The sequence below is a fragment of the Ovis canadensis genome, chromosome 11, assembly GCF_042477335.2.
Source record: "Ovis canadensis isolate MfBH-ARS-UI-01 breed Bighorn chromosome 11, ARS-UI_OviCan_v2, whole genome shotgun sequence".
NCBI classification, from domain to species: Eukaryota; Metazoa; Chordata; class Mammalia; order Artiodactyla; family Bovidae; genus Ovis; species Ovis canadensis.
Window position 1 is genome coordinate 46,061,788 of NC_091255.1, and position 58,345 is coordinate 46,120,132.

At 43.3% G+C, this 58,345-nt stretch overlaps 1 protein-coding gene across 2 annotated transcripts; it reads right to left on the minus strand.

The window, feature by feature from the left end:
• Window positions 1–21,181: 21,181 nt before the first annotated feature.
• CALCOCO2 (calcium binding and coiled-coil domain 2) lies at window positions 21,182–44,888 on the minus strand. Of its 2 annotated transcripts, XM_069543211.1 has the most exons (15): window positions 44,616–44,888; window positions 44,139–44,205; window positions 43,515–43,801; window positions 37,079–37,268; window positions 32,606–32,708; window positions 32,121–32,254; window positions 31,199–31,324; window positions 29,967–30,055; window positions 29,508–29,577; window positions 28,739–28,861; window positions 28,368–28,454; window positions 25,624–25,719; window positions 23,764–23,893; window positions 22,700–22,728; window positions 21,182–22,207 (listed from the first exon to the last, which is right to left on the minus strand). In XM_069543211.1, exons 4-15 carry the CDS (start codon window positions 37,256–37,258, stop codon window positions 22,028–22,030), a joined length of 1,347 nt encoding a protein of 448 aa, XP_069399312.1. In that variant the 5' UTR covers window positions 37,259–37,268; window positions 43,515–43,801; window positions 44,139–44,205; window positions 44,616–44,888; the 3' UTR covers window positions 21,182–22,027. The 2 variants fall into 2 exon arrangements, with proteins under 2 accessions (XP_069399312.1, XP_069399311.1); XM_069543210.1 differs by lacking the exons at window positions 43,515–43,801; window positions 44,139–44,205; window positions 44,616–44,888 and adding an exon at window positions 43,944–44,071.
• Window positions 44,889–58,345: the final 13,457 nt, after the last annotated feature.

A 58,345-nucleotide genomic window follows, 5' to 3' on the forward strand; every position in this document is an offset into this window, starting at 1 on the left:
GAGCGTCAGCACTCCCCTGTATCCCCTGCACATCCACTCTGCCCTCATGGACCTTCCCTTCCACGCCGACAGTTCTTTACCTCACACACCTGCACCCTCCCACTGAGACCGGCTCTGCTGTGGAAGCGAGCTGGCCTCCTTGGGGCGGGCCAAAAACGGGCAGCGGTTGGGAATGAACAGCTCTGGCTGTGGCCCTCAGTTGATGGTGGGTAGGAGTTAGTGGATAAATATCCCAGCTGTCTCATTCGTGGTTAGGAGAACTCTGAGACGGGTTCTGTTCAGGCCTGAGCCCAACTGCCCGCAGCAGCCCCATCAGCTCATAATTCACCCTTGTTGGCTTCCTCCCTTCACTCCCCCACCCCCGTCTGCCCATGCTTCCTGGGATTGTTACCCAATAACACTATTTGTCCTCGAAAACTGCTTGCGGTCTGCTTCCAGGCAAACCCAACTGAAGTCCTTTGTTCTGATTTATTTATTTTTATTTTATTTTTAATATATTTATTTATTTATTTGGCTGTGTGGGGTCTTAGTTGCCACAAGCAAGATATAGTTTTTCTTTTAGCTGTAGCATGTGGGATCTAGTTCCCTGACCAGAGATCAAACCCAGGGTTCCTTGCACTGGGAGTGTGGAGTCTTAGCCACTGAACCACCAGAGAAGTCCCTGTTCTGTTTTGAAAACCCAAATATCTCTGGATTTGATCCAATAATTGCAAATAATATTCCCCTCTGTGCAGTCTTTGCTGAAATTAGGGGGATAGAATGTGGTTTGACAAAGTGAGGATGGAAGTGGGTTCTCCTACTTCTTTTCACACTCTACTAGCTTTTACTGCTAGTATGGAGTCTCCTGTTTTTAACTTTTCATTTCTTTTTTTCAAAGTAAAAAGCATTTTTTAAAAGTCAACATAATTGGTATATACTATTTAAAGGCAAATGAGACTAAAAGACCTGACTCCCCTTCCTACTTCCCAGTCCTACTCCTCAGAGGCCACTATTCTCCTCTAATATTTCAAGCTGTTTCCTCTACTATTACCACCATATTTTTAAGTAATGTTTATACTATTAACTCCTAATTTCTTAACATTAGACATGATCCGTTTTATTTCTTATTATGGTAGATGAACGTTGAGCCCCCTTTAGTTCCTGATTCCTCCTTTGGCACTCCTCCACACTCCACATATAATTTTTGGTTATGACTGAATAGCTATGGCTCCTGCTAAGCCGTACGGTATATTATAATTACATTGCCTTTCGTACACAATGTTTTGGTTTGCCTGGGATTAATTGTCTCGTTCTTTCGTGTTTAGTTTCCTTTGTAGCTGCTACTACAAATTCTTCCCTCCTCATTTGTTAATCCCATTTGTGGTTGAGAATATATCCTTTATACAAAAGGTAGCCTTCTATATGGATTTTCCTAGTGGCTCAGAAGTAAAGATTCTGCCTACAGTGCAGGAGACTCACTGATCCCTGGGTCAGGAAGATCCCCTGCAGAAGGAAATGGCAGTCCACCCCAGTGTTCTTGCCTAGGAAATTCCATGGACAGGGGATCCTGGTGGGCTACAGTCCATGAGGTTGCAAAAGAGTCTGACATGACTTTGTGACTAAACAACAGCCTTCTATGTATATGCAAGTTTCTCTTGCTGTCTGAAAGTCGAGAGTTCCTATGAGATTTTTCATAAAATGAAATGGTGTAAAAGGAAGAAAGAGTTACCTCCGGACACATCTGGCTAATGGAATGAACAAAATAAACTGAGATAAAGCACAGATGCTCACAGACACAGTTCAAAGCTACAGTAGCTTGATGAGATGCTGTGTGTAGTTTCCCGGCAAGGAGCCTGGTGTCCCACTCTTACGGGGATGCATGCTGTCTCAGAAATAGCTAGCTGCAAACTCTGAGCGCTATCATTACTATTATTATGATGCTGTGCTTGGTGGCTTGCGGTATTTTCCCCAACCAGGGATTGAACCTGGACCCTTGGCAGTGAGCATGCTAACCACTGGGCCTCCAGACAATTCCCTTTCACCTTTTATTTTAATTTCGCTTTTGGTTGTGCTGGGTCTTCATTGCTGTGTGGGCTTATCTCTAGCTGTGGCAAATGGGGCTACTCTCTCGTTGGGGTGCATGGGCTTCTCATTGCGGGGCATTCTCTTGTTGAAGAGCATGGGCTCGGGAATGAGGGCTTCGCTAGTTGTGGCACGCGGGCTTAGCAGTTGCAGTTCCTGGGCTCTAGAGCACAGGCTCAATCGTTGTAGCATACAAGCTTAGTTTCTTTGTGGATCAGGGATTAAACCCATGTCTCCTGCGATGGCAGGTAGATTCTTATTCACTGGGCCACCAGGAAGTCCCACCATTTTTCTTAAAGCAAAAATTCTCTTCAGATCTTTCAGTTAGCAAAAACAGGTGCTACTGTAGGTCTTCTGTAAAAGCAAAGGGGCATAAAGTGAACTTTTGAGAAGTAGGGGGTATCTGCACACTCTTCGGTATCTTGCTTTTTTCACTTAATGGTACATCCTGACTCTGTATCAGTTCAAAACAAACGTTCTTGCTCCTTTTTTGTAGCTGCATAGTACTCCAGTTCATGGATATACCAGAATTTCTTTAGCCAATCGCCTATGTTTGGGCATTTGCTTCTCATACTTTGCTATTACAAATAATGCTGAAAAACCTTGCATGGATGTGTTTTAAATATGTTTATTTATATATTTAAAATACATTTAGGGTAAATGTAATATTATGTAAATATATACTAATTATATAATAATATAATATATTTTGGAGAAGGCAATGGCACCCCACTCCAGTACTCTTGCCTGGAAAATCCCATGGATGGAGGAGCCTAGTGGGCTGCAGTCCACGGGGTCACTAAGAGTCAGACACAACTGAGCGACTTCACTTTTCACTTTTCACTTTCATGCATTGGAGAAGGAAATGGCAACCCACTCCAGTGTTCTTGCCTGGAGAATCCCAGGGACGGCGGAGCCTGGTATCCTGCCGTCTATGGGGTCACACAGAGTCGGACACAACTGAAGCGACTTAGCAGTAGCAGCATAATATATTTAGGATTATATCTAGGGTAAATTCTAGAAGTGGAATTGCCAGGTCAAAGGGTCAACGCCCATTTTGTTAGATATTGCCACATCTTCCTCCATAGGGGTTACACCATTTTACACTTCCTAAAGGAAAGCTAAAGGAAAACTGTTTCTTCTACTGACACCAACATTTCTGGTATCAGTTCTCCAATTCCCTGAAGACACCAACAGGGTGTCCTACAGTTCAGCTCAATTCAGACATTAATTACCCAGAGTTAGAGCAGATTTCACAGGTTAGGGCTCAGGCACACCTCAGACACCAGTCGTAGGTCCAGGCATCACAGACTTCTGACCAATAAGCTGTAAACCAGGGCTTCCCACAGCCCAGCCCACAGGTTCAATAATTTCCTAGAATGGCTTGCAGAACTAAGGGAAACACTTTACATATCCTTACTGGCTTATTGTAAAGGATGTAACTCAGGAACATCCGGAAGGAAGAGATCCACAAGGCAAAGTATGTGGGGAAGTATGTGCAGAGACCCCCCGCCGTCTCCAGGTATGCTGCATATGCAAGACCTCCGTGGGACACTCTCTCAATCCATTCATCTGGGAGTTTAGTGAAGGTTCCATTACATAGGCCATTCGTAATTAATTTGATCCCCAGACCTTCTCCCCTCCCCAGAGGTGGGGCTGGGGTGGAACTGAAAGTTCTGACCCTCTGATCTTGTGGTTGATTCCTCTGGCAACCAGCCCATGTCCTCCGAGAGTCACCTCTTTAAGCATAAATTCAGGGAAAGTTGAAAGGAGCTTACCACTCCTACATTTAGGTTATAGAGGCTCAGTGTCGGGAACTAGTGGCAGAGACCAAATATACATTTCTGTTTTTTTTTTTTAATCAATTGATTGATTATTGGGCTGTCTCTAGTGGCAAGAGGGGGCTACTCTGCAGTTTTGGTGCTTGGGCTTCTCGTTACGGTAGCCTCTCTTGTGAAGCTCAGGCCGTGGGCTCAGTAGTTGTGGTGTGAGGGGTTAGTTACCCTGAAGCATGTGGAATCTTCCTGGACCAGGGATCGAACTTATGTCCCCTCCATTGGCAAGTGGATTCTTAACCACTGGACCCAGGGAAGTTCCTAATATACATTTCTTATGCCATTGCAGCAAAGTATGAAAGCGTGTGTTTCCCACACAGCCTCGCCAGCACATTATGTGGCCAAGCTTTTGAATTTCTGCCAATCTGATAAATGAGAGGTAGGGTTATGTTGTACTTTTAATTTATACTTCTCTTCTTCATGGGTAAAGTTATGCATATTTTCATATACTTAACGGCCATTTTTAGATCTTCGTGTGTATATGGAAGTAAACTATTTCCTCTTGTCCACTTTTCTAGCAGGGAAGTATTATTTTAGAGAAAGATACAGCATTCACTAAAGGTGCACACTAAACTGCCGTAACAAAGAGGGCCTGCAATGCAGTGGCTTGAGTAAGACAGATGGTCGATGCTTTCTCATGTAGCAGTGAGAGGTGAGCAGCCTGGGGCTTTTGGAGTGCCTCTGCTATCCTCAACATGTGCTTCCTTCTCTGTCTAGACCAACTGTCATCAGCATGAAGGGGAGAAATGTGAAGGGCAAGCACCTTTTTTCCTTCTAAGCCTGGGATCCAGAAGTTGGGCACCTCCTTACTGCTCGCCTCCTATTGGCGAGAACTTGGTCACGTGGCCACACAGCTGCAAGGAGGGTGATGAACTGTAGTCTCTGGCTGGACTACCACTTATCCTTGAGGGTGGGGCTTCCATTACTAACCAGAAGAAAGGGAGGATAGGCAGTGCAGAGTACTTCAAGGGGTAGTTAGTACTCTCTGCCCCAAGGCCTGTATGAATCATAGTGTTTATTGAGTGGTTTCTATGTGTACACTCTGTTTCAGACACAGGAGGTGTGTGAAACCTGTAACCTGTACAAGAATGGATGGAATGCACCCTAGTATAGGAAGGAAACTAGAGCAGTCATTAATCTGCCCAGAATCTCATAGGCAATCACTGATGCAGCCAGGACGGTCTGATCCCAGGACCAATACTCTTTTTTTTTTTTTCCCAATACTCTTCATCACTGTTTTATTCTGCTTCTGGGCCTTATTTAGGGGTTTTTTGAGCTATTTTTTTGCTCTCTGGGGTCAGAACTTTCCTCTAACACACACCTCTATTGTTCGGCTTTCAGGTATGTCACTCTCGTACACTTCTGTAGGAATGTGTCCTGTCCTGTTTGCCAGTAAAAGACTGCTGCCCCTGCAGCTCCCCCTGCACTGCTGCCTTCAGGTCACTCAGTCACCTTCCAGTCACTGCACGGCCTGGCTGTTTGGTGGCTGAGACTCCTGTCCTCCTGCTTTCCCTGTGTGGCCTCATGATAAACCCCCACTATATAAAGATCTTTTGCGTCTTTGCTGCTTGAAACAGCCCACAGTTCACCCCCTTATATGTGAGGCCTGGAGCCTGGCCTTTGCTTTGTGCATGTTAATGTACCAGTGCAGAGGTTTAAGCAGGTGGAATTCAGGAGCAGCCCTGTGATTAGAAGCATCAGAAGCTCAACATTCAGAAAACAAAGATCATGGCATCTGGTCTCATCACTTCATGGGAAATAGATGGGGAAACAGTGGAAACAGTGTCAGACTCTATTTTGAGGGGCTCCAAAATCACTGCAGATGTTGACTGCAGCCATGAAATTAAAAGACACTTACTCCTTGGAAGGAAAGTTATGACCAACCTAGATAGCATGTTGAAAAGCAGAGATATTACCTTGCCAATAAAGGTCCATCCAGTCAAGGCTATGGTTTTTCCAGTGGTCATGTGTGGATGTGAGAGTTGGACTGTGAAGAAAGCTGAGCGCCGAAGAATTGATGCTTTTTAACTGTGGTGTTGGAGAAGACTCTTGAGAGTCCCTTGGACTACAAGGAGATCCAACCAGTCCATCCTGAAGGAAGTCAGCCCTGGGATTTCTTTGGAGGGAATGATGCTGAAGCTGAAACTCCAGTACTTTGGCCACGTCATGCGAAGAGTTGACTCACTGGAAAAGACTCTGATGCTGGGAGGGATTGGGGGCAGGAGGAGAAGGGGGCGACAGAGGATGAGGTGGCTGGATGGCATCATTGACTCAATGTATACGAGTCTGAGTGAACTCCAGGAGATGGTGATGGACAGGGAGGCCTGGCGTGCTGCGATTCATGGGGTCACAGAGTCGGACATGACTGAGAGAATGAACTGAACTATGGGGACTGGGGGAGAAACAAGGAGGCCAGTGCAAGACCTTAAGCAAACTGGGTGGAATGGAGACACGTTCTTCTTGACTCTTGTTGGGCACAGGGTCCTGGCCAGGGCAATACGTAGCATGTTGCCCTGCAGGGCAGCTTCGAATGGGAGCTTCACCACCCGGCCATACTGCCTTTCCAGGTGGATCCTGCAGTGTTCCAAGCTCTGCATGCTCCAGCTGCACGGCAGTCTTACTGCCCCCCAACAAGCCCGCACTTCTAGAGTGCATTGCTTTTGCTCATGCGGTTATGTCTTTCTTCTCTAGCATTGCCAGGAAAACCCTTACTCATCCTTCAGAGTCCAAGTTAAATGTCACCTCCCCTGTGGTGACACTTTCCCTACTTTCCAGACTTAGTCACATTCCCCCTGTGCTCCGATGGAACTTGCCACACACATGCATTACAGCAGTCATTGCACTGAACTCTAATTGTGTGTTTGTGTTTGTAGTTGCCACTGCAAAAATGGTGACCTCTCATATGGCAGGGATAGACTTATTCCTCTCTATTACCCTTTGTTCTCAGAGCATCTACAGGAGGCCTGGTATAGGTGGGCGCTCAATAAATGTCAGTGAGTGAACGGTGGGGTTGATTGCAGCCTGATAGAAGAGGGGCTCCCCACCTGCACCTTCCCGGAGCAACCTCTAGAGGGCAGTCGCATACCACATGCAGCTTCTCTAGCCTCTGCCCAGTTGCTTTTATTACCTTAGGCAGCTTGCACGGTGATGGGTAGATACATAGGTATGCTCATCATCATAAAAGCTGCCTAAGGTAACAAAAGCAACTGGGCAGAGGCCAGAGAAGCTGCCTAAGATGGATAGGTGGATAGATATGGTGGCTCTGGATGAGCTCTGGAGTTGACAAGCCCTGGGATCTTAGACTCTAACCAGGCAGATTTAGGTACTGGAATCACTGTTGGCTTATCCCTTAGATACCGTTTTAGGGCTGAGGAACTACGGTTGAAAGATGGAAAAAAAGTTATCGGTTTTAAAATGAGCAAAAAAAATTGCAAAAATGAAAATTCACAAATATTAAATAAATGGTCACAAGATAAAAACATCACCAGTTAACTGTAGCTCCACTTGTACATAATTTATGTATAAATTATATTTCATGTGAGATGTGAGTGCATCTTCCTGTTTTTGTCAGGGTGTGGGCAGTCCCAAAGCATCAAGGGCTCCTGATGCTCTTGAAAAGGCCCTGGGAAAGAGTAAGCAGAATGGAGTGTTATTGGAAGCCCAGACTCCCCACCAGAGGGCACAGGGCCCTGCTGTTTAGCTCAGCTTCCCACTGAGTCTGAGGCTGGAGGTCTGCCTACCCACCTGCCTTTCCCTTTTCTGCTGAGGGCTCTGGGGCCACGCCCACCAAGGTCTGGTCAGTAACAAAGGTTGACCTCCGCCACCGTCTTTCTTGATCTCAAGTTAAGATAACAAAGGGTTGGTTTGAGCTCTTCCACTGGAAAAATGTTGACTAGGAAGAGTCTGTTTCCCTTGGAACTTCTGGATCAGCAACAGAATGGGCAGGAGATGAGAATGTGACCGAGTTACTCTGAATTCAAGTCAAAGCCAGTCAAGGGCTCTAAAGCACTGGGTGGGGACCCAGGAAGGCTTCTGGGAATAGGCAGCATTTTGAGTTGGCTTTGACAGGTGAGTGAGTGTCACACAGGCAGTAGGTGGAACATCCTAAAAGAGTAGGAGAGATCCGAGGAGAAATTAAATGGCACATCCTTCAGGCTTCACAGATTTCCTGGGGCAGTGGTGTCTCCAATTCACACACGAAGGGGGCCGAAGTTCAAGGAGTTAATTATAATAGTAAAAAAAAAGGGTTATTTATTGAGTGCTTACTTCCAGCCAGACCCTGTGCTAAGTCCCTTACATATATCGTCTCATTTAATCCTCTCAACAACCCTAATGAGAAGTAGATGTTATTAGGTTCATTTTACAGATAGGGAAACTGAGGTTCAGAGATGTTATATGTTATTGAAAGTCAGAATTCAAGGGCAAGTCTGTCTGACTTCAAACTTCATGCTTTTAATCACTACATCATGCCCTTTTTCAAAGCGGCCTGCCCAGTGTCACAGGGTTCTGAATTAAGTGGCAGAGTGGAACACTTATTGAGTGCTTACAATCAGTGTGTCAGACATGTTCTAAAGGGTTTGCACATTTTAGCTCATTTAGCTTAAGTAAAGGAGGCAATGATCATTCACAAGTGGGGAAAACCAAGGCCAAGAGAGGCTAATTCACTTGCTTAACTTCCCTACGGTTGCTTCCAAGCTGTCTGGTTCCAGAGTCTGGGCTCGTTACCACAAGCTTGCCTATTTTATAAGGCCACAAGTTCTGGGGCCGGGGCAGCGATAGGCCCAGTGGGGTGGAGAACATGAGGGTGGGGTGCAGTGGTCTGTGAGGTGTGTGAGGGAGAACCCAGCCACAGGAGCTGGTCGCAGTGTTTTTCTCTGCTGTTTCCTCAATAGGAATTCAATGCTGAGTTCCTATCAAAACTACAGAGAACATAATGCCTCCCCAGGTATCTTTCCCTTAAGGCAATTTGTTGAAGTGGTTTTTAATTAGCAAATACCGCTGCTTTGCAAATAGGGGTTCCTTTTTTCCCTGTGATCAGGGCCATTGGTCTGCTGAAGCTTTCCTGAATGGCTCACACAGTTAAGGTCAGGAGCCACTTTACTGAGGATATTAGCAAGACGGGTCTGTATGGGGGAAAGCCTGGTGTGGATGAGGTCAGAGATTGAATGAGGTGTTGGAAAGGGAAACGTCCATGGCTCTGGTCTTTAATATGACTCTATTCAGGGTCTCTGGGACCAGTTCTAGGTTTTGTGACTCATGGGAAATAATAAGCACAGGTTTATGTAGATGGAAGGATCACATTTGGAGCAAGGGAAACTGTAGGGAGAAAGAGTATTAATATTTAAGCATATGGGCCCTGAAGCTGGACTATCTGAATTCAAATCCCAACTCTGTTACTGTATGATGTTGGGTAATTTACTCAACCTAAGTCTTATTGTCTCATCTTTAAAATGGGTACTTTAATGGTCAGTTTGGTTCAGTTGCTCAGTTGTTTCCGACTCCTTGCCACCCCATGGACTGCAGCACGCCAGGCCTCCCTGTCCATCACCAACTCTTGGAGTTTACTATTTTAATGATGACTTCACTCATTAACTGTTCATATATTAATGATTAATGGCCTGTTGTGGGAATTAAACTGACCATGTACAAAGTGCTTAACACAGTGCTTAACCTATTAATACAAACAATCAATGCCTATTATCTTGTTCAAATTAAATGGGGAGACAACAACAAAAACAGTTCTATTGTTCAAGTTAGCTATAGAAAGAATTCCTCACAACCAAGAGTGTGAAGCTTGAGCAAATTGTGAAAGCTCCTCCACAGTTTCTTTCCAAGAGTGGATTTCAAGTCAGGGGTGGTCATTTCTGGAGGCAGGGCCTGGGGATGCCCTGGTGGTGGGCAGGTATGTGTGGCTTCCTGAATCTATGACAGTTGATAGACAGATATTCTGTATGGCATTGCCTGAAGTTTACAACCAGGAGATGGAGCACCTGCATTGCCAAGGTGTGCATTTTTAACTTTCCTGGACCTGAGTAAATTTCTGTTTTAAAAGTACTTTCTGGATCCCTACCTAAGTCTCCTTACTGCTTAGCATTAGTATTTGCTTCTCTTTGGCTGAGTGAGAACTGAGCTGCAAAACTCCTGGAACGAAGGAAGGATGGAAGGAAGGAAGGGGATAAGTGGGTTGGGTGGGGTGGCAGGGATGGGCCCGCCATAATGGGGGATGGGCTCGGATCCAGGTCTGGATATCACTGTGCTGTGCTTAGTTGCTCGGTCGTGTCCGACTCTTTGTGACCCCTTGGACTGTAGCCCGCCAGGCTCCTCAGTCCATGGGGATTCTCCAGGCAAGAATAGTGGAGTGAGTTGCCATGCCCTCCTCTAGGAGATCTACTCAACCCAGGAATCAAACCCAGGTCTCCTGTATTGCAGGCAGATTCTTCACTGTCTGAGCCACCAAGGAAGCCCCTGGATATCACTAGGACCTCTTTAAGATTTGTCCTGATTTGGAGGCAGCCGGAAAGCCTCCTGGCTACTGGCAAAGAATGAGTTATTGAAGGTCAGTTAAGGGGTGGCAAGTGGTGGTGGTGGGGCCTGGTCAAATAGTTCTTATCTCTGGGGAAGTTTCAGAGTCATTGTCACTTGTAGGGAATTTCCTGAACTATGGACATTATTGCAGACAGGATAGAATGGCCAGTGAAAGGAAGTTGGCCTTAGTCTCCCCTCATTCACCACCCCCACAGCAGGATTCAGTACTACATATCTGAACCTTGGTCTGGCTTGACCTCCTGTGTCTGTGCCTGCCTTATCAAGTCCTCACCTCGCTAAACCTGGGCTCCCTCCTCTGTAAAAGAGGATGGCAATAGCACTTACTGACAGTAAACCTTGTATGCTGGATATACATAATATAACAAGTGACGACTCCCGGGGTCAGAGATTTGCACTGAGGGGAAGGGACGGAGAAGAGAGTCTGTCCCATTTCTTGGCAGCTGATTAGAGGAACAAGCCAGACATAAGTCAAAAGAAATGCAATTGGAAAATACCTTTCCCAGCCTGTGGCGGGGAGCAAAACACAAATATCGGAGAGAATTTCTAGTTGCTCTTTGCAATAAATTGTGCCACATTGTTGCATTGGTTTTCTCTTCCCTGTCTATTCGAATAAAAGTGCGTCCCCAGGGCTCCCACAGGCTGGCAGCAGGAAGCACAAGCCGCAAGTTGGACATTTGATCAGAATGTGTTCTGGGCCCCCTGGCAGATTCTGGGGAATTGACTTGGGGCATCGACCGTTCCACCACAAAAGCAGAGGCCATTGGCTGGGGCTAGACTATGCTGCCTGCAGACTAGGCAGGGACCCCTGAATTCAACCCAAGGTGACAAGCGTCTACCAGGCATCTGTGCGTTCAGTAATCGGGGAAGGTTATCAGATTGAGGGGGCTTCTTCCTGTCATTTGGGAGATTATTGGCTCAGGGAAAGTCTAGTGGATTAAAAAAGGTGAAAAAGATAAACAGCAAGAAGCAGTGAGGTGGAGAAAGCACCTCTGCTGTTGGGGCTCATAGAGAGACCAGGAGAGAGTCAGAGGTGTGTGTGTATGTATTGCGAGAGGGCAGAGAACACCATCCCAAGGAGCGGATGTTGAGGAGGGACTAGCCTCTGACAACGGATGTGAAATATTGACCCAGGGGAAAGTGCCTGGTGTTTGTCCAGGCCAAACCAGTGCAGCAGTTTCCATGGGAGGAGGTACAGGAAGATGCCCCAGGTCGGGAGTCCCACATTCTGTAGCTCACCCTGGGGGAACCTCACCAAGGCCTAGAACTCAGGCTCCCTGCTTGGGGACAGATCCTCCAGAAGGATTTAGAGAAGGATGCTTATGTTTGAAATCAAGGCAGGCAGCCCGCACACACCTGTGCACACAGATAAACAATTAAATGGTCTTTTTTTTTTTTTAAGCTCACCTATGCATAATCTGTGGAAAATTCTGAAAGAGATGGAAATACCAGACCACCTGACCTGCCTCTTGAGAAACCTATATGCAGGTCAGGAAGCAACAGTTAGAACTGGACATGGAACAACAGACTGGTTCCAAATAGGAAAAGGAGTACGTCAAGGCTATATATTGTCACCTTGCTTATTTGACTTATATGCAGAGTACATCATGAGAAATGCTGGGCTGGATGAAGCACAAGCTGGAATCAAGATTTCTGAGAGAAATATCAATAACCTCAGATATGTAGATGACACCACCCTTATGGCAGACAGTGAAGAGGAACTAAAGAGCCTCTTGATGAAAGTGAAAGAGGAGAGTGAAAAAGTTGGCTTAAAGCTTAACATTCAGAAAACTAAGATCATGGCATCTGATCCCATCACTTCATGGGAAATAGATGGGGAAATAGTGGAAACAGTGTTAGACTCTATTTTGGGGGGCTCCAAAATCACTGCAGATGTTGACTGCAGCCATGAAATTAAAAGACACTTACTCCTTGGAAGGAAAGTCATGACCAACCTAGACAGCATATTCAAAAGCAGAGATATTACTTTGCCAACAAAGGTCCGTCTAGTCAAGGCTATGGTTTTTCCAGTAGTCATGTATGGATGTGAGAGTTGGAAGAAAGGTGAGCGCCAAAGAATTGATGCTTTTGAACTGTGGAGTTGGAGAAGACTCTTGAGAGTCCCTTGGACTACAAGGAGATCCAACCAGTCCATTCTGAAGGAGGTCAGCCCTGGGATTTCTTTGGAGGGAATGATGCTGAAGCTGAAACTCCAGTACTTTGGCCACGTCATGCGAAGAGTTGACTCATTGGAAAAGACTCTGATGCTGGGAGGGATTGGGGGCAGGAGGAGAAGGGGACGACAGAGGATGAGATGGCTGGATGGCATCACCGACTCGATGGACGTGAGTCTGAGTGAACTCCAGGAGTTGGTGATGGACAGGGAGGCCTGGCGTGCTGGGATTCATGGGGTCGCAAAGAGACGGACACGACTGAGCGACTGAACTGAACTGAATTGATGCATAGAAAGAACTAGATGGAAATGTTAACAGTGATTGTTTGTTTGATGGAACTATAATTTTCTTTCTATTTCGTATATTTCAAATGCTCTTTAATGAGAAAATACTAGTTTTTAAAGAGACAAAAGAAGCGCATCTGCCTGTCAGTGTTTAGTTCCTGAAGTCAAAGGTTTGTTTCTAGCCCTGCTGATGCAGCTAAAACTGACTGCGTTAGGCATCCTTCACCTTACACTTCACTTGAACATCTTTCCGTATGTTTTTCTTTTCCTTTGTTAATGATTCTTTTGGACCTAATTTACCTGCTAGTATTTGACTCTCTTAAACTCATTTTCTGAAGCTGTTTTCCTGCTTGGCTTTCAAGCAGCAGCTTTCCTTTCCTTCTTGGATGGCTGCCTAACTCCTAAAATTGATATTATTCAGGGTCTGTCCTCGACTGACCCTCCAGGTTGGAGCACTCCCTCCCATGGCTGCAGCCACACCACCTTGTGTCAATAACAACTTGCAGCTCCAACCCATCTCCTTGCAGAAGCATTTCTCCAAATGCCTACTGCCTGTCCCCACAGGTCTCTCAGAGTCAACATGCTTAAAACTTAAATTCCCTCCCTGAAGGCAACTCTTCCTTTTGTGTCATCTATATTAATGGCCTGGGTCAGAACCCTAATCATTGTCTATTCTTCCCTACCTCTCTGTAGCAGGTTGAAAAGAGATGTCCATGGCTTATAATCATTACCTTATATGGATAAAGAATATTGCCTTATAAAATGAAAGGTGTGATTAAGGATCTTGAGAGGAGCTTATCTTGGATTATCTAGGTGGGTCCTAAACCCAATGAGGAGTGTCCTTAAGAGGCACATGGAAGAGAAGACACCTGAGAAGAGGAGGCATTGTGACCGAGGAGGCAGAGGGGATACCTTGCAAGCAAGGGATACCGACTCAAAGAACAGACCGTTCCCTACAGCCTTGGGAGGGAGTGTGATCCTGCCAACACCTTGGTTTTGAACTTCTAAGAGCTTCCAGAATCTACCACTGTGAAGCAATAACCTTCTGTTGTTTTAAGGCAGCCAGTTAGTGTTAAGTTGTTATGGAAATTAATGTAACCTCACTCTTTGGCATCTAATTGATCACAAAAGTCCTGTTGATTCCCACTCCTGAGCAGTTCTTCTTTCTCTCCCTTGTGTATCTCCACTTTCTGGTCCAGGTCCCTTTGTGCTCTCTTGAACCACTATAATGGTCTCCTAACTGTTTTCCCTCTCTCTAGGCTTCCCCTGATTACTATCCCTACACCCAATCCATTTTCCACAGTGGTTCCACTGCCTAGAACCACAGAGAGCATTCTAGAATATAAGTTTGACTATGTCACTCCCCTATTAAAAGATCTCAAAAGCTCTCTATTGCCTTTAATAGGACCAAGCTCAGATTATTCCTCAGGATGGTCTGCAAGGCCCTTCCCAGATGGGATGTAACCTTCTTTTCAGCCTCCTTTCTCACTCTGCCCTACTAGGAACACTGTGCTCTCATCACATGGATCATTGCAATTCCTTTTCCATGACCTATTCTTTGAAGCTCCTGTTCTTTTTTTAGATAATAAATCTTTAATTTTGTGGTAATTGTAGATTCATGTACAGTTTGTAAGAAATAATGGAGATCCCATGCAGTTTTCACTTCAATCCCAAAGAAGTGCAATGCCAAAGAATGTTCAATCTACCATACAGTTGTGCTCATTTCATGTGCTAGTAAAGTTATGCTCAAAATCCTTCAAGCTGGGCTTCAGCAGTATGTGAACTTCCAGATATATAAGCTGGGTTAAACCAGAGGAATCAGAGATCAAATTGCCAACATTTGTCTGATCATAGAGAAAGCAAGGGAATTCCAGAAAAACAATGACTTCTTCCTTGACTATGCTAAAGCCTTTGACTGTGTGGATCACAAGAAACCGTGGAATTCTTAAATAGATAGGAATACCAGACCAATTTACCTGTCTCCTGAGAAACCTGTATGCAGGTCAAGAAGCAACAGTTAGAATCTGACATGAAACACCTGACTGGTTCAAAATTGGGAAAGGGGTACATCAAGGCTGTATATTGCCACCCTGCTTATTTAACTCATATGCAGAGTACATTGTGTGAAATTCCAGGCTGGATGAAACACAATCTAGAATCAAGATTGCTGGGGGAAATATCAACAACCTCAGGTATACAGATGATACCACTCTAATGGCAGAAAGCAAAGAGGAACTAAAGAGCATCTTGATGAGGGTAAAAGAGGAGAGTGAAAAAGTTGGTTTAAAACTAAACATTAAAAAGACCCTGATATTATGGCATTCAGTCACATCCCTTCAGGGCAAATAGAAAGAGATAAGGTGAAAGCAGTAACAGATTTTACTTTCTTGGGCTCCAAAATCACTGTGGACGGTGACTGCAGCTGTGAAATTAAAAGATGCTTGCTCCCTGGAAGGAAAGCTATGATAAATCTAGCAAGCATATTAAAAAGTAGATACATCAATTTGCTGATAAAGGCCCATATAGTCAAAGTTATGGTTTTTCCAGTAGTCATATATGGCTGTGAAAGTTGGACCATAAAGAAGGCTGAACAACAAAGAAATGATGCTTTTCGAATTGCGGAGATGCAGAAGACTCTTGAGAGACCCTTGCACTGTGACGTCAAACCAGTCTGCTGCTGCTGCTGCTGCTTCTAAGTCGCTTCAGTCGTGTCCGACTCTGTGCGACCCCATAGACGGCAGCCACCAGGCACCCCCGTCCCTGGGATTCTCCAGGCAAGAACACTGGAGTGGGTTGCCATTTCCTTCTCCAACAAACCAGTCTATCCTAAAGGAAATCAACCCTGAATATTCATCAGAAGGACTGATGCTGAAGCTGAAGCTTCAACACTTTGGCCACCTGATCTTTTCATTGGAGAAGATCCTGATGCTGGGAAAGATTGAGGGCAAAAGAAGGGAGCGGCAGAGGATGAGACGGTTTGATAGCATCACTGACTCAATGGATATGAATTTGAGCAAACTTCAGGACAGAGTCAAGGACAGGGGGCCTGGTGTGCTACAGTCAATGGGGTCGCAAAGAGCTGGACACGACTTAGTGACTGGATGACAACTACAATGCATCTGTTAATGTCACTTCCCTCAGGGGTAACGTCCTGCAAAACTTTAGTAAAATAACACAACCAGGATATCAACACTCATGAAGTTTGCCAGCCTTGTTCAATTTTCTGGTTTTTTGGTTCTCATTACGTAGTTGGTTCGGTGCATTTTTATCACATGTAGGGTAGTGGGGTCCATAGTCAAGGACCCCTTCCTTGTACAGCCCTCATACATTTCCCTACCTTCCTCCTCTTACCTCTACCTAACCCTTAGCATCACTAGTTTAGTCTTCATGTCTATAATTTTTTTTTGTTGTTGTTGTTTTTTTTTCATGTCTATAATTTTTAAACCTTTTTTTTTTTTTTTTGGCTGTGCAAGGTCTTTGTTGTGGCGCATGAAATTTCTCTAGTTGCAGCCTATGGGATCTTAGTCCCCCCACGAGGGATCAAACATATATCCTCTGCATTGGAAGGCAGACTCTTAACCACCAGACCACCAGGGAAGTCCCTCAAGAGGGTTAAATGAACAGAATATATAGTATGTAATTAAAATGCTTTCAAGTTTAGCATAATTCCCTGGTGATTTCTGTAAAATTATTGTGTGTGCCAGGTCTGTCCTGGCACAAACCTGGTGGGCAGCATTCCATTTTGTGCCTTTTTACAGCATCCTCCACAGTTTTCTCCACTTAAGGGTCACTCATCTTTTAATGTCAGATTCAAATCCCATCCTTCCACCTGTAGGGCTTGTTAAATATTATCACAGGTACTTGTTGTACGCTCAGTTCACATCATCTCTGGTATCTTCCTCTCCCTATGTTCAGCCCTCCTCATTCTCCCAGTGACTTAGAGCAGACAGGTTGGTGCAGGGTGACTGCACCCTCTAGCCACAGGGAGCACTGGGTCACCCTAGCAGAGCAACAAGTCTTCCCTCAGGGAATCTAGAATTGCAATGAGATTCCCATCCTTTCCTTTCAAATCTTTTTTTTTTTAAGAGCAGAGTAGCTTAAAAACTCAGACAGGCAGCAACCATTTTATATCATGTAATCTGGGAGGCAGAGAGTCAGACTGGAGTGAAAGAGAAGCTTTGACTTAGAGGCAGAGAAACAAGAGAGGAGACAGCAGGGATGATGTTCCTGTGTCAATGACAGCTCCAGTCCCAAGGGCTGGGAGTCTTGCAGTCTGGGTCTCTGAGACATTCTTACACCCTTATACCCCAGCCTCTCTTGTCCCTTCTGAGCTCAAATAAGCTTGCTGGATGGAATTCAACTAGATTGTAGTGTCTTTCAGGACAGAAACTTGTTTCTCTTTATATGCTGGTACTGCTGCTTTAAAGTTCTTTGCATCCTGGGGCTGCTTCTCTCTGCCCCTTTCTAGAGACCCTCAGGATACCCTCCCTGTTTTGGTCTGCCATTTTTGTCCCTCACTTCTTCCAAAGCACACTGCTATAAGACATCATTAACTTGGGCTTTGCTCACATCTTGACACTCGGGTCCCACAGCCCTTCTGTCCTCAGTTTGGAAGATGATGTCCCTTATATTCATGTCCTTACATTGCTTTTGGGGGTGTTTATCCCGTTTCCCCAACAGATTAGGAGACCCCTGCAACCAAAGGCTCTCTCCCCGCAGCAGGGCAGAAGAAGGAATGTTTTCATTAATCTTGCAGATCCCTGAGGGAAGAACTTATCTTCTGTTTTTTAAAAGGAAATCCTGGCCCTATATTAGCTCTGCACACTGTGGGTGCTCAATAAATGTCGACTGACTGGGTAAATGATAGACTTAGTCCCCTGGAGTGTCATATTCTTTCTTTCCACAGGGAGAATGTAATAACATTCAGCAGAGCAGGCTGGATCCCTTAATATGATTACCTGGAATTTGTGGGCTGGTGACTCTTTCCCCCAACTTTATTGGGTACATTCATCTCCACAGAATAGATATTCCCGGAGACTGCTAATGCTACTGGCCAAACAATGGGCTACCATTAACTGGCCTAACCCTGCTCATCACAGGCTTCCCCTGGGGCTTGGCGGTAAAGAACCTGGCTGCAACGCAGGAGCCACAGGAGACTTGGGTTCAATCCCTGCGTCGGGAAGATCCCCTGGAAGAGGGCATGGTAACCCACTCCAGTATTCTTGCCTGGAGAATCCCCTTGGATAGAGAAGCCTGGTGAGCTACAGTCCGTAGGGGTTGCAAAGAGTCAGACACGACTGAAGCAACTCAGCACGCATGCACATACGCACTGCTCATCACATATGAGGCACTGCCTCCAGCTCAAGAGAATCCAACACTGCTGAAGCAGGGGTTGTACTGCAAGCGTGCTTTAACCAGGGTCAACTGTGTTGAACTTGTTGTGTATCTGTATTTAAGACATCCTAGAGACTTCCCTGGCAGTCTAGTGATTAAGACTGTGCTCCCAATACAGGAGGCATGGGTTCTAGCTCTGCTGAGGGAACTAAGATCCTTCATGCCACATGGTGTGGTGAAAAAAAAAAAGACATCCTGCTATGAGCCTTATATGCCACATATGACCTTCCCATTTTTTAACCTTCTAAAAACATACCAACTTGAGATATAAACAATATGGAATATATATCACCTATTGAGTGTGTAATTCAGTGGTTTTAGTATATTCACAGAATTGGGCAACCACCTCCATAATAAATTTTAGAACATTTTCTTTACTCTCAAGAGAAACTCCCTACCTATTAGCAGCCATTCTCCATTTCCCCCCAACACCCAACCCTATGAAAAGGGCTGTTGTTTTTGTTTTAGTTGCTGAGTTGTGTTTCGTGATCTCGTGGACTGTAGCCTGCCAGGCTCCCTCTGTCCTTGGAATTCTCCAGGCAAGAATACTAGAGTGGGTTGCCATTTCCTTCTCCAGGGGATCTTCCTGACCCAGGGATCAAACCTGTGTCTCCTGCATTGGCAGGGGGATTCTTTACCACGGAGCCACCAGGGAAGCTCCAGAAAAAGGGCTAATCTATTTTGTTTCCATAGAATATTTTCCTACTTTGGGTATTTCATATAAATGGAATCTTGCAATATGTGGTCTTTTGAGACTAGCTTCTTTCAATTACCAAGTTTTCAAGGTTTCAAGATATTGTGACGTATCAGTATTTCATTCTTATTTATGCCAAATAATATCCTGTTTTATGGCTGTGCCATATTTACCCATTCATAAATTGATGGACATTTGGGTTGTTTTCACTCTTAGCAGGTTATTTCTCCACATTTCATCTTACTAATCTATAAAAATGGGAATTAGCAGCTGTCTGTTTCAAAGGATTACTGAAAGTGCACATGGAAAATATGAAATACATTCTAAAGCACTTCATACGTGTAAAGACATCATTTTAATATTTATATGAGATCAATTAAGGATTGTAGGGGCCAGTGTAATTTCCCTGAGCTTGTGGCCTATTGTCGGTTAACTCAGGGGAATTAGGTGCTATCTCTTCGGGTTTGATCTCTACGTTACATTGAGTCCATTTTGCCTTTTTTCCTAGGTAATGGACTGTATCTTTTAGCCGCAGCCTATCATCTCATTAGCATTTGTTGCTAGGAGACCAGGTTAGAGAATGCTTAGCTCAGTGCAATCCACAAGCCAATGTAGAAAATCACCAGAATCATAGGATATTTAAACATCAAGGCAGTTCCATTTCATCCCAATTTTTAGCAAGTCAAGGGAAAAGGGCTGAAGCTACAGGTGTTCCTAGGGACCTTGCTTTACCAAATATCTTGCCAGCTCCTCCTCCTCTGATTTTAGGTTCGCTTTTCTTTACTACACTCATGTATGCCAGGGTGACTTTTGTTTTTCCCCACTGCTTAGCAAGTACATGTGCTAAGGTAATGCAAAAACATTTTAATATTAAAAAAGAGAAAATGAACTAAGAAGGATAACTTGTTGCCATAATAAGTACAAAGATTCCAAAACCCAATTTAGATGTAGACACCATTTTACTCCTACCACCTGCTATTTTTCAGAGGCATTTTACAGCTTTAAAGTCTGTGGGTGCAAGAACTATAGAGGGGAAAGGCTGGGGTGATCTTCTAGTTTTCATCTTCATTTTATTAAAGGGGTGATGACTGGATTATATAAGAATGACTGTTTCCTTTACCACTAGTAACTGCCTGGAGCATAATTTCCCCTTCAAAGCCTTGGTAAGAGCAGCTGGGGATAATGAACAGTGGTTAAAAGATGCTTTGTTTTACATCCAGAAAAAAGGATCATTAACACCTCAACTGTTTTTTTACCAAGCCTGTGGAAGGCTCCTGCTGCTGTTGATAATCACGGTAACCCTCAGGGTAGCAGGGGCAAAGGGGTGGGTAATTCACCAGAAAATGGTATTCACTGATTTGGATTATGTGCACCACTGCTCCTCTCCATTCATGTGCTTAATTAAGAGCTGACTAGTACAAAATAAATGAAACTGCAATTCTTCATTGGAACTATCTGGGGAGTAACAGAAATTTTGCAGGGAGGAGGGGTATATGCCAGAAAAACCGCATTACTCTCTATTATATTTCTCTTCTAGACTTTGTGTTAATGTCACATCTGATTCTGAAGGGGCAAAGACTTATGAGTCCAAGAGACATCCTATTGAAATGGTGATACAGGAGAAGGAGGGGGGAGTATAGTTTCATCTTCTTGTTACCAAAGGAGAAATAAAGGCCAGGAGCTGTGACCAACATAATATAGCTAGTCTAAGGCGCAACTCCAGTCATGCCAGGGAAAACCTCAGAAGGATTGCACAGCTATAGTTGGCTCAATCTGATTCACAACATTATTTCATATCATTCAAAAGTTCCTGTAAAAGCCTTTCTAGTGACCAGCTGGTTGATTGCCTGGGGGTTATTTCCATTTGTTCAGTCTCTCAGGTAGAGAAAATGGAATTGCTTTCTTTTGGTTCAAGTAGGCAGGTCTGGATGGAGGGAATTGAACTTAGTTCACAAAAGGTGCCAGAATCCACACTCTTTAAAAAATACACATAAAGTTAGAGTAATGAGTCAAGGTTCCAGTTTCTCAAGCTCATGCTTCCTCAACTCCGTCTCCACCTCAAAGTAACGGCCAGGATACTCTTGTTAACTAGTTAAGACAGGTGAAGAGAAATCTTTGGTGGGGTCTATAATTCCCACAATCCTTTTGATTACACTTTCCCCATAAGCTTAAAAATAAAAAAACATGAACTCAAGGTTTATTTTAAATTACCAAAGTCCCTGAAGTAGAGGACTAGTTTATTTTTAGTATTAAAGTGATGAGCAATAGTTCTCATTATTCTGACTTATTCTTTTTCAAACTCACTTGCTCAGAAAGTTGCAAACCCATACAGTTTCTAACAAGTCCCACTAACCATTAAGAAAGGACTTATAACAATAAAAGTTATGTGCACATGGAAAACCAGAGTAGAAAAATGCCATTCAGAGGTATAATACAAAGAGAAATAAGACTTTCTGGGATTTAAATAATATTTCATGTCCATGATTCAGGAATGCTTCTGTTGGGAGCTGTGAAATCAAGGTGAGAAAACTTTGGTATCCAAATTGGATGTTTGGGTTCTCTGCCATGCCATTTTGGGCTAGGCCTGAGGAGGAGGAAGAAATTCTCAATTCCAGATCAGTCGCCAGTCCCAGGGTCAGGAGTGAGGACTAAGTACAAACATACTCAAGGTCTGACCTTGAACGGCAGCGGGACAACCTGGGAAACTACTCACTTGAGTCAGGCCGGCTGTAAAGAGCCAGGTCAGCCCTATCGCAGGCAGGGCCTTTATGCTAGAGACCCTCACAAGAATAGGCATTTTAAGTGAGAGGCTGACATAGCTGGAGTTATGTGACTTAAAAGGTGGTAACCCACAAGGATGGAAGTAACAGCCCTTAACACTATGCTTCAGATAATCGACATGACTCCACCTATAGGGCAGCAGGACTAAGTAACTTCCTAATAACTGAGGTTAGGCAGGATCTTAGGTCATAACTCATAGAAGAAGCGAAGGTTCTACTGTATAAAATCCAGGTACAGTATAGATCCAAGAGGCTTGGACACTTAGAGAGTGTGGCAGAACACATGGTCTTCAAAGATCTGCTTGTCTTTTGCTGGGAAGGTCTTGTCACATATTGGACAATTCAAACTAAGGGTCTGCAGGTGCTGCTCCAAGGCCAAGTCGTGATCAAAGCCATCATCAATAAAGTCTGATTTGCAGACGGGGCATTTCTTGATGGAGAGCTGGGAGGAAGAACAAAGAGGTCAGTCTGAATGCCACGCATACATGGCAGAGACCGTGTCTGACTTTCTACTGTATCCTCAGCACCTAGTATACTGCTCGGCAGATGGTAGGTGATCAAGAAACAGAAGGTGAATGAGCAAATTCACATTTGGAGATACTCACTAGGGCTTTCCCTAACCCCAGGATTGAAAGGAAGCACTGGGTATACCTCGTTTGGCTACCTGCCTGGTTCATCTTTCCTCCCCAGTCCTGCTACCAGACTCTACTTGCAGGTAGAGATCTTGAACAGAACAATGATGGATAAACTGTACTTTTCTCTCTCCACCTGAACAGGCTCTCTTAGCTCTTGGCACTGACCAAATTTATCTTGCTGACTTAGGAGTTATCACAATGAAATGGTCTCCCTATAGTTCTCCCCTAAACTGGATGGAGCAGGAAGGGAAATTTTCTCAAAGCTTTGATGTGGGCAATCTCATGAATCAAATACTTACCAGGCTTGGGGCAGAACTTTCTTGGATACCTGAGGGTAATAAAAAAGATTTCATTCAATGAAAAAGTACCTATGCACTAGAACGCATTCTCCAGCTGTGTTCTAGCAGCTATTTTCTTTAACCCTCATCATTCCTCTTCTGATTCTTTAGCTCTCACATATATCATCTATTTTGATGGAGGGGATCTAAGTCAATGAGGGAAAAGAGGAAAAAATAATGAAGCGGCATTTCCAGTGGCCATTATATAATCAGAAAAAACAATAAACCTGTTTTCAGTATGGAGAAAATGAGATTTTAATGAAAACAGTAACAATTTAACAAGAAAATAGTCTGAGAATAGATTTTAAGACCAAATGCACATGAAGTCATTTTTTTAATGAAATGCTTAAAAATAGTTTTAAGGAAAAATAAACTCATACCACTGTCTATTGCAAAGATGTGATTATAACTGTTAAAAAATATGACTGCTTTAAACTGTCCCTAAAAAGCAAATGAGGTCTCATGTTGCTTTTGGAGACAAAAAAGCAGGAAAGTTCCCTGTGTGGCAAGGACATCTGACCCCAGGTCCATAAATGACAAGACTGGCTGTCACCACCCACCTCCCCACCCCCTGCATTTCCTGTCCTCCAAACCACCCAGAGGTCTCTGTGGAGCACACCCCTGCTACCCCTGGTCAGGCCATGGGGGGGGCTGCCTCACCGCCCATCCTGGGCAGCAGAGCCTGCCTCTCGTGCTTCCATTTCCAAATCTTAATTAGCTTCCTTGGCTCTGTGTATATCTTCTGCACAGAGACATTTCTCTGATTTATATATTTGGAATATAGCCACGGGACTCAATTTGTGTCTGCTGCCTCCAGGCGAATGATCTGATTTGCGACTTCTAGATTCAGATTTATTTCTCAATTAACACTTCTTGCCTAGCAATCTTTCTGCTGGGTACTCAGCTTCTGCCCAGCAAGTCTTAACAATGAGGCTGGTCTTAATTAGCATCTCAGATAAAAAAAAATTTAGTGGGGGAATGGGATGCAGGCAGGGGCTTCCCAGCTTGAATGGCAAAGTTCTTACCAGAATATGGGTTTCCAAAGACAAGTCCCGGGTCTTGTCTTGTACCTCCTTGACTCGAAGTGGGCATTTGATGTGACAAAGAGTCACAGTTCAGGTAACTCAGCAGACTGCTGTTCTCTCTCTTCAAAAACTAAGGATAGAGTATTCACAGAGATATGTTGAAAGACAACAACAAAGAATGCCCACAAGGAACTGGCCACGGATGCTCATTACAGGTAGCTGTCAATTAACAATGTGGCACCGGCGAAGTCCAAGAAGTGATAAACCGTTATTCTTCAAAAGGGGAAGCAGCATCCTCAATATGCCAAAGATATGAGGTCTTTTTTTTTTTAAGATTTTTTGATGTGGACAATTTTTTCAAAGTCTTTCTTGAATTTGTTATCAACACTGCTTCTGTTTTGTTTTTTTGGCTACGAGGCATGTAGGATCCTAGTTCCCCAACCAGGGATTGAACCTTGCACTGGAAAGCAAGGTCTTAACCACTGGACTACCAGGGAAGTCCCAAAATCTAAGTATTCATATCTAAATTTAAATATATACAGGATTTTATTTAGATCAATGCAAAAAGGAATTTACAATCTTTAAACACATACCAACTGAAGCGGGTATAGAAGCTGTGTGGATATGTGAGGGCGGCAGGAGCTATATTAAGACTAAAACTGTTGTACATTATTGAGAGCAAAATGCTTCTTTTAGTCCCCTTCCTAGAACAATTTTCTTACACATTGTGAATGTTCTGATATAATTTTCCCCTCTTCATGTTTTATGCCATCAAATGGATATGCTAACAGAGCGAGAGGGAGGAAGGAAGAGAGGGAGGGAATGCAAGGAAGAATGTAAGAAATCAAGCTGCAAGGCAGACAGGTGACATTTAAAGTTCTCAGAAGAAAGAAAATTAGTAAACTTCTTAACATCTTCAGGGGGCTTTACTATAGTTCTTAACAAAGCTTCCAAGTATCAGATGTTTTTCTTGTTGTACGTGGTGTGAATTCTTCCTTTCCCATCTCCTGCACAGCCCTCCCCAAAGGCCCACCCATGTTATCGACTATTTCAAAGTCAAGGTACTTAAGTAAATTAAGAGGATGAGAATGACAGGACCAGAAACAGACCCCAAAGTCCTTCTGCAAAACTGAAGCCCATTGGCATAAATGATGCAATCCAAGGTAGGAGGATGACTGAAGGCACAGCCCAGAAGCGTTATGGAGAGGGAGGGGATGCGAGATGAAGAATGGCTGGAGGTGTAGATCAGAGGAGGAGCCAGAATGCACGGACACCTGCTCTTTGATGCTAGCCAGTATGTGAGCATGGCTTCAAGTTCAATCTTTATTTGTTGCCATCATCGTCAATCAATTAATAATGTGTTTAGCACAGAGCAGAAAATACCGGCCGGATGAACGAATGAACTGATGAATGAGCGAATGCACAGTATTTCGGGGGGGCCTACCATGGGTCCAGCACTGGTACAGATCACCACTTCTGTTCCTAGTTTGGCAGCAGAGAAAAAGAAAAATGTTGTGCAGAAAGAAAGGGGTCCCTTGGCTAAACAGCATAAAAACGACGTAGGATATTATTCCCTAAATACAATACTTTTGATAGCTGTGGAGTTAAAAGCAAAAATAGTAACTCAGATCTTCATCAAGGCTGTTCCTTTCGAGTTGACTACTGCCATGCCAAGCACGTTTCAGTTACAGAACAAAGAGTAGGTTTTGCGGTAGATTAGGAAACCAGATGAAATGTACTCTTTGTTTAGGGAAACTGTTTCATCCAATGTCCCAGAAAGAGCTCTTTTAACTTTTTATGTTATCACCACATCTCTGGGTCATCCTTCTCCTTCCCTTTAAAACTCTTTTACACACTTACATCATTTTCTTTTTCTATTTTCTCTTTCTCTCTCTGTAGAACATTATATATTATCTTGTTCTCACTCAGTCTTTTTGACAGCTCCATGTTCTGGTCCTATCAAAAAAAAAAAAAAAGTTAGGATTAGGATCCCATATTGTAGTCTGGATCTGAGGTGGGGTACAACAAGGAGATAGAAGAGGATCTGGTTTCCGAAGTGGTGGGACTGAGGTTGGGGGGGAAGGGACCAGGGAGGGGGACGAGTGGTGTCATGGAGGGGATGCAGACTTACAGAAAAGTGACTTAACAAAATGCCTGAAGGCCTGGGCTGGCATCAAGATGCCCGTTTCTTTTGGTTTAGCTGGGAGTAAGTGACCAAAGAGAGTTAGCCTGGGGGAAACCTCAAGATTGACTTATCAGAATGAGGGAAGGAAACCCCACCCAACCATGGACACAATCATCTCTGTCTTGAATGAACACCTCACTGAATGCACAGTGAAGCACTGAGTTAGGCTGGTGTGACTCCCAGTGTGAGGACAGGCATGTGGATTCCAGTTACGAGGAAGAAGGAACCCTGGATGGCATTTATCGAAGGCTACAAGGAACCCAGACTGGGGTCTTGGGCTTTCCCGCACGATGGGTTCACCTGACTAGTTTCATGGACCCGAAAGTCATAGGCATGCTTCAGTGCTTCCCGTCTCCTACCTACATACGTACACATGCGCATACCTCACAGAAACACTTAAGCTAATCTTACTAGTTGTGGGTGGTTTTTTTTTTTCAAGATTTTTTATTTGAATGCTGGTGCCCAAAATGCTGTGTGCTTCTAGCCGACCCTGAGGAAGTAATGCCAGAGGGGGCTACCCGATGACAGTGCTGACTGGAGGCTCCTGGCTCCCCATCCCCATTGGCTCCTGCTGGCTCTTCTGGTCCTGCTTCACTTCCTCAAAAGGCAGAAATAAGAAAGGACTATCTGAGTCCGCACAGCAACCCACTCAATGGTTACAAAAACCTTCCCTGAGACCCATGGCTAGGCTGAGGCTTCTACTTCCAGGGATCCCCAGACTGGTTTCTGGCCGCATACTCCATCCCTCCTGTTTTTAGCAGAAGGATAAATCTCTCTCCGTAACAAGGGTGTAAAATCCTAGTCCCAGAACCACAAACCTTCATACCCCTTGCTTCCTGGGCCCCACATCTCTGTCACCTACCCGTGTGGCAGCCCTGAGTTGCCTGATCTGTTTGTGGAGACGTTGACACTCTTTGTACTTCTCTAAGAAACAGGCTTTCCCGGCCTCTACTTTTGCCTTTAGGCGTTCCACCTCTTGTACTAACTGCTCCTCCACTGCTGTTTTCTTGTTCCTAGGCTCCTGAAGCATAAGATATGTAGTCCTCAGAGTTAGGGGCCTTTTGAATGCATGAGGAATAAAGAATGCTATCAGACAGCTAGGGTGCCCCCTGGGTCTTGAAAAGCATTCCATGAAAACCAAGGAAACCCATATCTGCCACAAGGAGGTCCAAACCTTTGAATGGCTATAGATCATTTACAAACAACAGTAATTTCTTTGCCACATCAGAGGTCACAAACTCAAAAGTGCCAACAGGAGCCTGGCAAGTAATATAACTGAATGAAGGAGTGGGATGATGTCATGAAACAGTGAGACTGCAGCCACGTGGGGCATACAGGACCCATCAAGAGGGTCAGCAGCTACTTAGCTCCTGCAGCCACGTGGGGCATACAGGACCCATCAAGAGGGTCAGCAGCTACTCAGCTCCTGCAGCCACGTGGGGCATACAGGACCTATCAAAACGGGGGCATACAGGACCCATCAAGAGGGTCAGCAGTTACTCAGCTCCAGACACCACTGCTGGACAGGTATGTCGGCCCAAATGTTGCCAGAGCCTCGGATGTTTCAAGAAGCTGGAAATACCATTTTTTTAAAAATGGGAAATATTCCCATTTTTAAGTGTTGATACGCAAATCAGTTTTTAAAAAGACACTAGAACAAATAAAACATTTATGTGGAATATACTTAATCTGTGAGTTGCTGATTTTCAAATTTTGTTAAATCTGTTCTTGAGTACATCAAGCCAAAGTACACAGTAACATACATAGTAGGTACTCAATCATTGATTGGATAATGACTGACTGAATGAATGATGCATGAATGATATGAGTTACATTCCCAATAAGTGGATATTTTCCACACATCGGGATTTCTCAGGTCTTCACAACAGCTCAGAAAATGGGATTTCTAGCACTTGTTATCACCACAAGGCCTCTTCTATAACAATATATTACAGGAAATTATTAGTCAATTAGGCTTTCATCACTGTGTTGCATAGCTTAGAATAATGTATGACAATTGCTAACATTATATTAATATTAATTATAACAAAATTTGACTACTGTAATATTTTCTAATTTAGAACTCATTTTAGAATCATTAATATGTCTGCCCCCACAGTAACTCTTTGAAAAGGGGGCAGGGGTTATTCTGTGTGAGTCCTTACCCAAGGCTCTATTTACTACAACCTGCCATGAAGTTTAACTTAGAATATTCCTCTGTCACTCATCACACATTAGAAATGCCCAGCTCTCCTAAATAGTTTGTAAAAGTCAGATTCTCTGTCCTTTTGGGTACAGAGAAAGAAGTCCAGAGGTAAATGCTATTCTAATCTGTCATTTACCCTATCACCTGAAAATAGGTCCTATCCTTTCCTTTCCTTAGGCGCCCTCCCACATAGCCATTCAAAGACAGACATGCCGTTAACTCCTGTTGTTTCCTCGCTGCAGTAGTTTCTTTCTGCTTCATCTCCTCCACTGTCTGCTCGAGCTTCTTCTGGTGCTCCCTCTGCAGAAAAACAGATTCTGAGTACCACTGCTGGGAAAACACACACATGCCTAAGCACAAGTATGCACGCACTGGGGAAGGGCCTGCTAAGCTAATGAGCAAGAGAGGGAAACGCAAATCTTCTCTTATTAGCTTCTGAGAAAAGCCGGGAGATGCCTCATTTTAGATGGCTTCCCCTGAGACCTTTCCCAGAGTCTGTGATACCCACATATACAAGAAAGAAAGAACAATGCATATATTTTTTCACAAAGGTCAAAAAATATTATTTTCTTTCAGGACTCTACCTGTTCAGTTAAACTGAGAAAGAGCTGGCCATTTTCCTCTTTCAGGTGCTCCAGCTGCTCTGTCTTGTCTTGAACTCCCTGAACAAGCTTCTCCATTTCTTTCCCTTGATTTGACAGCTGAGCCTAAAGCAAAAGAAGTGAATACAATCAAGATATAAAAGAAGGAAACCTAAACAGGAACAATGCTTTGAAACGTACAGTAACATAAAAAGATGTGCTTTCCCCAGCAATTCCAACTCCCTATCAACTTCTGTGTTCTTCAGCTCTACCTTACACCTGCTAGAGAAGGGAAAGGCTACCCACTCCAGTATTCTTGCCTGGAGAATCCCCATGGACAGGGGAGCTTGGTGGACTTCAGTCCATCGGGGTGCAGAGTCAGATACGACTGAGCAACTAAGCACAGCACCTTACACCTAAGAATCTAAGACTCAAATTGAGTAAAACTTGACAAACTACCCTTTAAAGCCCCTCTCTAAGGCACAGCCTCCTAAAAATGAGAGCAGTTCTGCTTCTACCCGCTTATCCAATCTTTTCAGTAAGATTTTGCTGGAAAAGATTTTGTAGCTAAAAGAAAAAAAATTAGAAAGGATATTGGAGGGGGGGGTGGTGGTCAAGAATGGAAAACACACACTCTGAAATTTCAATCTGATGCTCTGAGAAGTCCACCATTAGGCACCCACTATAACGCGCTGCATCTTCCTGGATCACCAGAGTGGAGTGCTGGTGAGGCTAAGAAAATCTACTTTGGCAAAGGTTTGGCATAACCTACCTGAAGCTGATCCACTGTGACTCCCATCTTCTCATTTTCTGAGGACATCTTCTGGTTTTGTTCTTTCAGTCTGTGGAGGTAAGAGACGACTAAATGAAAAATACGCTGATTCTAGCTGAGCCACCCCAGACCATAAATGATTTAAGGCTGCCTTGGCCCTAACCCTGCAGTTATTTTAAAATCCACTAGTCTCTTCTTCAATCCTGTTCTGGCTTCCTGACCTCAAACTCCAAGTGTTCACTACTTAAAACTAATACCTGAATTCAGGTCATTTGTCTTTACCATTTTGATTCTAATTCTCTAACCCAGACTCAAAGAGCTCATGAGTCAAAGAGGGAGAATCATACCTATCATTGTCCTAATAGGAAGACTGCACTAACAAATTCTAAAACTCTAATCTGACCTTGCCTAAGGGTGTTTATAACACAGCAGCTCCTCCCATTCAAGAATGAGACTCACTGAAGCAGCTCCAACTCCCAACAGTCCTTCTGTTCTTGCATTGTCTGTTCCAGCTTCTTATTGATGCTCTTCAGGGTTTCCAGCTCCTCCTGTAGATTGAAATGCCAAAGGGACTGACCATTTCTAAGGCAGTGTTTAGTATCTCAGGCAGCCAACAAGTATTTATTGAGCACTTATAATATGTCAAGCATATACGCACAGCAGTGAATGAAATATCCAAGTAAAAGGATTTTCATATTAAAATGTTCTTAATATGTTCTTTCCATATTAAAAATACACTTATCTTAAGAGTTTGGGATTAACATATATAGACTACTATATATAAAATAGATAACCAATAAGGGCCTATGTATATAGTACTGCTGCTGCTGCTAAGTCGCTTCAGTCGCATCCAACTCTGCGACCCCATAGATGGCAGCCCACTAGGCTCCTCTGGCCCTGGGATTCTCCAGGCAAGAATACTGGAGTGGGTTGCCATTTCCTTCTCCAATGCATGAAAGTGAAAAGTGAAAGTAAAGTCGCTCAGTCGTTCTTGACTCTTAACAATCCCATGGACTGCAGCCTACCAGGCTCCTCCGTCCGTGGGATTTTCCAGGCAAGAGTACTAGAGTGGGTTGCCATTGCCTTCTCCGGTATATAGCACAGGGAACTATATTCAACATTTATAATAAACTATAAGGGAAAAGAATCTTAAAAACAGATATATATATGCATAATTAAATTACTTTGCTATACATTTGAAACTTATACAACATTGTAAATCAACTATATTTCAAATTAAAAAAAAGAAAGGAAAAAATACATCTACCTTAATTTCTCTTCTAGTGGAGCTTATAATTTGTCCATTAACTCATTACATAAATATTTAACGGGTGCCTATACATACCAGACCCTGTTCTGGCACTGTAGACACAGCAGTGGACAAAATAAAATTTCTTTTTTCCTAGAAAAGTGCTGTCCAAGAAATTCAGGAAAGTCATTATATATATAATTTTAAAAATTTAGCAGTCACATTAAAAAAGCAAAAAGAGACATGAAATTATTTTACTAATAGTATATGTATTTAATCCAGTGTATCTAAAATATCATTTAAATACATAAACAATAAAAAAGAAACCTCTAATATACTAAAATCTGTGCCAGATACTAGTATAACAGAGTCAGATCACACGAAAAAGTGGGTGCTGGACAGGAGCCATCACCCCCATTCACATTTTAACAAGCACACATACCTGCTTCTTTTGGAGCATGGCCTGCATGTCTGAGTTTTGCTTCTGGAGGCTGACACAGCTGTCCTTCAGCTCCCGGTTTTCCTTGCAAAGCTCCTTGTTGTGCTGCTCAATTTCCTCCACCTCACCCTACAAAAGAACGTTCCATAAACACGTATTTGGCTTCTTATAGCTCAATGGATATTCAAGTCCTGCTGACATGAAAGTCTCATACGCTGGGATGGTGGGGGTCTAGCTGATCCCCACTCACTGTAGTGACATCTGTGTACCCCAAGTGGAAGCAACCCCTCAGTAGGTAGGGAAGGGGGAAGAGAAACGTGTCTACCATAAGCACTGAGCCTGCCATTACCAAGAAAGAAAAGACAAAGAAAATTAAGCCACAAAAAGTTAAAAGGGGAAATGACAGAAGACTGTAATTTTTTTGTGTGCAAATACTTTATTTCTCCTATCAGACTTAGTTATGTGAGACCAGAATAGGGTTTTAACAGATTCTTCATTACATCCCTAGTGTCCACCAGAGTGCTGAAGGGAACTAGATGTCCTGTTAAATAACTGAGTAAGTAAATGAATCTAACTGAAAGATACAAACAAGAAGATCCGCTGTGTCTCTCCTCAAAGGAGCTTATACAATTTACTGTAGTGGTAAGATGTATACATGACAAAAATTGAGTAACTGGGAAAGTTAAGGGAATAACTGAAGGCCAAGTGAGTTACAGACGTTTTAGAGAAAGGAGAAATCACTTATTATGATTCTTATCAACATTCTGAAGTCATTCCCTTCTGATGGGTTTGAATGGGACTGTGTAAAAATTTCACAACAGTATCTGTTAGACATTCAATAAATGCTTACTGACTAAAACTCTACCCTACCCTGGAATTGCTACTCTTAATGGCAGGAAGGGACTGAGATGAGATGCTTACAGACCTGAGTGGTAACAACCAGGATGTCCTCTTCATTTTCTGGACGGAACTGGAAAGGGATACTTGCTCCGCGGACCACCCCATCCTGATCCACATAGCAGAACTGGTAATACTCATCATCCTTGGGCAGGTAATAAGCTGGAAATAGAACATGATTTTAAAGGCAAAATATTGCTTCCCTGGTGGCTCAAAGGTTAAAGTGTCTGCCTGCAATGCGGGAGACCTGGGTTCGATCCCTGGGTTGGGAAGATCCCCTGGAGCAGGGAAAGGCTACCCACTCCAGTATTCTGGCCTGGAGAATTCCATGGACTGTATAGTCTATGGGGTTGCAAAGAGTCAGACACGACTGAGCGACTTTCACTCACTCAAGGTCTATTCAGAAAACTAAAAATCTAGAAGTCTTTTATCTACCCCAGAAGGCTCTGGCTCAAGAGAATTAATGAGTCTTGGTTGCTGTTTTTAATACCTTTGATCTAGTATTTTTCTCACCTTTGAACTGGACTTCCTGCTGTTTGGATGATTCACTGTTTAGGTTAACGGGCAAAGTAACCCACATGAAGGTGTAGTACTCGCGGGTTGTCTTCCATCCAACCTGCAATGATAAGAGGCTCTTGTTCAGCATCTGAAAGTGCTCAGATTTAGGCTCTGTCTTCTGAATATGCACCTTTCGCTATTTTAAAATTATAGTAGAATAAGTTCTTTATCAAAAGATCTCCCACAATGGATCAAATCTTTGTGACTTATGATAACTACATATACAATTAAAAATTGGTATGTATGCACATATACCAGTTACTCATAAATTACTCATCTTAGAAGGAAACAAAAACTGGCCACTCAATACCCAGGATAAGAGTGCCAAATATTGTATCTCCAAGTCAGATACAGTACTGAGAATGATTGGGGAAAAAAGTTGTGGGATTATGAGCTTTGATTCTGCTATCTTCTTACAATGGTATACTTGGAACTTCTTAATCAAGAAGCACTTCTGATCTGCCCTCTCTATTGGTTTGTCCTCTCCTGTGTCCAATTCAGTCTTGTCACCTATACCAACCTGGTTACATCACTGCCTTTAAAAATGGCTTTTTAAAATAATGTGTGTGTTGGGGCTGGATGGGTAAGAGAGTTCTTAGATTAGGAGGCACCAGATAACTAAGTCCAGTTTGTATGATTTTCTTGCTCTGGTGTTTTTTCTTAATATATGTTTATTGAAGACTTTTTGGTGATAAAAGATAAAAAATATAATCTGGTAGTCATAAAGGCCTCTTCTAGGTATGAAATGTAGTAAGTCATAAGATATAAGGATACTGTAAAATTTGCCTCAGAGCAGAAAGCTGGCCAAATAGGAAATATTCTCACTAAGTGTGAAAAGGGGTAAAAAATGCTCAAATCATATCTGGAAGGTAAGTCCATACCAGAGAACAGAGAGGGAGTCACTGTGTCTTCAAGGGGTGAACACTCAGCAAATAAGAAGCAAAATGACATTTATTGCCATATTTTGACTCTGCCTGAGCCCAGGAGGAAGAAAAGAAACTAAAAATAAATCCTATTTTTATATAGTAAGGAATCAGAGCATGGTTGAAAAGGCTATAAGCTCATCAGAACATACCGAGGCATGTTTTAGTGTCTCATTCATACACACCCCATTGCTGTGAGCACCTCTGAGCCACTGCAGCCTGCGGAGGAACAGGAAGCAGGAATTTTATGGAGTCTTCATTCACATCCTGGAGCTTAATGCACTGTGACTAAAATATCATCTGGGAGGGCCTGAGAATTACTACTGCCTTGGAACAAGGAAGCAACTTCCAGTCACCTGAGCTTTCTGTCCTTGGCTCCTCCATCTCAGGAGTCCTCGTCCCAGCCTGCCTCTTGTGGTATGACCATGGAACACGGCATAAGAGCCCGTAAAGGAGAGCATGGAGCACAGGGCTCTATGTTGAAGGAAGAAAACCTGACTCCCAACCACTTTAGCTTCCATCATTGGTGGTAGCCTTCAGTCTATGGAGAAGATGGAGCACGCTGCACACGCAGAAACATTCTGTGAAGGCCCCGCGGGTGCCAGGGACCAGTGGTGTTAGGGCAGATGAGGAGCGGAGGAGCAGGATTAAGACTACACTGAAAGAACACCAGGAACATTCTAGAAGTGAGCTAGGAAGGACAGGCACTGAAAAGCAGAGATATTACTCTGCTGACAAAGGTTCTTATAGTCAAGGCTATGGTCTTCCCAGTGGTCACGTACAGTTGTGAGAGCTGGATCATAAAGAAGGCAGAACGCCAAAGAATTGATGCCTTCGAACTGTGGTGCCTGAGAAGATTCCTGAAAGTCCCTTGGACAGCAAGGAGATCAAATCAGTCAATGTTAAGGGAGATCAACCCTGATTATTCACTGGCAGGACTGATGCTGAAGCTGAAGCTCCAGTACTTTGGTCATCTGATGGGAACATACGACTCATCGGAAAAGTCCCTGATGCTGGGAAAGAATAAGGGCAGAAGGAGAAGAGGGCATCAGAGGATGAGACGGTTGGATGGCATCACTGATGCAATGAACATGAACTTGGGCAAACTCTGGGAGATGGTGAGGGACAGGGAGCCCTGGTGCGCTGCAGTCCCTGGGGTCGCAGAGTTGCACACAACTGGCTGAGTGAACAGCAACAAAGGAAGGACAAAATTCACATTCAGCCCTTAGTTCTCTAATTTACTATCTGTTGTTCAAAGGAATTCAGCGGAATAGAGGAAGCAAAGCAGAGTCAAACAAAGGTCTCCAAACGGGGAGACCTTGGGAAAATCACCATCTTGAGCATATTCATTTTATTCATCGGTGCACAAGTAATAAAACTGCTTACCTCAGGGGGCTGCTGTGCTGTGAGGATTAAATTAGAAAACACACACCCACATACACACACTAAAAAAAAAAAAAGAAGGAAGGAAAGAAAACCCCATCAAAGACCTAGCACACCATATGTTCTCAGAAAGTTTGTGTTCTCTCTTTATTACTCTTAAAATTTTCTTTCAGGCTTTAGTAGTGGTGATTGGTTGTTTAGACGCTAAGTCGTGTCTGACTCTTGTGATCCTGTAGGCAGTAGCCTGTCAGGCTCCTCTGTCCATGGGATTCTCCAGGCAAGAATACTGGAGTGGGTTGCCATTTCCTTCCCCCAGGGGATCTTCCTGACCCAGGAATTGAACCCAGGTCTCCTGCATTGCAGGTAGATGATTTACCAACTGAGCTATGAAGGAAGCCCTTCAGGCTTTAGGGTAGGTGGCAAATCAATAGCTTTTAGGGAATTCCTGCGTGGTCTGGTGGTTAGGACTCAGCAGTTTCATTGTCAGGGCCTGGGTTCAATCCCTGGTCAGGGAACTAAGATCCCTGCAAACTGAGTGGCACAGCCAAAAAAAATGTGATCTTAAAAAAATACAAACAATGCTTTTAAACATTTGTTTTTAAAGAGTATAATCCTTTCATTTGGTTTAGAGGGACACCCTCGCTGGAAGTTGCTAAGGCTTGGGAATTATAAACAATCAGCCTGAGCAAAATGGAAATAAAAAGTTAGATTACCTCTGAGAAGCTGTAAGTAACTTTTAACCATTCTTTTTTTCAATTATATATACCTGTACTGTTCAATATGCTAGCCACTAGCTAGCATATTGAAGCTACTTAAATTAAAATTAAATAAAACTTAAAATTTAGTTACTCAGTCACACTAGCTACACTTTAAGTGCCATTAGCCGCATGTGGCTAGAGCTTACTATGCTGGACACCGAAGCAGCCACTATAGCTCCTTTCTAGAAATTCTACTTGTCAGTGTTAATCATAGAAAGTTCTACTGGACAGCTTAGATACATATGGGGAAGAAAAAAAACAGTTGCCATCTTCTTTCCAAGACAGAAAACATCCTGCTGGGTCAGGTTTCTGTTAGGACACCTTTAGTCTCATGAGTCAGTGTCCTGCAGTCTCAGGAGCTGTCATGATATTCGCCAGAGTCCCTCTGCTTGTCCACTATCCCCACCTCTAAATACCAGCCTTGTTACCTCCAGCTTCCATCACTCTTTCACGTAGCTTGAAATTCCAAACAATTAAGAGAAGGAATTTGATGAGGGATGTGAATTAGCACCAGCTCCTACATACTGCAGTCAAGAATGATGTCTGATTTCAGGACGAACAGTGTTGGCAAAGAAGCACATGACATACCGAGGTGTCAAAACAAAGGTCACTGATGCTGGAACTCTGCAGTGTAAATAATGTATGTTTGACCTTTATCTCCCGTCTCTGGAAATAGGACTATTTGTCATTATGGTATGTGAGTAAATGATTGAGTGTATGTGTCTGTGGCAGGGGGAATGTCAGAGATAGAGACAGACATGGTGGGAAAGAAGGGGAAGTTTAGAGAATAAATTGACTATAATAAAAAAGTACCATTTCTGTACTTGAACTGACATGGTGATTAGACACTGGAAGAGGAAACCAAAGGAGCTCATAAACTTTCTGTTCTTGGAAATCTTCACAAAGAAGCAAGACACACTTATTCAGGAACAAACTTCTTGGAGGCAGGGTATTAACTTTACAACATCCTTTCCAGATTGGTAATACTCATATTAAAAAAAATTAAACACTGTACTAAGTAAGCAAGTGAATTAATTCACAAAAATTATGTAAGAGGCCATCTACCCCAGTCAGGTCATAGATGAATATTAATTTAAAACATATTTACATTTGGCCTTTGAAAGTGTAATAAAACTTGGGGACTGTATGATTTGCTATCTTATTTTAGCTTAAAACTGAAATTAAAATTTGAGTCCTATAGCACTGTTGATGTGTGAAGGGGGAAGTGCTAGGGAGCTGAGGTCAGGATGTTAACACTGGTCACACATATATGCAAAATGCTTATAATACAGAGATAGACACACACTCAGGTAACTAAGATTCACCTCTGGTTCCTAACCATTTGGTACTAAATTAACACTTACTCTAAAGATGCCAATCCAGTCCTTTCGACGGGGAATGAAATGCTGAGTGAGGGTGTAATAGCACGTGATGTCCCCTCCGGGGATGTAGAACTTCTCCACACTGTTAAAGATGACCTGAGAGAAATGACAGTGGTCCAGCAAGACGGCTGATGTGGGGGGATCCTCTACTGTCTCTTCCATGGTAGGGGTCCTGTTAAGAGACATGGGACACAACAGGGCTCAAAAGGGTTGTCTGAAATGCCGGAAACTTCTGGGCTCTCAGCCAGGGAACATTCCGTTCAGGGCAAGTCAGGAAAAGCAAAAGCCTGACAAGCACTGAGATCACACAACTTGCTTTCTGTTTCACTATGAGCCACTTTGTATTCACAACTTCCTATGCTCTAAGAATTATCTGAGACTATCTTTGACCTCTTCACCACAGGCACCACCATCCTCATTATATCCTTATCCTCTGCTCATAGCTAATTTTCTCCCTTTCTTCTAAATGCCTTAAGTAAGGCAGCCTAGAGGTAAATGCCCTGAGCTGGGAACTGTAAGACTTAGATTCTAGATTTTTTATCCCAATAAGCCCTGTGACTTTTGGAATGTCAATTTCTCTAGATTTCAGCTTCTCTATTCAATTCCATTCATCCTATAATTATCAGATCCTTCTTAATATTAAAGCCCTCTGCTAGGGGCTGGGAATGAGTGCAGAAAGATAGGCATAAGAGGAGATTATCTGACATGCAGTGGTGACCAGGACAGTTTCAGAAATCAAAATGCTGGAGTTCAAATTCCAGCTTCACCACCTATAAAATGCATGCCCTTGGGTAATTTATTTAACTGGACTCTGCACATGGTTTCTCATCTGTAAAATGGGGCTGATAACATCTACCTCATTCTTTGTGTGTATGTGTGAGCATTAACTGACATATAGGTATACCTTGAAGATATTGCAGGTTCAGTTCCAGACCATCTCAATAAAGCACATACTGAATAAAAGTGAGTCACACAATTTTTTTTGGTTTCCCGGTACATATAGAAATTCTGTTTACATTATAATCTATTAAGTGCTCAGTAACATTATGTCTAAAAAAACAATGTACATACCTTAATTAAAAATATTTTATTGTTAAAAAGTGTCAAAAGCAACATCAAAGATGACTGATCACAGATCACCACGATAAATATAAAAATAATGAAAAAGTCTGAAATATTGGAAGAATTATCAAAATGAGACATGAGTAAGCAAACGCAGATAGAAAAATGGCACCAACAGACTTCCTTAAGATATGGTTGCCACAAACTTTCAATTTGGTAAAAAAAATGTCAAAAGTATCTGTGAAACACAATAAAACTAGGTATGCCTATAATAGACAGTGACTAGTCCTTAAATTAGTGCCTGTCATAGAGTAGGCAATTCACACAAAGTAAAGGCATGTTTAATTGCTAAGTTATGTCTAACTCTTTGTGATGCCATGAACTGTAGCCTGTCAAGCTCCTCTGTCCGTGGCATTTCCCAGGCAAGCATACTGGAGTGGGTTGCCACTTCCCTCTCCAGGGAATTGAACCTGTGTCTCCTGCTTGGCAGGCAGATTCTTTATCACTGAGGCAACTGGGAAGCTGCTAAAGTCATGTTGAGTGACAGAATAAAGTACTTGGACAAAGTCTGCATAAAGAGAGGGCTTAACAGATGTAATTATTACTTTTGTGTTGTTTTTTTTTTTTTTTTCTCTTTTCTGGCATACAGTCTTTGCCCTCAAAAGGGTCGCAATCCGATATGGAGGTTAGATGACAATTTAAGTGACTGCCAAATGGATAAATACATGCAAAATGCTCCTGGGTTCAAAAGAGGGAGAGAGACGAAACTGGTTAGGAAAATAAAGAAAAGCTTTGAGCAGTGAGTGGAATCCTGAGTAAATCCTCAAAGAAGATTAGGGTTTTGACAAGTGTGTTGGGGGTAAGGAAACTTCAGATGAATGTAACAGCATGCATAAAAGCAAAGAAACAGAAAAATGCAGTCCATGTTTGGAGGACAGCAAGCAAGTTTGGATCTCTACAAAATGGAGTCAGTAAGCTGATTTCACCTTTGGAGGTCATAGTACACATAAAATGTGATCAAGGGTGGGGAACTATTGAAGACAAAGAAACAATACATAAAAGAAACAAAGTCTTTAGAACTGTCAGGACCTGATACTTCCTGCCCTTCAAAAGTCACATGTCCTGTGTTCTAAATGCCTCCTTGGTCTAACATTTAGTGAGTCCATGTTACTCAACCCTCAGCTGTACTGGGAAATGAGAACAATACTACAGCTCTACACACCAGATGAAGAAAGAGCTGTACATATGCAAAAACGACATAATACCTTACAGACTCAGCTGCTAGAACATGTTGGAAGATTGTATACACACACATGCAAACACAACTTAAAAGAACAGTAAGTACAATAACCAAAAAACACAGTTGCTCTTCTGGCTCTGCCCCACCCACTTATTTCTTGGTTTTATTTTGAACTCTAAGCAAACAGGCCTTCTCTTCCAGCTCCCCCAGAAATAAGTTTTTTCACAGAGAAGGCAAGAGGACTTTGAGGTACTCAACTATCTGTTCCTGGGACTGAACTGAGGAGCTAAGAAATGTATTGGCTTTCTGGTTTGTGACACAGTTTGGCCACATCCTCAACGTCAAAACTCAGATCAGTTTTTTCAAGGAGAGGACAGCTCACATTCCAATCTAGGCCAGCACTTGTTCCTCCTGATAAGCTGTGGCCTGCTGATCTGATCAACGCTGCAGGAGAATGGGCAGGGAGATCTTTCAGCTTGCTGACCCCTGTCTTTCCTAGTGGACTTCAGTCCACTGAGGCCAGCATAGCCACTAGGTCCTAAGCTTGGAGCACCACTTATCCGAGCATGTAACTTGATCTGTGCTTTACCGTGGATAATGATCAGTACCTCCAGTAAGAGTGACTTCAGGCCCCGTCTCTCAATTAACCTAAGTACCATCATACTCTCTGTTCTTTTCCTTCGTAACACTATCTTAACTGTATATACAACACTAATGCTAGCCCATAGTAACCACTAGCTAAGAACTCACAGAATAAATGAATGTAATATGCATGTAATTCATCAAAAAGTGAAAGGAAGGAACTTGTAGGTAAACAATGGTGTGTATTACGGTGGCGCTTATTCTTGTCTTTAGCCTTGCTCCTAATTTGTTTGGCATCTTTGGAGAAGCTGCTGTTTCTCAGTTTTCTCTTTTCTAAAATAGAGTGAGGAGCAAGTTGCTGGTGGCTAAGTGGTTAGGATTCTGGGCTTTCACTGCTATGGCCGGGATTCAGTCTCTGCTTGGGGAACTGAGATCCAACAAGCCACATGATGTGGCCAAAAAAATAAAAAATAAAGTAGGGTAAAGAGATGAAAATCTCCAAGTGTTATGTCAGTTCTCGGTATAGCTGGTTCAGCGGGCAGAGCTGGTTCAAGTGGCATGGTGCCAAAAAAATAAAAGGCACAGGTTTGATTTCCTTAAGGACCCATAAAATTCACACTCCATTACCTGCCTTCCACACACTCAAACTCTGGCATGCTGTTTTGCAAATGTATGCTACTCTGAAAGGCAGGACCAGCCAAGGGTATGGGAGTTTGGTACTGCCTCTCTTTCTTTACTAGAAAACAATCAATCTATAAGTTAGCTCAGAACAGAACACTGAAGAAATGACAGCATATGTACACAAAATGACATGACAGAGCTCAAGCTCTGAGGCTTGAGCCAATGGAATCTTTGTTGTTCAATCACTAAGTCGTGTCTGATTCTTTGTGACCCCATGGGCTGCAGCACACCAGGCTTCCCTGTCCTTCACTATCTCCCAGAGTTTGCTCAAACTCATGTCTACTGAGTCAGTGATGCCATCCAACCATCTCAGCCTCTGTCGTCCCCTTCTCTTCCTGCCCTCAATCTTTCCCAGAGTCTTCTTTTCCAGTGAGTCGGCTCTTTGCATCAGGTGGCCAAAATACCGGAGCTTCAGCTTCAGTCTCAGTCTTTCCAACGAATATTCAGCATTTGATTTCCTTTAGGATTGACTGGTTTGATCTCCTTGAAGTCCAAGGGACACAACTCTCAAGGGTCTTCTCCAGCACCACAATTTAAAAGTATCAATTATCTGGCACTAAGCCTTCTTTATGGTCCAACTCTCACATTTATACATGACTACTGGAAAAATCATAGCTTTGATTATACGAACCTTTGTCAACAAAGTGATGTCTCTGCTTTTTAATATGTTGTCTAGGTTTGCTATAGCTTTTATTCCAAGGAGCAAGCCTTTTGTTTTTTTTCTTTTTTAGGAGCAAGCCTTTTGATTTCAAGGCCAATAGATGGAACTCTGACATAGTTACTTGTTTTTTTTCATCTCAGTTTCCAAAATGATTAAGGTTCTCAGAGGAAGAAGGCAATGTATTCTAAAATGAGTCTCCTGAACTGGCTCCTGGCTTCTAAGAAAACCTGACACATTTTCATCTAATGAGCATCTCAAGATTAATACACGTCTCCTAGGACTGTTCCATGAGGGCACAGATTCTCTTATATTTCCCTGAAGAAAAGGAACAAAAAAGCCAGTTCTACTCCTGCTCTTTCTGAATGAATCTGTAAACTACACTGCTAACACTTTTTAGCAAAAAATTAAAAAATGTTTTAAACTTTCTGATTAGGTTCTAACAATGCAAATATTCAACATCTTACCAATTTTCCCAAAGAATTTTCCTCATTATGCTAAATCAGGAAGAATAACCTTATTTTAAAAAAAAAACCAAACTAAAATTCTACCACACAAATCTCCAACATTTTTATGTTAGCTTTTTATACCAGTGGGCACGTTTCATGAGAAATGAAGACTATAGATAAGTTTCCCTGGATTAGTTCACAGAAAGCAAATGCATCCGAAGCCCAGAGAGAAATGCTAATCAATTCTTCATTTGGGAATAGTTAAAAACAAAACACACATTCAACCCAATTCCTTCATCCTTCTGCTTACTTAACTTTCTAAACTATTAGCAATTAGCAAAATGGATGAACTGATTTGAATCTTATTCCCCCTGGCCCTGGAAGAGATGATTCCAGAAAACTACCCTTTAGAGAACACTGACAATAGCTATTATGGATGTGTAGATGGCCCTGAGATGGGGAACAAAAGCAAAGATACATAGTTACCAGTCCTCAGATTATTACAGCCACTTGCTCTAATCAAATTTTCCAAGTTCATTCTAGTTCCTTACCTAAAATTTTCAAGTGACTTAAGTAAATTTCATACCCCCAGGAGACTTTTAATACCTAATTCACTAATAATTCTTTGGATTTGTTACCCAGCTTATTCTAAGCAGCCTTCATCCCTTATACCACATCACTGTGCCAAAAGTACTAAGAAAAAACAGAGGAACAGTTCTGAGCAACCAGAAGAAACTGCAAAAAGCTCAATGTGTACTCAATCTCCATTTTCTTTCATTTTACTTTATTGAGATTTTATACTTTTTCTGTGAAGAGGGTGATTATGCTAACCCTTGAAGTGACAAGGGTAGTGACAGTGTTTGATGTGTAGCAGAAAGGGAACTAAGCTAGGAGCCAAGGGACCTGGGTCCATTAGCTCTGCCACTAACTAGCTCTGAGATCTTGGCCAAGTCACACTACTTTTTAAACCTGTTTCCTCATCTGTAAAAATGCATGGATCGGGCAAGAACATCTCTAAGAAACTTTCTGGCTATAATGATGATCCCAGGTGAAGGAAGAAGGAAGTGAAGACAGAGTTTAACAGTCTTCATATAAGAAAATGAGGAAGCATGGTATTATATTAATAAGCACAGTCAAAAATTTTGAAGAGCCCTATTTGTCCTCTGACTCAAAGTCTGCAGGATGTGTTAGTGCTGTGTAACTCTTACTACCCTTCTCAGAGTCCTTTCCACTCCATAGATGTCATTTCTGCAAAAGGGTAGACTTTCAGATAGAGGCCTTCTGAAAGCATCTGTGAAAGTGAGTCACCTGGATATTCGTTAATCATTAAAGATATTCCTTAATCATCTACATAATCTACAAAGGCCTACTGTATTAAAGTCTTTTGCTTTTAAAGGTTTTTGCAGTAGAGTACTTGTTATATAGCTTTTATAGTATTCTACTCCGCTCCAACCATGGCTACTTGTTGGCTTACATCAGAAGCAAAGAATCCGAGGGATAGAAAAAAGGTCCAGGAGGTTTGAACTCAATAAACGAAAGTGGAAACATTAGCCCCCGAACTCAATTGGGGGGTGTTTCGGGGGTGAAGGACTACAGGAGATCGATGGTAAAGAAGCAGGTCACCGCATTCCAGCTGCTCTCTCTTCTCAACTGTCTAAAACATCTCCAATTACAAACGGCAACTGAACGAAGGGGGCTTCAGTGATCAGGAAGGAGAAACTGAGACCCAAAGAGAAAGTAACTTGCCTAGGGTCACTGGGCAGGGTCCTGCTTCTGCCACCAAGCCGACCGCGATGACGATGACGTCAAGCACGGGAATTAAGGAGCCAGCACGACCTCGGCCGGCGAGCGGGGCATGACGCCGTGACTTCAAGACCCTCACTGGGTCACAGGATTCCTTCTGTCCCAGGGACCGCCCACGCGGCCCCGGGCACTGAAGCCCTGCCCTCCTCGGCAGAAAACTGCCCGCAACCCTCCAAAGGCCGCGGAGAGGCTCCAGGGGGCCCATGACGTCACACCCACTTACGGTCACCCTAGAAGGATGAAAGGAGGTGAAAACCGAAACCAACCGCACATCCGCCAGCCCAGGGCCCTTTCTCAGGACTGAAAGTGTGAAGTCGGAGAATCTGAGGGCCCAACTGTCCCTAATTGCCCACCTTCGCGCCAGAGACTCACCAGGGGCTGCAGCCAGCGGCAGCACTACAGCAACAGGGCACAGAGGGGAACAGAGGCGGGGCTAAAAACCCAGGGACGAGCTGTCCTGTCTGATCCCGCCCATCGCGTCATAACGGTCAGCAAGTCCCGCCCTCACCGCGGTGCTTTACGGGACTTGTAGTGCTCAGGTGCATGGGTTCCAGAGTTTTCAGTCACCTTGTCTGTTCCGGAGCAGCAATCACATCCGAAGGAGCTTATTTCTTCCCCTAGGACGAGACATTTACTTAAAAAAAAAAAAAAAAAATCCGTTTTGAATGAGAAAGCTCCATAGATTTGAAGGGCCATTGAAAGATCATCTTTATTTTTCTCCTGCCTCCACAAAATACTTCATTAAGAGTCTTACAGATGAGAATGCCTTTGGCATTTAATCATGCCTCCCACCTGCCCGGGGAGACCCAGCAATCTCCCTGGGTGCCCTAGTTTGTGGTTCATCATTTCCCCTCTAGGAAGAAATTATTCTTTAATGTTAACTCTGTCAAAGTAGTGCTCTTCCTAATTGGGTTAAGAATAAACTAAGCAAGAGTTCCTGCTAAGTCAGTTTAGAGAAAATTCCCCCACTTTTTGATATCTGATGAAACCCTGGCCTGTCTTCAGCAAGAATCCGGTAAGTAGGTTTGGCAACAATCCCCCCACCTTGATGTCTTTTCTTAGTAATTTTCCATCCACTTGTCCTTATTGTATTTGGAGTCTAGTGCAATGTCTCTCACGAAGAGTCGGACAGGACTGAGCGACTTCACTTTCACTTTTCACTTTCATGCACTGGAGAAGGAAATGGCAACCCCCTCCGGTGTTCTTGCCTGGAGAATCCCAGGGACTGCGGATCCTGGTGGGCTGCCGTCTCCGGGGCTGCACAGAGTCGGACACGACTGAAGTGACTTAGCAGCAGCAATCTCTCTCCTTTAGTGTAATGTACACATTGCAATAGTCCTGGATAAAGTCCCTCTTTTATCATGTCGGGATAATTATTTAACACGGAACATGCTGACTATACAAGATTAAATTCAGAAGTGCCCCTTCTCCAAGGTGCAGCATTTGTCTAAATCTGAAAGGTAACTTTTCTGTGTCATTTAACGAGGGAGCTTATGCCTCCAAAGCCACTTGAGGTTTCAGGCAGGAGAATGAGTGTTTCTAATTCTGCCTTCTCACAAGATTCCTGGCACTCAACTGAGATGAAAGGATGGTGGGAAATGATGAGTAAACCCAAGAGTGGGGTTTCTGTTGCAAGTTCTAATTACCTCTGAGTTACCAAAAGAATACTCTTCTATCTAAAACTCTGCCTGCTGCGGTGGGTGATCTCAGAATCCTGGATATATTTCCATTAATGTTACTTACTAGTCTTTTGAAATGCACTAAGAGTTGACACCTCCTACACACACACAGCTTACTGTTGAGGAGGTAGTCTTCCTTACTGCGGTAAGAATAAACTCAGTTATATCTTATCAACTGGTTGTTTTCTTGATAGTTTGGGGAGCTAAATTAGACCGCATAGAAGAAATAGATCAGTCTGATGTTTCCAATATAAGTGTCAAGGGAAAGCTGCAACTACAATCCTTTATAACTGAATATTAAAGAAATGAGAATTTATATTTAGACCTACAAAGAAAATCTACCACTTCTGTTTTCAACTGCTAGATATGGGGGCTAACTAAGACTGGAGATTAGGTTACTCTGTGCCTGACACAGTGGGTTATCTCATTTAATCCTTATAAGAGAAGCACTTTTACTATCCCCATTTTATAGTTGATAAAATTGAACCTTAGAGAAATAGTTACTTGCCCCAAGGTCACACAGCTAGTTAGTGCCATTAGAAGGCTTTGAACCCAGCATTCTGACTCCAGTGTACTCAATCACTATACTCACTGTATTTTTCTGAAAGTTCAGTAATCTGTAAGGGAAGACAGACAAACACATAAATGAGTTTAATACCATGATATTGGCTTTAGGAGAATTTTTATGGTGCTGAAACAAAATTGGTTTTTCCTAGGGCCAAGAAGGAAGCTTTCAAAGAAGTGTTAAAGAAAAAGTTATTCTGAAGTCTGTTAAAATAACAAGACTTTATTCAGAGCTATTACAATAGAAACATTACAACAGGGGAGAGAGATTGCGCTCAACTCCAAATACAATAAGGACACATAGGAATTCATAGCCATTAAGCAGAGTAAAGGGGTGAGTAGATGCAAAACAACTAAAAGGATTTGACACCAAGAGTAATGAGGCTTCTTGCTCAACTGACTTAACAGGATTTTTGCTGAGGTCGGGCCAGGAACTGATTAGATATCAGGGTGGAGGATTCTTTCTGAATCAACTTAGGGTTTTTGCTGAAACTGGGCTTGGCAAGGATAGACACAGAAGCCCAAGTATGAGGCCGAGTTGAGAAAAGGGCTCAGAGGAGCCTAAGCAGAGTTTGGTCAAAGAGAGAGTGTTTGTCAGACGCTTGATTTATGTGAATAACAAATGTGGCAGGCAGAAAAAGGGATGGAAGGGGAATTTGAGATGGAGGGAGGGAATGGCCATTGGCCAACGGCAGTGGTGCCGTTGTTACCAGAATTCTCCGTAATGATGGAAATGTCCTCTATCTGCACTACTGGGTCCAGGAGCCACTCACCACGTGTACACCACATAGAACACTTGAAATATGGCTATTACAACTGGGAACCGGATTTTTATTTAATGTAAATTTAACTAGGTTTATGTGACCACTGTCCCAGCTAGTGCAGATCTGTTGGAGCTGGGTGACAGGGCTGTGGACTTTGGAAAGTAGAAGCAGGGGCAACCTCAAGGTGCCCCACTAGCTCCTGCTGCTCTCACCTTCACCCTCAGCTCTAGTCCTGCCCAGTCCTATCCAGAAACCAGTGACTCCTCTGGCCTTTGGACCGTCAACTCCACGGAAAAGGAAGGTGAGAGGAACTTGTGTGCCCAGGTTTGAGAAAGAGAAGGAGTAATCAATGGCAAGAAGGCAACTAAAAATTATGTCAAGTATGGTGTTTCATAAACTTCAAGAGAAACCAGAACCAGGCATGCCCCACATTAATCAGGTGTTTCTAAAATGTGCTGGCAAACCAATCACCTACTTAGAACGTCAGGGGATGCTAATATTTAAGGGTGCTTTGGAATGTCCTGTTAAAATTTTGGGAGGCATATATTTGTGTTTATAAAGTACATTAAGTAAACAAAAAAAAAATTTCTGTAATTTCACTCATGTTTTCAAGACTGCCATCTGTAGAGAAAAATGTGTCTGTTGCACACTCTTCCTTTAATTAGTTGATTCAAATCGATTCAATAGGAATTATTTCACAATTCTGTAAATTGTAAGTAATTTGTGGACAGGTAATTTTGACTTGTCTGATAGAGGTTTGATTGTTTTCCCTCCTTTTCTTGTGGGAAAAAAAAAATCAGTTTTGCCTCTGCTTGCAACTCCTTTCAATATTCTAATGGAAGATATTTTCACATATTGAGGTATGGGGCGATCATTCTGGCTTCTAGATGATTTAACTTGAACTTTATGCTGTTTGTGGCCTATTAAACATATATTATATATGTTTTGCCATAAAAGAAAATGGTATAGTGACCAAAAGTTTAAAATGTCCATAAAAATTAAGTGCCTCCCTTCCTAGGACACCAATGCTTGAACTCCTTTGATGATAAGAGTCCCTTCCCAGGTGTCAAGAGCATACCAACTTGCTGTGTAACTGCTGATCTGCTTTTTTTTTTTAAGTTGAAGGAATGTATCCCTGATGATTTGTTTGATATTCTTTGTTCCGACAAGATATAAAACTGTATGGAAAACCACGCTTCTCCAGAGCAGTTCTTCAGAGTTATCTGAGTGGCTGTGTCCTGGGTTACAGTCCTCAATTTGGCTAAACTATAACTCTTTTCTATTCCTATAACAGTTTGGTTACTAATTATTTACATTGACAATGCTTGAGGTAGTTGGCAGGATATCAGAAAAGCTGACCTGAGGTCACCTATATCCTACTTGGGGCTGGTGCTTGGTACCAAGCCCCTTGAGGACCCCCATCCCCACCCCACCTCTGCCTCACAGCACTCTTCAGATGCTTTGGTGAGTTTTCCCTGATATCTGGATATCCTTTTATTAAATGATAGTCCATGACTTTTATTTGAGCTATTATCTTAAGATCTGTAGTCTTAAGGGGTAACAGCTCATTTCCTACGTGAAAGGAAACTAGGGAGAATTCCTAGACAGAAGTCATAGGGGAAATTCCTAGGCAGGGACCAAGGGGTAATTTTTAGGCAGGAAAGACCTAGAAGAAACTTTGGAATGAACTGGGTTGGCTGACCTTTTTTTTTAAAAAAGTGTGGCTTAAAATTGGAAAGATGTATATGTTATAGTAAAATTAAACTTTTTTAAAAAATGAAAAACTGTGCTTCTAAAGCTTATCAACTCATGGACAGACAGCCACCCACTGAACTGTTGGCTTCATGTACTATTGATATGGAGCCAGCACTTGCAAGTACTTAAGTATGTGTGTGAGTCGTTCAGTCGTGTCCGACTCTGCGACCCCATTGGCTGTTATAGACTGTAACCTGTCAGGCTCCTCTGTCCACAGAATTCTCCAGGCAAGAATACTGGAGTGGGTAGACATTCCCTTCTCCAGGACATCTTCCCAACCCAGAGATCAAACCTGGGTCTCCTGTACTGAAGGCAGATTCTTTAACATCTGAGCCACGAGGAGAGCCCCTTTGGCTCAATTAGTAGAACCTAAAATTGAAAAAAGAAGGTGGGAGAAGGAAGAAGCCTTTTAAACTCAAGCAAGAACTCTACGAGATCTTTCTGTGTGTCTATCTAGATGTATGTGTATATCTGTGTGTCTTATAAATATGATATGTTTCTATCTCCAGATGACATTATCTAATTTATAAAAGAGCTGTATTTACTTGACTTCAGCATAAGCACCTACAAATCAAATATTTCTAAATGTAACAAAAAACTAACATCCAAGGTGACAGGGTAGAAGGATATGTGCCTTCTACTTTGGTGCCAGAGCACCAAAACCACAATTAGCTGTTGAACAACCATTGTCAGGAGGATGCTGGGACCTACCAAAAAATATACCCCCAATCCAAAGACAAAGCAGAAGCCTCAACAGGATGGTAGGAGGGGCACAATCATGATAAAATCAAATCCCATATACCTGCCAGGTGGGTGACCCACAAACTGGAGAACAATAATACCAAAGAAGTTCTCCCCCTGTTGTGAAGATTCTGACCCCCACATCAGGCTTTCCAGCCTGGGGATCCAGCAAAGGGACTGGGAATCCCCAGGGAATCTGACTTTGAAGGACAGCAGAATTTAATTACAGGACTTCCACGGGACTAAGGGAAACAGACTTCACTTTTGGAAGGCACAGACAAAATCTTGACCTCACCAAGACCCAGGGGAAATGCGCAGTGACCCCACAGGAGACTGAACCAGACATACTTGCTGGTGTTGGAGGATCTTCTGCGGAGGTGTGGGTCGGCAGTGACTCTCCATGGGGATGGGGGCACTGGAACAGTAGTCCTGGAAGGTGCCCCTTGGTCTAAGTCCTCTTGGAGGTCTCCATTAACTCTACCACAGAGCCTGTTAGAGCCCAGGGCTGGGTCACCTAAGGCAAAACAATTAACAGCAAGGGAGCACAACCCCACCCATCAGCAGATAAGAACAAAACCCAGTTTTCCCCTCTGCCAGTCCCTCCCCTGGAAGCTTACACAAGCCTCTTAGCCTCCTCCATCAGAGGGCAGACAACAGAAGCAAGAAGAACCACAATCCCGCAGCAACTAGAACAAAAACCACAACACAGAAAGTTAATCAGAATGAAAAAAGCAGAAGGTTAGGTCCCAGATGAAGGGACAGGATAAAATCTGAAAAACATCTAAATGAAGTGGAAACGGGCAACCTTCCAGAAAAAGAATTCAGAATAATGATGGTAAAGATGATCTAGGATCTCAGAAAAAGAATGGAGAAGATGTAAGAAATGTTTGCCAAAGACCTAGAAGAACTAAAAAACAGACATATGGAGATGAACGATACACTAGAGGGAATCAATGGCAGAATAAGGCAGAAGATTGGAAAGGTAACCTGGAAGAGAGAATGGTGGAAATCACTGCTGCCAGACAGACTATAGAAAAAAGAATTGAAAAAAAAAAAATGAAGACAACCTAAGAGACCTCTGAGACACGCCAACATTTGCATGAGAGGGATCCTAGAAGAAGAGAGAGAGATAAGACCTGAGAAAATATTTGAAGAGATAATAGCTGAAGAAGACTTCTCTAACATAGGAAAGGAAGTAGTCAACCAAGTTCAGGAAGTACAGAGAGTCCCATGCAGGATAAACTCAAGGAAGACCACACTGAGACACATAGTAATCAAACTGACAAAAATCAAAGACAAAGATAAAATATTAAAAGCAACAAGGGAAAAATGACAACATACAAGGGACTCCCATGAGTTTATCAGCTGATTTCTCAGCAGAAACTCTACAAACCAGAAGGGAATGGCATTTAAAGTGATGAAAGGGAAGAAACTACAACCAAGAATATTCTATTTAGCAAGGAGCTCATTCAGATTTAACAGTTAAAAGTTTTTTCAAATGCCATTTGTCATCAAAACTAAGGCTTGCACTAAAGGGACTGAACCCAAGTATTAGGGAAATGACTTTCACACAAAGGCAAAGACAACAGAATCTGTAAAGGTTATGGCACTATAGATAAAGTCCATTCTACCTTCGTAAAAAGGAACCCTTCATTGTTGAACTTTTGCCATCCTGATGTCCTTGGAACATGACAACAGTCTGCTCCCAAATCAGAGACATTAAGATGGGTAAACAATAGCTATAAATTAAACAGTTGAGGCTATGGGAAACCCAATACAGCGGCTCAGCTCTTCCTGGTTCCCTGGCAAGCCCCATTTTTGCTTGATGGGTTAAACTCTTCCCTTGCTGCAAGGCTGACATCCTCATAGTGACAAAGAAACTGTTAGAAAATGTATTTTCCTTGTGGGGAGTATGCTTTTGCCAGTGATCAAGGCACCTACTTCACTGGGAAAATCATAGTTGTCTTCTCTTTTATTCTACTTATTTTTGACTGTGTTGCACAGCTTGCAAGATCTCAGTTCCCTGACCAGGGATCTAATCCATGCCCCTTGTAGTGGAAGCAGAGAGCCCTAACCACTGGACTGCCAGAGAATTTCCAACATAAGAGTCTTAAAAAAAAAAAAACCTCACGAACTTCTTAAAATTATTACTGTCACTATCATCCTCAATCACCAGACAATTTCAACAAAACTAAAGGAAAAACTTAACTCAAGAAGGACAAAAATCAGCTACATAGGATTTGACTAATTGGTAAATGTGATTATGATTTTTATGACTTTTGTCTGAAATACTGCTGACTTCTAATCTTTGTTTTCCATATATAAGGGAACTTTTCTCCTTAAACTAATTATGGCTTGTAGCAATTTGGTAAATTATACCTTTATAAGCAGAATTCATGTGAGAGTTGAACCAGAAAGAAGGCTTAGCACTGAAGAATTGGTGCTTTTTAACTGGATGTTGGAGAAGACTCTTGAGAGTCCCTTGGATTGCAAGATCAAACCAGTCAATCCTAAAGGAAATCAGTCCTGAATATTCATTTAAAGGACTGATGCTGAAGCTGAAGCTCCAATACTTTGGCCACCTGATGCAAAGAACTGACTCATTAGTAAAGACCCTGATTCTGGGAAAGGTTGAAGGCAGGAGGAGAAGGGGACAACACAGGATGAGATGGTTGGATGGCATCACCGACTTGACGGACATGAGTTTGAGCAAGCTCGGGGAGTTGGTGATGGACAAGGGAAGCCTGGTGTGCTGCAGTCCACAGGGTCACAGAGAGTTGGACATGACTGAGCGACTGAACTAAACTGAACTGAACTGAAGCAGAATTAAAGCCCTTTTCTGTTTACCTGATCCCTGCAGAATTTAGAAACTCCTAGGTTCTCAGCAGTCTTTCCCACAAAGGCAAAATGGTTATAAGATGCACGAAAGACTGACTTTTTAAAATGATCTGTCTAGTTGGCTCCCCCCAGGAATAGTCAATTTTTCCACTTTGCTTCATAGACAACTATCTGATTTATTGTCATAGTATGTATTATTATTCTTTTCCTAGAGGAGCTTGGTGGGCTACAGTCCATGAGGTCGCAAAGAGTCGAATATGACTGAGCAACTAAGCACAGCACATGTTAAAAGCAAAGTCCCTGGAACAATGCTGGTACTCCTTTGATGAGAAAATTCCCTTCCCAGGTGCCAAGGTCATACTGATTTGCTGCGTGCATCCTGATATTTGTTTTTTTTTAAACCTTGAAGGAATGTATCCCTGATTTGTTTGATGTTTTTTTGATCTGAAAAGATATAACACTGTTTCTCCAGACAAGTTCATCAGAGTTATCTGAGAATTTTCTCAGAGTTATCTGTCTCTTGGTTGGCTCAAATATAACTCTTTTTTATTCCTATCATAGTTTGGTTATTGATTATTTACACTGGCAATTCTTTTTAATCAGACAAATTGTGCTGCTTTTTTTGAACTAGCTGAGCCATCTATCTTCACTGAATGAGCTAAAATCTTTAACATGAGTTCAAATTCACTTTTATACCTGTGTGAATCATGGTTTTACATTTTCTGGTGAACATTTTCTTAATATTTTAAACTTTTAATGCATGCAAATACATATTTGACATAATTGTAGTCATAGTCTTTATAAATTTTTTTTCAGTTACTATTATCAGGTAAAAAACTTTTGTATACTGCTGTAAAGCTTCATAATGATTGGGAGGTTTTTGGCTGTTGTTGCATAAGTGATTCTACTACAGCTTTCTTCCCCATTCTCTAACCATTGAATATTTAAGTTATTCAACCTTTACTTATTATTGTTATTATTTGACCATGCTGTGTAGCATACAGGATCTTAGTTCCTCAACCAAGGACTGAACCTAGCACCCCTGCAGCGGAAGCATGGCGTCCTAACCACTGGACTACCAGGGAACTCCCTAAACAATTTTTAAAAAGCAAAGAGTCTGCATTTGCTTAACTCCTTCTGAAATTCTTGAATTTGACTATCATTACTATTTCTTAAAATAAATAAGTATTTATTTGTTTATTTGGCTTTGTCAGATCTTAGTTGCTGCATCCCGGATCTTCGTAGCCTCGTGTGGACTCTTTCGTTGCGGTGTGTGGACTCTAGTTGTGGTGAGCAGGCTCAGTAACTGTGTTAGAGGCTTAGTTGCTCTGTGGTATGTAGGCTCTTACTTCCTTGACCAGGGATGGAACTTGTGTCCCCTGCATTGCAAGGTGGATTCTTAACCACTGGACCACCAGGGAAGTCACATAAAATGATACCAATGTGTAGGTGAGAGGGCTCCATACTATGTACTCATTTCACATACATGGGTACATAGTCTGGAGTCTATAAAAGAGGTATTAGTGGGAAATGAGTATTCCAAACAATTTGAAGGAAAATAAAAAGGTAACTCTGACTATACAGGATCCTTCTGCTACATGTAGTAGTGCCTTCAGTGTGGGAGACCCGGGTTTGATCCCTGGGTCAGGAACATCCCCTGAAGGAAATGGCAACCGACTCCAGTATCCTTTCCTGGAAAATTCCATGGACGGAGGAGCCTGGCCGGCTACAGTCCATGGAGTTGGACACGACTGAGCGACTTCATTTTACTTTATTGTACTTACAAATACGTGCGTCTGGTGTCTCCAAGGCATCTAGCAAGCTGCCCTGCACACATAAAGTGTTCAAGTAATGTACCTGTTATTTCCTCTGCAGTCAGGGCCACTTTCTATGGAATTTGTTTCTAAACGCATCTGCACCAAAAAAAAGGGGTGCCGTGAAAACAATCATGAATAATAGCTCCTTTCAGGGAAAGCTGTTTCCCCCAGAAGGCAGAGGGAAGATGAAAAAGGACAAAATAAAAACAGAAGCTGGAAGCTCCATTGCTCCTGGGCAAGCAGCCCTATTCCCTGGGCCTCTCTGAGCCCTATCAGATACATACCAAAACGGGAGACATCAGAAGAGGTGCTGGACAGCAATTTCTGTTTCTCTTTCACCAATAACAGTACTAAGAAGTATGTGAAGGAAGGAGCAGTTCTCTATGAAACCCTGCAAGGCCTTGGCCAAGGCATCATATTCTTCCATGCCTCTCTTTTCCTCATCTGCAAACGAGAGATATACCAGGGGAGTCTTTAAGATCTCTTCCGATTTCACAAGACTTCCGTGATTGGATATACCTCTATAAAATTTCCTAATACATTACATCATATCTATTTCCGACTTCATCCCTGGCACATATACCAGTACTTTCTTTTGATTGGCACAAGAAGAAGGGGCTTTTAGGCTGGATCTTGGATCAGGGGACCAAAAGCAGGATACTCTATCTTTTTACATTAATTACTTAAAGGAAGTGTCTCAAACTGGGAAACAGAGTGTGTGTCAACTGTAAATAAACTTCTGAGGGTTCTGTTATTGTCTTTGATTTATTTAGTCAGGTGGGTGCCCTAGGAACAAAAAGACAGTGCAAACAACAGCTTCAGACCTGTATTTTTTCACACACTCTTGCTTCTTAGTTGGAGCTCAGAGGAGGGGACATAGCTTACATATTTTGAGGACTGCAAGGACCCTCTAACACACTGCTTTAACCTTCACACCTAGGCTCAGAAAACCCCAGTGTTTGTCATGTGGGTTTTCCTGTTTCTGGTTTGTCTGCTACAAATCGCTGATGCTCTCAGATTCCCTGGCTGTCACTCTCTGGCCCTGGAGGGGATGCCTGAGGGGGTTGAACCCTGCTTTGCTCTCCAGTGGGGGCAGCTCTACTGTTCACCCTGTGTTTGTTCCTGTCATTACCCCTGAAAGGACAGCAGTGCCAGGCTCTGGCCTATTAGCTCCCACTGCGGCCAACCCTCTCATAAATAACCCGTTGTCAGGGATTTTAATGGAAGCCCTCTGGAAGCTGTAAATCTTTGTGGCTCCCTCCTGCATCCTCTCTCTCATTTCCATCACAATATTACTCCAGAGGGACCGGAGACCAAAGCAAGCCTGAGCTTGCCAGAGCAGATTGGTAGGACACTGGGGAAAGAAAGAGGCGGGATGGGGGAGGGGAACAGAGCTGGGACAGTTGGCCTTAGGGAAGCATCTGTTGGGTGGCCAGTTGATGATGGTCACCTGATCCCCAAGACCCTGGAGAGGGGGAAGGGCAAGATGGCCCTTCTTCCCACCACCAGGTGGGAAGAAGGAGGAGAACAGGATGGCAGAGAGGCTTCTGGAAGGGTGCACCTCGGGCCCTCCAGTGTGAATTTAAGCACCAAGTAGCAGGATTTTAGTGTCTGCTTCAGGTTAAGCTATGTCTTTGCCTCTAGCCTCCTGCTTGAGCAGATCAGCAGGTAAAGGGGTGGTGTCCTGTGTTGGCAGGAAAACTTTTCCTCTACCAATTTAGGTCTGAAAGGTAACAAAGTTTTTATGTACACCAGAGCTTTCAGGAGTAACTACCCCAAATAGCTAGGGATTAAGGTTTGGACATCAGTTTAATATGGGGGGGGGGGTAGGGATTCAAAAGATGGAAGTCTCTAATGAGACTTGTTTACACAATTTTTTGGAATGTCCAAGAAAATGGACATTCCAAATGGCTGGGTGGTGCCTGCCTGATTGGAGATCTTACTGGATGGGTGGAGGGGGTTGCCAGGTTGTGACCACTGGTGTTTGGAAAACTCTGGTTTATTTATATCAGGGAAGTTCAAATTGGATTTCTTTCTGCATCGGCTGTAGCCCAAATACTTCCAACTTAGAGTAAAAACTCTCCTGAAGGTTGTTTGTTTGTTTTTTTTTAAGTCCATTCACCTGCTGTTTCTCCAGTATTCTGTCACAGCATGGCACGAAGTCCTGGGCACAAAGTTCCCAGTGAACCTGCTAAAACTTAGCTCCTGGACTAACTTCAGCATGCTTCACATCACAGATGTGGATTTTGTCTTTTCCCTTAGTTGTTTTGACTACAGGTTTTCTTAGGAGGCCTTCTCCTTCTTACATGTCTCCCCTCAATTGCTGGAAAAGAAAGTAATGATCCAAGTCTTACATAAATCTTATTCCTTAGGACTAAACGATCTTTTTTCACAGGAGCAGTTACATTTCAGTGGCATCAAGTCAAGCATCTGGAAAAATTTCAAGAACGAAGAGGGATGTATATCCCCCCTCGGTTCAATCCGTAAGGGAGGTTCTCAGAATCGCTATGGTTCAAGACTTAAAAGCAATCCTCTGCTCAATCTTTCACCAATCTGAATTAACCCAGGCAAAAACAGCTCTGTGCTGTGCTTAGTCTCTCAGTCGTGCGATTCTTTACTGGCTGCCGATCCTTTCCAGGCAGGACTCTAAGCTCAGACAGCTGGAAACTTTAGGAAACCACAATTATTTGAATCCAGTCACTACTCTGATTCTCCACCTGAGAACAGTCAAGGTCTTATTTTGAGAAGTCAAATCCCCTGAGCCCTGGGCGGCTCTTTCTTATTGGCCAGTTCAGTGGCGGGGTCAGGACCCCCCCCTCCCACCGCCCCCACCCTCTGATGTATCATGATTCAATAAGCCTGAGCGGTTCGTCACAGGCTTGTGATACCCATTTTACTGCTAAAGAAGCTAAGTCTCAGGTCACGTCGGCTGTCCGAGGTTACACAGGCAACCTGAGATCTCGACTTGGGTTTCAATCTAGCCCTCTCCGCTCGGTGTTTCCTGCTCCGGGTAGTGGATGTTTACCCTCTACAGAGTGCCTAAGGCCCAAGGCGCCCCTCGCTGGGACCGACTAACGGCCCTGGAGCTCCAGAATCAGACGTTCTGATTCGCTCTGGCCCCCGACGTTCAAGCCGCGCCTGCGCACGACGCCCGGACGGCGCGGGCCGGGTCCGCCTAGGACCCGGGGGCGGGGCGGACCGGGGAGGGCTGGGCGGATCCGGTAAGGCGGGGACCCGCGGAGGGCAAGCGGTAGTTGCGCCTCGCGCGCCGGGAGCGCGGCCCCGCGTCCCAGCGTCCTCGGCGTCTCCCGGGACGACCTCGGGCGCTTCTCTCTCCGAGCCGTTAACTGGATTCGGGAGGCGGGGGTCATGCCAACTACCGAAGGGGCCAATCAAAGGCCTGGAAAGCCCTATATGCAAATAGGGGGGCCGGGCGGACCCCAAATTAGGAGCGGCTCGGGTTGGGGTTAGGGGTTGTCTGGCAGCCAGAGGGAGCGTGTCTCCTTCGAGGAGGGGACCCACGAGTGTGGTTGAGAGCTATACGGGCGGCAGAGCGGGGGCGAGACGGGGGAATAGGAATTGCGGGTAAGAGCGCCCCAAAGCCCGCTGCTGCCCCCAGGCCGCGGCCTCCTAGTGCCTCCCCAGTGAAAACCGGGTTCTACATGCCCCCCTGGTCCCCCACGGTGCCCAGTTTCCCATGGCTACCCCTCTCCCCTTCCCTGGGGGGCATTCTGTGGCAAAAGCCTCCAGCACGCCTCTGCTTTCTCTCGGTTCTGCTGTAGCCCGCCTCTTCTCTGCAGGTCTAGGTATCGCTCGCCCTCTTCCACGCCCCATACTCAGTTCACTGCTAAAATATTCTCACTCTTTTCTCGTCCTCAGGACCCCGTGCCAGACCTTTCTCACACACCAACCATTCTTTTCCCAGCTCCTCAGTCTTTCCTAACCTACCTTTCCTCCCAAACCTGGGTCGCCCTCTGTGCGCACCCTCACTTCCTGCCCTCCCTGGATTTCCCCAAACCTTTGCCCCCAGGGAGCTGTCCCTGAGATACCAGAGATCCCTGGGAATCGCACAACTCTGTCCCTTTCCTCCTTCCTCATCCTCGGATCCTTCTCCTGATCACCTTTCTTCCTTTGTCTGGAGAATCCTTACAGAAAGACATTTCTGTTTCTCGTGGCAGCGCAGCCCCCTGCAAATAACCTACCTCCTTTCCAGCCCTCTCCAAATAACCTATCTCCTTTTTCTTTCATTTCTAGGCGTTATTTCTCACCTTCCTGAAGGAAAACCCTTCTAGGCTTGAGGAAAGTTCTTTGGGATTTGAACTCTAGGGAAGAATGTAACATATTTATTAATAGGAATGAACTTGGGAAGGGAGCTACAGTTTACTAAACCCTAGTATGTGCTAGGCACTTAAGTTATTTATTGTGTACACCAGTGCCACAATTATATTTTCATTTTACAGTAGCCCTTATTTTGAACCAAGCATTACTTTAAGAGCTTTAGAAATATTAACTCACTTAATCTTTAAAGCAACCCCATGAGGTGAATATAATTTTACTTACGAGGGAACTGAGGTACAGAGAGACTCACTCACCCACAGTCACCCTTCTGTTACAGT

Bases quoted from the DNA above. Each gene is read 5' to 3' on its own strand.
- CALCOCO2 (XM_069543211.1), bottom strand. From the start codon at position 37,258: ATGGAAGAGACAGTAGAGGATCCCCCCACATCAGCCGTCTTGCTGGAC. The intron at 28,862-29,507 runs GTAGGTTATGCC...CTTTTGCTTTAG, and splicing joins TCACAGTGGATCAGCTTCAG to GCTCAGCTGTCAAATCAAGG. The intron at 23,894-25,623 runs GTAAGTGTGTAA...CTCTATCCTTAG, and splicing joins AAATAGAAAAAGAAAATGAT to TTTTTGAAGAGAGAGAACAG.